Source organism: Balaenoptera physalus (assembly GCF_965194825.1).
Source record: "Balaenoptera physalus genome assembly, chromosome: X".
NCBI classification, from domain to species: domain Eukaryota; kingdom Metazoa; phylum Chordata; class Mammalia; order Artiodactyla; family Balaenopteridae; genus Balaenoptera; species Balaenoptera physalus.
Window position 1 is genome coordinate 132,557,698 of NC_138903.1, and position 72,089 is coordinate 132,629,786.

Below are 72,089 nucleotides of genomic sequence, written 5' to 3' on the forward strand. Positions count from 1 at the left end.
GAATATATGAATCATTGAATAAATGAGTTCATGAATCAATAAGCAAACAAAAGATGAAGGCTTGTTAGTGCAAGGTTCTTATGCACACTAAACAGAGCTTCCTAAATATCCAAAGGACTACCATGCTAGTTACTGCCTCTTCAGACTTGAAAAGACCAATTTCCTGGACCACCCACTGTATTGGCTTATTACATCCTGTTATCAGTAGGAAGTGTGCCTGAACTGTTTTTCCAGTAGCAGAGATGGCTTGTAAGCAGCAACTAGTAAGTTCAACTGCTTAGATTATAGTTTAAGAGGAGGCCAAGTTCATGGCTTGGTTTTCATGTAGGCTAGTTCGCTTAATTCTGTAGTCTGCCTACAGAATGCATCCCTAACTCTAGGCAGGTAACTTGTAAGCGTGAGCCAGTTTTCTTTTTTTAATTGTTATTGGAGTATAGTTGCTTTACAATGTTGTGTTAGTTTCTACTGTACAGCAAAGTGAATCAGCTCTACGTATACATATATCCCTTCAGTGGGAGCCAGTTTTTACGAGAGCCATCATGTATGAGCCTGGAGAACTTCGTGAAGCCTGCAGGTAAAATCGTCTGTCCTGCTGATAGTCTTGTCAGGAGTTTTCATCTTGGGACAGGACACCAGGTCCCCCTCATTAGGTCTCTTGGCTCCTTGCGGATACCAAGCACAAAGAAAGCCGCTCGGGATGACTGTGGGGCGAGCGTCCTTCGGGACCATTCTCAGCACAGGGGAGTGCTATGCCGTCTTGCTTGCACTGCTCTGAAATGAAGCCGTCCAGCCGCCGTGGACACGGTGCAGCTCCTGGCCCCTGAGCAGTTTCTTTTGAACAAATCCTCAGCGTCTTCTCTCATCCACCTGACCTGCCTTGCAAATGGTAAAGTCCTTCCTTCTGGCTATTTCAAGATGGTAGAGACGTTGCTGCGGCACTAGAATCTGTCACAGATATGAAGTGTAATATCCCAATGTTGAATTTGGCTGAAACAGGTGGATAAAAGTCAAAAGGCTTTGAATAGCCTTAAAGGATCACATCCAGGGGACTAGTCTATCCTCAGCAGGAGACTATATACTTCCCCCTCACCGGGAGGAAAATGAACCCAGTTACCGACTCCAACTCGCAAGGGATACAAAGCAAATAGATACCAAAAATGAAAAATCTCTCCTTTTAAGTAAAAAGTACCGTGATGCCAATAGCGGAATATTCCTGACAACCCTCAGACTAACCAGCTGCAACATGAATAAATGAATTGCTGGGGTATCTTGGCAGTGTGTAACAGGGCCGTCGGGTCAGTGCTTCAGGTCAGCGCTTCAGCTTTGTCAGACCACAACAGCTAGGAAATTAGAAAGGCGTGAACGCTTGGAGGAAAACAACATAGATTCTAGTTCCCTGTGGGACAAACGTAGAGGCTCCAAGCAGAGGAACCCAGCAGAAGGTGGGTGTCTCAAAGCTGAAAGTCAAGCTCACTTAGAATCACGGTCCCAAACCGCTCAGGTTTATTTCAAATCATATCTTCTATACTAAGCTGAGTGAATAATAGCTGGAACCTGAAACATCTGGAGCCTAAGCCAGGAGGGAATAGACCCTGAAACAATATATACTGATTAAATTCAACTTGGTGAGGTTTCGTTCCAATGTGACTTAATTTATATTGTGTCTGGTTATTGATTTGTGGCCAGAGTGTAGCAGAGCTGTCTTTACAGCTAGTACATTTCGAAGTGCCGCCCACAAATAGGAAAACACGCACAGTTGATGTCTTCTAAAGTGCTGCGGTTCCACGGTGGAATTCTCTATGGCCATTAAAGATGACAAGGATGCAGACTTTGTTGAGCTATGGAAATGTGTGTACATAATAATGTTAAGTGAAACAGTGTGTACGCATTGATTACAGCCCTGCAGGAACCCGGTCTGTACATCAGCCAAGATCGTAAGCGAACTTGGAGTGACACAAATGAATTAAATGTGCATGAGATCCTGAGTCTTTTTTTTCCCAGTAGAGTTGTTTAAGCTCACAATAAAAATAAATGAAAGGGGTAAAAAAAAAAATACCACTGCAGTTCCAAACCTGTGTAGTCATGAAGCACGTATTGAAATCCAAATCCATCAACTCCAGAAAGGGAGCAAACAGTAGAAGGATGACATGGTGACACAGCAAACAAAGGGACTTGCCTAGAAACACAACACTGAGACAGTGACGGGCTCAAGCGGAATTTTAATGACGCCGTAGATGAGCTGGACAGGCAGTGTGCATTCTGTTTGAACAGGATTCCCTTCCCCAGAATTAAGGGGGATTATTTACTTCTCATATGCCTGCATTTCAAATCAAGTGTGTAGATGTCCGTGTTTTCAAATGAACCTAAGGAGGAATTGTGATTGTTAAGAGAAACGTCAGGCCAAAAGCCCAGGGCCTGGGCTTTGTCTCTGGAGATGGGAGTGGAGGCCCTGTTGGAGGGCTGGGACACCAGAGAGACCTGGAGCCACCACACAAAAACCGCCTACCTAGATTCCCTCACAGACAGGCAGGGTCCGTGACAAGGAAGCCGTGGTTTGCACTACCTACACTGCTGGGACGCGTCTGTCCTTTCTCCAAATAACCTGGCCAGACATTCGGCTGTGCCTGGGCAGACGCCGAGCAGCACTGGCTTCTCCATTTTTTTATTCCTTCTCCCACCTTTGGGTCTTTGTCCTCTTCTGCACCTTTGTCAGCAGGGAAGAGGAAGGGGAGGCTGTGCAGTTCCCAGGCCTGGACCGCAGCCAACCCTCGCCCAGTTTCACGTCAGAGGCAGCACCGTGCGGACCGCTGGACTGTTTGCGTAAGTGGATACAACGATAAGTAAGGTTTGCGTGGCTTCCCCAGGGCAGGGCTTGCCAGATCGTCTATGCATTTTTTAAGGCTTTATTAAGCATACTGTTTTCCTGATTCCATTAACTGAAAATTGGTGGTAATTAGAAATTTACTACATGCAAATAAGTCACGTGATTAAAAAATACAGAGTGACGCTTCTGAAAAATTGTGCTTATAAAGTTCACTGCTGTATTTACATTTATGAAGAGACAGATTACTACGAGAAGGCTGCTATCCATAACGCCAGTGATTACTGATCTTGTCACACCATTTTCTTCATCTGTAAAATAAGGAGATTGGCACTAAATGACCTGTAAAGATTTACTGGATTTCACTAGCTAAATAGTTTAGTGTGGTGTAGGTGAGTTCAAGTTCACGCCCCCTTTCACTTGTTTGTGGTTTAGATTACCTGTGCCATTGTTTATTTCCCACTTTTCTGGTACTCCAGGGTTGCTGTGCTCTGCTTTAATGAGAAGCGACTAAAACAGACACACGGATAATAAACAAGGGGTCTCTCGGAATCGACGTGCAGCAGGTGTTAAGTCCACACCTCATGGCTAACTGTAAAATCGCCCGGAAGAATGGATGTGTGTCACCTCAGAACAGTGTTCGTAGCTTTTGTAAACTTTGTAAACAGGATAAATCAGAGGCCCCGTTCTTGGAACAGCATCTTCAGTGATGACACCAACAGTGAACTGAGAGGGGACAGAATTGGGATTTCTGACAGCTTTATGGAGAAGAAGGAAGCCAGTGTAATATCTCTGCCAAGGCCATGAATTATAGCTTTATGCAATAACTCCTCTCCACTGACTGATCAACACGACATAAACATCCGTCCATGGAGGTCCTTCATAAAATGCCTAGTGGTACTGCTGCAGAGACCCCCCTGGATGTGCTACACTCCCACATCCAGCCTCCCATATGTGAGTGTGAGGGGCAAGATGGAGCCTCAGCCAAGGTCTTTATTTTATAGACTGTGAGTTCAGTGAGGGGTTGACCTGCACTAATCCAAAGACAGAAACAAAAACCGAAACGGAAACACAGCCGCTTGTAATGAATATTGATACGCTGCTCACTGAAGCCTCTGAACCAGGTGACAAAGTGATGGACCCAGTCCAAGGGGACAATGGCAGGAGAAATTGCCTGGAATAATTATCTGGCTGGCATCACAGAGCCAGCCTGTTGGGGAAGCCAGTTCTGGCGTTTACCCTGGCACAGCTGCTGACTTCGAATTGAGAATCCTTTGTTGTATTTAGCTGACAAGTAGGCTCACACAGGGTCCCAGGCAGATCTCTGCAAAGAATGGAGACTTCCAGCAGGAGACATTACCATCGAGGAGTTCATCTAGGCATATGTGCGGTATAAGGGCGAATGTTTACTGAGCACTTACTATGTGCCAATAACTGGCAGAAAACAGATGGCACATTCAAAACAGGTAAATAAGGAGAATTTAATGAAGAGATTGTTTGCAAAAGTACAGGCAGCATTACAGTATCAACAAAGGATGCCAAAGCACCCGGAGCTTACATCGGCTGGGGGCACTTGCCACGCCCAGGCTGGGGGGTGGGTGTGGAACAAAAGGTCATCTGTGCCTAAAAGAAGCTGTGGGCAGCTATGGGGAGAGGGATGCAGCCGACCCACAGCATTGAAGCAAGGAGGAAGCCTGGTGAATAAATACACTGCCTTCACTCTCCTCTTGATCTCTCTTCTCCTGTTACTGCCTCCCACTGGTGCAATCCAAACAGAAGCCCGAGGGGATGGGAGCCCATTGATGCTGTCCATTAAGACCTTTCTCCCGGGGAATTCCCTGGAGGTCCAGCGGTCAAGACTCAGCACTTTCACTGCCCAGGTTCGATCCCCGGTCAGGGAACTAAGATCCCACAAGCCACGTGGCATGTCTAAAAAGAAAAAAAAAAAAAAAGAGTTGATAAGACCCTTCTCCTGGTAACAAAGCAGGTTGGAGAAGGACCTGGAGGGGCAGGCAGAGAACATCCAGCACACCCTCATGTTACTAGTAAGCAAAATGAGGCAAAATAACTTGCTCAGTGAGGGAAGGGAGGAGCTGAGACTTGAACCCAGAGCAGTCTGACTGCAGAGCCCATCCTCAACTGCTCTATCAGATTCTCCATTTCTGGGCTCCCCTACCTTTCCCATCTCAACCCCTTCCAGTTCCCTCTACACACACTGCACGCTGTGGCCAGTGGGTTTCCCTCTGTCAGACTATAGGCTTTCACACATTCTGTTTCCAACTAAACCACCACTGTTCCAAGAAGTCTCCTTGAGCTGAAGGAGCCGCTGTGACACCTCCCTCTTCTGAAGCCCTGCAGTACATCGTCTGAACTCTCTGCCTGTAGACTGTGAGCTCCTTCAAGGGAACCCCTTTATCCTACCATGTTTGTCTCATGCCCGGGATCCAGTCCAGTGCCAGATAGATAGTAATTAAGTCACGTTTGCTGGTTTGCTGGTTGAATTTCTCAAGCCAGACAAGGGAAACAGGAGCGCTATCTCACAAAACTAAGAGAGTTGAAAAAATGACACGGAAAAATTTTAAAGTAGTTCAAAACTCACATTATTTTAGGCTTCAATATTTTATTTATACCCCAAACAGAATTTATTATAATTTTCCTTTGCTGGATTTAATTGAAACAAACACATCAACGATATTTTCAAAATCTATTTCTTGGGGAAAAAAGGTCTTTAAAGATATATGAAAACACATATATAGGGACACACACTTTTTCTTTTGCCTCAGGCTCCAATATGGCTTGGAACTACACTGTTGGATTCTGTACTTAAATTTTTGATGTTTTGTTCATCACAGATTGTTCTGTTTTAATTTGGATATTAAAAATACTGCATTAGGACTTCCCTGGCGGTCCAGTGGCTAAGACTCCGTGCTTCCAATGCAGGGGGCATGGGTTCGATCCCTGGTCAGGGAACTAAGATCCCATATGCCGTGCAGCTCGGCCAAAAAAAAAAAAAAAATAATGCATTAAAATGTGAGGTTTTGGCAAATCCTTAAATTTTGCGACAGAGGGGAGGGCCTCACTGGCCTCACCCTAGCCCAGCCCTGAGGCCAGGCAGTAGCTATAGGGCTGGAGGAGAGAGAACTCAAAGGGCTATTGAGGAGCGGCATCCAGGGAAGTGATATTCTACCTTTGGTACTTTCATTTCAGAACCATTCAGTAAAAGGGGTCTTGTAAGTCAGCAGTCCCCAACCATTTTAGCACCAGGGACCGGTTTCTTGGAAGACGATTTTTCCATGGACCGGTGAGGGGGAGATTGTTTAGGCATGATTCAAGTGCATTACGTTTATTGTGCACATTATTTCTATTATTATTACATTGTAATATATGATGAAATAATTATACAACTCACCATAAAGCTGACAGGAGGTGGAGCTCAGGCGGTAATGCAAGTGATGGGGAGCGGCTATAAATACAGATGAAGCTTCACTCGCTTGCCCGCCACTCACCTCCTGCTGTGCGGCCTGGTTCCTAACAGGCCTCACAGCAGTACCGGTCCGTGGCCCAGGGGCTGGGGACCCCTGTTGTAAGTCAATCATCAGCCTATCCCACTAGGCCAGGGAAATTAAAGTACCTCCCAAACAGAGGGACCAGTAATGAGAGTAAGACCTTTTCATTCAGAATCTCTTAACTTCATGTCAGGTAAATGATTTTCATGTGGGGAAGCTTAAAACAAAGCACTAAACTAGGGGGGGAAGGGGGGAAAACTCTTTCCCCCTTCCTTATCTGATGTGTACCTTCTGGAGTTGAGAACATGATTTACAAACCACCTGCTACAGGTTCCAAAACAAAGAGCACAGAGGAAGTTTTCAGCCCTTGCCCCACCCGGAAACCCCTCAGGGCTTCATTTTTATTCTGGTTATTTTATTTATTTATTTATTTTTGGCTGTGTTGGGTCTTCGTTTCTGTGCGAGGGCTCTCTCCAGTTGTGGCAAGTGGGGGCCACTCTTCATCGCAGTGCGCGGGCCTCTCACTATCGCGTCCTCTCTTGTTGCGGAGCACAGGCTCCAGACGCGCAGGCTCAGTAATTGTGGCTCACAGGCCCAGCTGCTCCGCGGCATGTGGGATCCTCCAGGACCAGGGCTCAAACCCGTGTCCCCTGCATTGGCAGGCGGATTCTCAACCACTGCGCCACCAGGGAAGCCCCTATTCTGGTTATTTTAAAATGTTCTTAAGATGTTTAATTAGATTAAAGAAACACCACCAAAATTGAGCTGAAAAGAAAATCACAGTGTAAAGAATCTATTTGTACCTTATCAAAATATGGTAAATTTCACACACACACACACACACACACACACACACACACACACACGCACCTGACCTCCAGAGAAGAAAGAAGGGCTGGAGTTCGAATCTACTGCCAATGGCCAATGATTTAATCAATCATGCCTACGTAATGAAGCCTCCATAAAGAACGAAAAGGATGGGGTTCAGAGAGCTTCTGGGTTGGTGAACGTGTGGAGATTTCGGGTGAGTGGTGGGCTTTGAGAGGGCATAGAAGATCCATACCCCCTCCCCATACCCTGCTGTACGCATCTCTTCCATCTGGCTGTTCCTGAGGTATATCCTTTTATAATAATCCAGTCATCTTGTAAGTAAAATGTTTCTCTGAGTTCTGTGAGCAACTCTAGGAAATTAATCAAACCCAAGGAGGGAGTCGTGGGAACCTCCTATGTATACTGATTGGTCAGAAGCACAGGTGACAACCTGGGCTTATGATTGGCATCTGAAGGCAGGGGTGGGGTGGAGGGCAGTCTTGTAGGACTGAACCCTTCACCTGTGGGACCACAACTACTGAGCCTGCGCTCTAGAGCTCACGTGCCACACCTACTGAACCCATGTGCCAAAACTACTGAAGCCCGCGCGCCTAGAGCCCGTGCTCTGCAACAAGAGAAGCTACTGCAATGAGAAGCCCGTGCACTGCAACGAAGAGCAGCCCCCGCTCGCCGCAACTAGAGAAAGCCCATGCGCAGCAATGAAGACCAATGCAGCCAAAAATAAAAATAATAAATTAATTAATTAATTTAAAAAAAAAGAACTAACCAATGGGAAGATTCTCAGAAGCCGCAGCAACTACCATGTTTAAAGATGCACATGGGGGGCTTCCCTGGTGGTCCAGTGGTTAAGAATCCGCCTGCTAATGCAGGGGACACAGGTTCGAGCCCTGGTCCGGGAAGATCCCACATGCTGCGGAGCAACTAAGCCCGTGCCCCACAACTACCGAGCCTGTGCTCTAGAGCCCGCGAGCCACAACTATTGAGCTCACGTGCCACAACTACTGAAGCCTGCGCGCCTAGAGCCCATGCTCAGCAACAAGAGAAGCCATTGCAGTGAGAAGCCCGTGCACCGCAGCAAAGAGTAGCCCCCGCTCACCACAACTAGAGAAAGCCTGTGTGCAGCAACGAAGACCCAGTGCGACCAAAAAAATAAAAAATTAAAAAAAAAAAAAAAGATGCACATGGGCTTCCCTGGTGGTCCAGTGGTTAAGACTCCGTGCTTCCACCGCAGGGGGAGGGGGTTACATTCCCTAGTTGTGGAACTAAGATCTGGCATGCCAAGTGGTGTGGCCAAAAAAAAAAAAAAAAAAGAAAAAAAAAGATGCACATAACTTTCCAATAAGACATGCACACTGTCTCAGCACAGATATCAGATATTTGAGCAATCCTGTGCCTGTAAATGTGCGCAGAGCTTCCCACAACCTCCAGGGTCCCCAACTTATGAACATGAACTAGTATGGGGGGAACTAAAGCCCATTAAAGGGAAATGACTTGCACAAGGTCACACACTTTGCCGTGTGGCGGATGGGGGGGGACACTTGGATTAAGCTCCCAAACAGATAAAAAAAGGTCAAAGACTACAATTCTTAGCTTCACCAGGGGCTGATGAAGGTGGAGAAGAGGGTGCACCAGAGGGGCAAGGAATTCTCCCCAGGGACCAGAATTTCCACAAAGGATTGGGAGTAGGTAGGGGTGGAGTCAGGTAGAGGCTAGGGTGGGCAATCAAAAAACTGAAAGGTACAGGTCATCGTTTTGGAAGTCTATTAAAAGCTCCCACTCTGAGCCATGAATAGTATTAAGGGTGCTTTATACACCCTGTCTTCTTTAAGTGCACACAGTTACTCTACCCACAATTCCCATTTTACAGCTGAGGAAACTGAGTGGTCAGGAGACCTACTAAAACAGCTGTTAATCCTGGTGGGAAGAGAACCCTTAGCTACCTCAGCAAGACCTGCCTCAGCAGCAACAGGAAGGGCAAGGTCCATTCAAGGTGGGACAGCAAATGTGACCCACGCAGGAACTGGAAACCTCAGCTTCCTGATGCCTGAGAGCGAGCTCCTAGGGCTTGCTCAGGGATGCAACTTGGGGAAGGTTTGGACTGAAGGGCTATTTTCATTCTCATTGGGACCATTACTGACACCCTCCTGTACTCCACCAGTCTACCTTGCCCCCCACCCCTTCCTGCTGTTATGACCTAGAGAAGCAAAGGTTCAACTCATAGCATATGACAGCCTCGGAAAGGACAGACACTCAAACTCTATTCAATCATCGGTAAGTGTATTGTTCACTGTTTGGATTATCTGTGGAGACACAAGAGTCTCCCATCTCTTTGCTTCCCGGAGGCAGTATCCTGTACTGCCTAAGAGCACTGATCCTGGAACCCAGGTCCCGGAGCCAAACTCTCTGGGCTTGAATCCCACTTCCACCCCGAGCTGGTCCTGTGACCTTGAACAGCTCACGTAATCTCTCTGTATTTCATGCTTTCATCTTTAAAACAGGGATACTAATAGTAGCTACCTCTCGGGATTGTGAGGATGAATTGAGTTGTTATGCGTAAAGCACATCATGCGGGCTGTATGAGGGAACTGCTATTGTTCTGAACGTTAAGGTCACATCCTGAGTTAGACTGAACTAGGAAAGCAGCCAAGACAGGTACAAAGGATGCTTGTGTGAGAGTGGGTGTATGAGGAGTAGGGAGGTGGAGGAGAGAACAGGAGGGGAGGGAGGAAAACCGAAAGGTCAGGGAGGAGGGAGGAAGAGGAAGATAAGGTGGGAGAGGAGTGGACAGGGCCGGGGGAGGGGCAGGAGAGAGGCAGAGAATCCAGCAGCAAACACTCACCAGTGTGAAAGTAGGTGCTTCTAAGCACATACCACCGCAAACGCAGAAGTGGTGATTTGATATTAGCCAGGCAAAGTAACAAGAACAACAGTGGCTACATTGCTTGAATACTATGTCCCAGGCACTTTACAGGTGTTTTATCTGTGTCAACTTGTTTACTTCTCACTCTTTTCCTAATTGAGGAAGGTTATGCTTAGGGAGATCTGGTAATATATCTTAAGGTAACTGAGTCATAGCAGTAAGTAACACAATATTGTAATTCAACTATACTTTAATAAAAAAAAAATTCTTTGTGTTTTCATGAAGCACTCACTGCCAAGGAGACCCTATCAGATGATGGGAATAAATGCGAGACTAGAGTATGGGCCCTAAACCGCTGGGAGCATGACCTTTGAAAAGGGGGAAATGAACTTGAATAGAACACATAGGGCCTGAGATGATAGCTTTTCTCCTCAGAGCTGACAGATCCCTAGGAGAATGCAGTTTGAAAGATGATTTATCTCATTATTTTATTTTTTTAAATTATTTTTTACATTTTATTGAAGTACAGTTGATTTACAGTGTATTAATTTCTGCTGTACAGCAAAGTGATTCAGTTATACATATGTATATATTTTTTTCCTATTCTTTTCCATTATGGTTTATCACAGGATACTGAATATAGTTCCCTGTGCTATACAGTAGGACCTTGTTTTTTATCCATCCTATATATAATAGTTTGCATCTGCTAATCCAAAACTTCCAATCCTTTCCTCTCCCACCCACCAAGAGTGGCAACCACAAGAATGTTCTCTCTGTGAATCTCTTCATTTTAAAGATAAGAAAACTAAGGCCCCAAGAAGGGAAGTGGCTGACCCAACGTCATAAACCCGAAAGAGAGCAAAGGCTGTGACCAGAAGCAAAGTTTTCTGACGGCCAGACAAGCACTCTTTCTTTTTCTGCCCCAGCGATCTCCTTTCCTCCACGAAGTCAGTTGAGTTGAGAGGAATTCCTTTCCTGATTTGCCCAAACAAAAGACAAACGTCAAGATGGGAGGCGATGTGCTCTCCCCATCCTGACACAGGTGTGCTTTCTGGCTGATGAGCCTGAGGTCTCGGTCCACCGCAAAGGGGGTTTGCCCTGAGTTTTCAACTGAGAAATTATGGAAAGAAAAAACAAATGTCCATACACTTAAATTTCAAGTAGGGAAATTTCATATCGGGAAAAGCAGGAATTCTCTGGAGTCTTCCCTTACACCTTTTGGAATGTTTATTCTCTTGTTTTTCCCATGCCTTTTCCCGTCTCCCCACTTCCTTCTCATGAGGGGCCCCTGGGTTTTTTCTTGGCGACTCCATTCCTGGAGGTGCTGAATGTTTGGAGGGTCCAGAAGGGCCCGCTCTAAAATTAGGCTCCTCCCAGGTGCACGTCAGGCCAGTAATTCACAGGGCCCAGCTGCCCTTCACCCCAGCCAGCTCTGGGGACACCAACCTGAAGCTCCAACAAACTTTTACAATGAGGTCCTTCAAGCTTCGTCCTTTGTTTGACGGAAATTCCTGTGCGAGCTTTTCCAACTTAAATGCCCATTGGAACAAAGTACTTTCTCACTTTTCTGCTCAGCTCTAGCTGCAGGGCAACTCTTATACACAATTTAATCACATTGCTGGGAACTACGATTATTTTGCATCTCCCAGAGGCTCCTGAGAGACAAGTGTAAATAATGGCTTACTCTCTTCACCAAACAAGAAGGCAATTGATTGACGCAATTGCCTGAAGACTGGGCCTGGGAACTCCTGTTTGGTTCCACAGGGATGCGCTTAAGGGCCTGGCATAGAGAATGGAAAACTCCCCCACAGAGGTTGGAATGGTCATTTCCAAGCCATATGTTTCTTCAGGCTGACTCCGAATTTTAATTTGTCTTTGAATACGTTCAGCTCTTGCTCTAAAATTCTCTTCTCACGATTCCTCTTTTTTTCTTATCAATAGGAGGATGGCTCCAGCTGCCTGGGATCTCTGAGGGACAGTTTTCATCTATGAGACCCAACAACTTCAAAATGATCCTGGGGGGCCTGCTAGTTGGCAGTTTACACAATAGATTTCAAAAGAATGATCTTGGGTGACTTTTCTAAACACATTAATGCTAAACCTGACATTTGTTTAGGAGTCTCCCGGACTCCATTAAAAGCTGTCTTCTCTGTTCGGCTCTCTTTGGTTCTGGAACTGGGAAAGGGGGATTAGGAGGTTCTCCCCTCCGTTTGGAGACTCTAATTCTCCGTAACTGCATTTAGAGGGTAGGGCTCTGATTGGCGGAGATTAAGCACAAACAGGTGAGGCTTTGAGAGTTTTCCTGCTTGCCTGAATTCTGATCTGAGGCAGGGCAGACTGTTTGGATTTCATTCAAACACAGCCTCGGCCTAAAGTATCACTGTGTATACTGACAGGAGTCGACAGAAAGCAAGCGTGGCTGCTACTCCCAAAATGCTAGCGAGGTGCAGGCTGGGGGGCGGGCGAGAGCCAGGACCCACAGCTGTGGGCTGGAAGATGGCTCAGAATTCCCTCTGCTGGGGACGGCGATTCTTGGGCTGCTCTTCCAGGCTCCCAGTGCCGGGCTCCACCATTCCAGGGACACTGAGATTTGTCTCCTCCCCTCCCGCTTCGTCCCGGAATTCCTCCACTAGAGCTTCAGGCCTGGTGGGGAGCCCTCCCCTGCCTCCCCACCATTCTCTTAAAACACACACTTCCCCTGGGTAGGATGCCACTTGAAAATGTCACCCCCTAAATTTTGAATGAGGCCTTAGGTTCATTCTCGGGAGGCACTAGAGAGAACTCAGAAGTACTGGACTCAGAATGCTGAGAGGAGAAGGGCCAAGAAAGGGGGGAAGGGGTCCGGGATGGGGCCTGAAGACAGAGGTGGGGAGAGGGACTCCGCCTGCTTCGGGATTCGGCCAGGCCCACCCTGGCGGTCTAACAGCCCAAGAAGGCCTGGGCCTTGGCCACCAGGAGGGAAGGCACACAGGCCGGTTCCTCAGGAGCTAGGACACATAAGTGTCCCTCCCCACCAGCACTCTCGCTACTTCCCCTCTCCCCTCCGCCAGCTGTTAGTCAGGTAACATTTTTTTCCTATACACACACGAGATCATACCCATAAATCAGTGATTTCCTTCTGGACTCCACCTTTCCCCTTTGCAGTTTGCACATTTGTCTTCCACTTCCCGGCCCATTCCCCTCCTCAGCAGCCAGCTCCTTCAAGGAAGCCCAGAAGAGCCTCTTCTTCCCAAGAGCAAGGGGCACCCTCTGGGGCTGAGCAGCAGAGGCAGAGGAAAGGCGATCCTGGCCTGGAGAGGAGCAGCTCCAGCTCCGGGTCCCCAGCCAGAAGGCCACCTCCCACCCGCCTCTTCCAGTACCGTGGCCGTCATTCCTAGACACAGGGCCCACTAAGGGTCTTGACCCAAGCCTGCCAAAAGGAACGACTCCTGCAAAGGCCTCAGGGGCTCCTGCTGAGGATCTTGAAGCCTTTGTGGGGCAGATGATGGGCAGAGGAGCGTTCCAATAACGCCAAGGGAACGGGGTCCACGATGGCTGGAGCAAATGTGAATTGGGCAGGTAACAGCCCTCTCCCAACTCACACTTCCTCCCAAAGCAATCCAAGCCTGCCTCTGTGGTCAGAAAGGAAAGGAAAGGAGCTGAGAAACTCATTCGCATAGAGGAGCTAGCAGCTGGATGGGTACTGGTACCAGGGCACCTTGTGTTTTTTTAAGATGGCAATGCTTAACCTGAGTATGCGCAGGTGAAGTTGCTGGCATCAGTGGCGGGGGGAGGCAGTGGGTAGTGAGGAGAGGCTTTTCTGATGCCCCTCAAAGTACACCATGCAAATGACTGCCTTCCCGGAAACCCAGGCATGGCTCTAGCCTTTCCATATATCTACTTTTCTGCTCCCGTGGTCATACTTGAGCCACAGAGGAGGGCTGAAATTTCCCTCTGAGATGCCCTTCTTGAACCTCTTCCCTTGGGAACACACAATTACGGATCTCACTGCAAAACCACAACACTGGATACTCATTCTCTGTCCCCAGAAAACGTTCTCCCTAAACCCACAATTGGATTGCTCGTGGAAAGCTGTATTTTCTCTGGGAAGTGAAAGTTGTTATGCCAGAGTTGCTCTCGCAAAATTTCTCGGAACAACAAAGCATTGCTTGGTACCACCAGCATTCAGGCATAAGACAATTATATAACAAGTCAGCAGCATTACAAGGTTGTCTCTCATATGACTTAGCCTGCATCACTGTTTCCAAATCTCTTAATCATCCAGAAAACTATTATATCTAGGGATTACCAAGTTAATTGAAGGGGGGTGGAAATCCCAGAATTCAATAAAACCTCAGTGGCCCTAAACCACCGACCACACCTTTCATGATTATTTGAATTATGTAAAGCGTCATTGATATTGTGGCTTTGTTTTAATGGTAGTAAGAGATGAGGAGGGAAGTTATTACCTCATCTTCTACTAGCAATTCTCTGGATTTAAGAGTCAGGAAATCTGGGTTCACATCTTGCTACGTACATATCAAATATTTCCACTTTAAGATGAAGGACATTATTGACCTGCCCAAGGAAAATAAAATATTTAAAGTATGCCTCCAAATCTTGCCCGTCATGCTCTGGAGAAGAAAAAAAATCATGAGGGAAAATCTACACAAAACTAAGTGAATTGGAGCTATTATCACAAGGATCCAACCAAACTGAAGTTTCTTTTGGAAAGCAATATATTTTATTTTATTTTATTTTAACATCTTTATTGGAGTATAATTGCTTTACAATGGTGTGTTAGTTTCTGCTTTATAACAAAGGGAGTCAGCTCTACATATACATATATCCCCATATCTCCTCGCTCTTGCGTCTCCCTCCCACCCTCCCTATCCCACCCTTCTAGGTGGTCACAAAGCACCGAGCTGATCTCCCTGTGCTATGCGGCTGCTTCCCACTAGCTATCTATTTTACGTTTGGTAGTGTATATATGTCCATGCCACTCTCTCACTTCGTCCCAGCTTACCCTTCCCCCTCCCCGTGTCCTCAAGTCCATTCTCTACGTCTGAGTCTTTATTCCTGTCCTGCCCCTAGGTTCATCAGAACCATTTTTTTTTAGATTCCATATATACGTGTTAGCATAGGGTATTTGTTTTTCTCTTTCTGACTAGCATGAATAGTACAGGATTACTATTCTATTTCTTTTGATGAGCTAATTTTGGTAAATGAACCAATCATTGTTTCTTTGAAACTTTAGCAAATTTGGGGGCAAATGATTTACAAAAAAGAAAAAAAAAACATCATCAATCAGAGATGAAAAATGTGATTTAGCAACGAATAGCAGAGAAATTCAAAACACTTGGCATTATGTGCCCCTTTTCTATGTTTCCGTAGCACCCTGCGTATATCTCTATTAAAACGTTTATTGTGTGATACTTTAATTATATATTTATTTGTCTGTCTCCTTGTACTAGCCAGGCTCCTGGCAGGAAACAGATGGCACACTCCAAAAGGTTTTACTGAAGAGACTAATAAGGGAACTATTTGCAATGATAGGCTCGGGGTTAGGGAAGTCAGTAAGGGATACTGCAGCACCGTGGGGCTACCAGCAGCAATGGGTCAGTACCTCCCCAGCCCTAGGAGATAAGAAGCAGGAAGGGTGTTGGGGAACACGGCAAGAACTGGAGCTGGGACAGAGGGGGCCGCCCAGCAGGAGTTGTGGCAATAGGTAGAAGAACGAAGCGACCACCAAAACATAGCCTGGAAGCTGGACGCCAGGGGAAGAAATATACCAACCTCTCCTACCTTATGACTGCTCACTTCCTGCCATTCCTCCAAAAGGCGGACTCCTACCTGAAGCCAGAAGGCCAGAGAGCATTGGTGATGATTGCTTCCATAGAGGTCAGCCTCCCAGGGTGCAGAGCAAGGCAGAGAAGGGCAGAGAATGGATTGGGACGGGGGTAAGGGAGCCACGAACAGACTAACCAGCACACGCCACAGTCGGACCATGGAGTCCATGAGAACAGCGACTGTGTCTTATTCATTTTTTGTGCCACCAGCACCTAGGGGCAATGATTCAAAAAGTGTTTGTTGAATGAGTGAATGATTGGATTGAGTGAGTTATCATTCCGAGCTACATGCTGTTGAAAGTGATAACTGAGTAGCTATGAATGAGGACTTACGTAAACATATGCAATGCCAAGTATGACACAGAGAATCAGCATGAGTAGACGATTCATAAATGAAACAATAGAAAAGAGAATATTAAGAAAATATTGTCAATTATGCATCAATAAAGCTGAAATTAAAATAAGTAAAAATAAAATAATATAGAATCAGGCACCTGACTTTGATTGATTCACTGGAGAATTTTTCCAAGAAACAATCCTTCTATTAAACAATCTGTCCAAAAAAAACAGAAAAGGGTATGCTAGCAAACTTGTTTTGTGAAGCAAATGTGGTTTTTATTTATTTTTAGTTGAGGTGACATTGGTCTGTGACATTATAAAAGTTTCATGTACACAACATTATACTTCAACTTCTGTGTACCCTACAGCGTACTCACCACCAAAAGTTTAGTTTCCATCTGTCGCCATACTGCTGAACCCCTTTACTCATTTCACCCTCCCCCACTCCCTCTCCCTTCTGGTAACTGCTCCTCTATTCTCTGTATCTAAGTGTTTGTTTTTGTTTAATTTGTTGATTTGTTTTGTTTATTTTGCTTTTTTATATTCCATATATGAGTGAAGTTACACAGTATTTGTCTTTTCCTGTCTGACTTATTTCACCAAGCATAATACCGTCAAGGTCCATCCATTTTGTCACAAATGGCAAAATTTCATTCTTTTTTGTGCCTGAGTAGTATTCCATTGTGTATATATACCACATCTTTTTCATTCATCTGTTGATGGGCACTTAGGTTGTTTCCATATCTTAACTATTGTAAATAATGCTGCAATGAACATAGGGGTGCATATATCTTTTCTAATTAGTGTTTTTGTTTTCTTCGAATAAATACCCAGAAGTAGAATAGCTGGATCATATGGTAGTTCTATTCTTAATTTTTTGAGAGACCTCCATACTGTTTTCCACAGTGGCTGCACCAATTTACATTCTTGATATGGTTTTTATTTAAATGCTCAAAAACAACAATATCAAGAAAGAAAATGATAGGTTGGTTTTATGAATATAGACACAAACATTCTAAGCAATATCTTCACAAAAAGAATACACAAAACTGCTGTGAGCTAGGTACAAAGGTGTTATAAACTTAGAAACTGTTTAATATAAGATACCACATTAATGGATAAAGTCTAGGGAATTCCCTGGTGGTCCAGTGGTTAGGACTCTGAGCTTTCACTGCCGAGGGTCCAGGTTCAATCCCTGGTCGGGGAACTAAGTTCCCCCAGGTCGTGTGGCGTGGCCAAAATAAATGGATTAAGTCTAAAAATTATATTCATTTGTGCCTTCAAAAATATGTATTGAGTGCCTAGCATGTATCAGGCACTGTTCTAGGCACTGGGGATGCAGCAGTGAACAGTCAAAAAACCCTGCTCTCTTGGAGCGTCCATTCTCATGGGAGTGAGAGACAAGTAAGGCAATAACTAACTAGAACAGTTTCACATGGTGACAAGCATTCTGCCGAAAAGGAGAGAGAGTGATATGATAGAGTGTGACCACAGGTGAGTGGTCACATTAGATTAAGTTATCAAGGAAGGCCTCTCTGGAGTTGTTTGAGCTGAGGCTTGATATTTCAAAAGATGGTGAGAAGACATTTCTTAAAATTCATAACTTCCACTGGCTAAACAAAATTAAAAGGTATGGAAGATTTTCTTTCTTAACAGGATCATTAAATACACATCTAAAATCAAGAGCCTAAGACCTCTCTAAAACCATAAAATAGTTGACTGTGAATTCTTACCATCATTAGAAAGTTCTCTATGCAGACAACTAGAAATGTTTGTTTGTCGATGTACTGATATTACAATATAAAAATGATTTGTTCAGTAAAAAAATAATAATGATAAAAATAAAATCAAGAGCCAGAGGCACTGGAGACACTCCATAAAAACATGAATATGACAAGGATGTCTCTCTCATCAGTCTTAATTAACTTTGTAATAAAATGTGATTGAAGAAGAAAAAGAAATGAGTTATAAACATGTGGAATGAAGAAATAAAAATATCACTCCTCTCAAATGACAGGATTACATAAAGAAGTCCAAGGCATCAACATAAAATTCATTAAAAATAATGAATATGTTCAGCAACATATATAAGACAACTGACAAAAGTCAGTTGCATTCCTAGTAAGAGTGACACAAAGCTAGACAATATAATGAAAAGGGAGATTCACAATAATGACAAAATATTAAATACTGGGTTATTCACTTAATTTGAGAGAATAAAGATGTATTGAAAGAAAATTATAAAATACCAATGGGAAAAATAAAGGAAGACATGAATAATGATGCTATTTACTGCGAAGAAGTAATACTTGAGAAGTCAAATATAAAGATAGCTAGTCTACATATAAATTTAATGCAAATGAAAGCCACTGAGAGAGGTTTTAGACTTTGACAAACTTGTTAGAATAATTGGTCTGAAGAATACAATTACTGTAGGCTCGTTCTTTAAGGTTTTTAAACAAATTATCAAAGCTATATGATATATAATTTTTAAATGCTGAAAAAAAATTAATATTCCAGAATAGAGTTGATTAATAACTCAACATACAACAAGCCAGAAACAACAGAGTAGTAGAAAAAGAAATCACTACTTAATTAACGGATTTCAGTGTGGGGAAAAGCAACTTAGATCTATAGCTTAAATCACAGAATAAAATAAATTCTAGATGATTCAAAGTCTTAAATAAAATAAAACCTCAAGAAGAAAATTCACTAACATTTTTACCCCGGCTACAGAAGAGGGGAATCATTTGCTATCAAATAAATGGAGGCTATCAGTTATCACGTTTTAGTAGATATTTTTGAAACGACATAAAATCAAACAAATCTTTTTAAAGCTTGCAAGATGTAAACACAAAGGTGGAAACATAATCGATGAGATTGTACTATTGAAATGTATTTAGAATTGAAAAAAAGATATGAAATCAGCATTCAGATACCACTAGAAAAGTGATCAAAGGAGCTAGGCAGCTTATAGGTGAGGACTACAGACAACAAACTACCTTACAGAAAAATGAACAGTCACCCTAGCCATGACAGAGGAGAAATTAAAACCGATGTAAAGTGTTATTATACACCTTATAAACTAGGGGAGTAAAGGTTAAAATGATAAAACCTAATGTTTGTGAAGCTGTGGTGAATTCGTTACAGTTACACATTGCTGGTGGAACTAGAAATTAATTTGTGTTTTCAGAAAAAGTAGTCTACTGGTATTTGACATACTTTTTGATGCACTAATCTTGCTTTGGAAAAGATACTCTATAGAAATAACATGGGGACTTCCCTGGTGGTCCAGTGGTTAGGAATCTGCCTTCCAATGCAGGGGATGAGGGTTCGATCCCTGGTCGGGGAACTAAGATCCCACATGCCATGGGGCAACTAAGCCCATGTGCTCTAGAGCCTCGTGTCACAACTAGAGAGCCCACGCACTGCAAATACTGAGCCCACTCGCCACAACTAGAGAGAAGCCCGTGAGGTGCAATGAAGGACAAAAGGTCTCACGTGCAGCAGCTAAGACCTGATGCAGCCAAATTAAAAAAAAAAAAAGAAAGAAAGAAATAACATGGCACAGTGGTAATATATACAAAGATGATTATAGCATTGTTATTTATAATTTTGAAAATTCAAAAACAACTCAAAAGCTTCCCCACCCCAAATAAGGAAATAGTCAAGCAAACTATGGTATGGCATCATGATGCACTTTATTTTTGCTGTGCAACGTTACAAACAGTTGAGTGTACTCACTTTGGGAAAATCCACCAAGTTGTACTCATATAATTTGTGCACTTGTCTATATATTATATATGTTGTACTTCGATAAAATTTTATTTTAAAAATTGCAAACATATAAACTAGGTTAATAGAGCACATTGAAATGTATGTGAAATGATGTTACAGTAGTCCCTCTTTATCCCTGGTTTTGCTTTCTGAGGTTACTGCAGTCAACTGTGGTCAGAAAATATTAAATGGAAAAATCCAGAAATCAACAATTTATAAGTTTTAAAGTGAAGCTGGTCTGAGTAGGGTGATGAAATTTCGTGCCATCCTGCTTCATGCCGCCCAGGATCACCAGCCATGACATCATCTGCTCCTGACATCCAACCATCGACATTGCCGTGGCTCAATGATCCAAGACCACCGGAAGCAAATGATCCTCCTTTTGAGGTATTGTCAGAAGGTCAATAGTAGCCTAAGGCTACATCACAATGCCTCCATCATCCACCTCACTTCATCTCATCACGTAGGCATCTTGTCATGTCACATCAGCACAAGAAGGGTGAGTACAATACAATAAGATATTTTGAGAGAGAGAAAGAGAGACCACATTCACATAACTTTTATTACAGTATATTGTTATAATTGTTCTATTTTATTATCATTGTTGTTAATCTATTACTTTGTCTAATTTATAAATTAAACTTTATCATAGGTATGTATGTATAGGAAAAATGGTATATGTAGGGTTTGGTTTCAGGTATCCACTGGGGGTCTTGGGACATATCCCCTGCAGATAAGAGCAGACTACTGTAAATGAGAAAGTATCACACAAAATATTGGACACTCACTGATTACAAATATAAAAATGAATATATATGTAAGCACTGACAGGTACTGGAAGTGAATTGGGGTGATAAGACACTTATGTTCATATCTTTTTTTAAATAACAGCTTTATTGAGATACAATTCACACATCATAAAGTTCATCCTTCTAAAGTATACAATTCAGTGGCTTTCAGTACATTCACAGGGTAGTATAACCATTGTCCCCATCTCATTTAATGTAATTAGTTAATTTATTTATTGGCCACACCATGCAACTTGAGGGATCTTAGTTCCCCGACCAAGGATCGAACTCGGGGCCACGGCAATGAAAGTGACGAGTCCTAACCACTGGACTGCCAGGGAATTCCTATCACCATCTCATTTTAGAAGAGTTTCATCACTCCGGAAAGAAACACTTACTCATTAAGCACTCACTCCTCATTCCTGTTTCTGCCCAGACCCTGACAACTACAAATCTACTTTCTGCATCTGTGGATATGCCTGTTCTGGACATTTTGTATAAATGGAATAATACATTACAAGGTCTTTTTTGACAGCCTTCTTTCACTTAACATGTTTTCAAGGTTCATCCATGTTGTAACATGGATGAGTACTTCATTTTTTATGGCTGAATAATATTCCATTGTGAAGATATACCACATTTTGTTTTGTTTTATATCATAGAAACTTTAATCCAATTCATTAAACAACTTAGATGAATAGAAAGATTTCTTGACAGACACAATCAAACCTTAGTAAAGAAGTAGTTAACCTCAACAGCCCTCTATCTATAAAAGAAATTGAATTTGTAATTAAAAACCTTCCTACAAAAAAACCGCCAAGCCCAGATGGCTTCACCAGTAAATTGTGTTAAACATTTCTATTTAATTTTAATTTCTCTTAAACATTTAAAATTGTCTTCAGCATTTAAGGAAGGAATGACATCTTGTTTCGAGTCGCTTGTTGATGGACGTTTGGATTGCTCCCACTATTTTTGTAGTATAATTTATATATATATCTTTAAACGTTTTCCAACTTTATTGTGATAGTTGACAATTAGAATTGTGTGAACTTAAGATGTACAACATGATTTGACATAGTATAAATTGTTAAATATTCATCATAATCAAGCTAAGTAACGTATTCATCACCTCACATGGTTATCATTTTGTTGTGAGTGGTGAGAACACTTCAGATCTACCTTCTTAACAAATTCCAAGTATACAATACAATATTGCTAAATATAGTCAGGTGGCTGTACATTACCTCCAGAACTTATTCATCTTGCACAACTGAAACTTTGTACCCCTTGACCAACATCTCCCCGTGTCCCTTTCCCCCCATCCCCTAATAACCCTCCATCCTACTCTGTTTCTATGAACATGATATGTTAGATTTAGACATCATCCAGTATTTGTCTTTCTGCATCTGACTTTTTTCGTGTAGCATAATGTCCCCCAGGTTCATCCTGTTGTCACAAATGGCAGGATTTCCTTCTAAGACTGAATAATGCTGTAATGAAAGTGAGAGTGCAGACATCTCTTCAAGATACTGATTTCATTTCCTTTGGTTATATACCCAGAAGTAGAATTGCTGGATCATAAGGTGGATCTATTTTAATTTTCTTTTTTTTGGCCATGCCGCGAGGCTTGCGGGACCTTAGTTCCCCAACCAGGAATCTAACCAGGGCCCCGGCAATGAAAGCGCCGAGTCCTAACCACTGGACCACCAGGGAAGTCCCTATTTTCAATTTCCTGAGGAACTTCCTTACTGCTTTCCACAGTGGCTGCATCAATTTACATTCCTACCAACAGTGCACAAAGGTTCCTTTTTTTCTGATAATAGCAATTCTAACAGGTGTGAGATGAAATCTCATTGTGGTTTTGATTTGCATTTCCCTGATGATTAGGAAAGTTGAGCATCTTTTCATGTACCTGTTGGCAATTTGTGTATCTTCTTCTGAGAAATGTCTGTTCAGGTCCTTGCCCAATTTTTAATTGAGTTTTTTTGTTGTTGCTGTTACTGAGTTGCATGAGTTCCTTATATATTGTTGATTATTTCCACTTTTTAGATACTGTAAATAATGTTTCTATGAACATTCACATATGAGTTTTTGTGTTGAATATTTGTTTTCATTCCTCTTAGGTACATATCTAGGAATGGAATTGCTGGGTCATATGATAGCTCTATGTTCAATTGTTTAAGCAACACTGTTTTCCAAAATGACTGCATTTTACACTCCCACCAGCAGCGTAGGAGGCTTCCAATTGCTCTACATCCTCACCAACTTTGATTATCTTTATTGTAATTATTACTATTATTATTACTATTTTTATTTTTTTATTTTTAAAAAAATTTTGTTTATTTATTTATGGCTGTCTTGGGTCTTCGTTTCTGTGCGAGGGCTTTCTCTAGTTGCGGCGAGCGGGGGTCACTCTTCATCGCGGTGCGCGGGCCCCTCACTATCGCGGCCTCTCTTGTTGTGGAGCACAGGCTCCAGACGCGCAGGCTCAGTAATTGTGGCTCACGGGCCCAGCCGCTCTGCGGCATGTGGGATCTTCCCAGACCAGGGCTCGAACCCGTGTCCCCTGCATTGGCAGGCAGATTCTCAACCACTGCGCCACCAGGGAAGCCCTACTATTTTTATTGTTATAGTCACCTTAGTAGGTGTGAAGTGGTATCTCACTGTGGTTTTGACTTGCATTTCCCTAATGGCTAATGATGTTGAGCATCTTTCCAGGTGCCTGTTGGCCATATGTATATCTTATTTGGGGAAATGTCTATTCAGAGCCTTTGCTCATGTATTAATTGGGTGGGTTGTCCTTTTATTGTTGCATTGTAAGAGTTCTTTATATACTCTGGATGTTCAATCCTTATCAGATAAGTGACTTACAAATATTTTCTCCCATTCTGTGTGTTGCCATCTCACTTTCTTGATTGTATCCTTTGCAGCACACAAGTTCTTAATTTTAATGAAGTCCAGTTTATCTACATTAATTTCTTTTGGTGCAGTTAAGTTCCAATTAAATAAATATGGGCTATGCAAACCATTTAGAAAGGAATGATGACTGGTGGACTGGAGAACAGCAAACTAGAGACTGCATTCTGTATATTGCACTAGAGGATGTTTACTCCTGGCTTATGCCTTAGCCACAAATAAGATTTTTTGCTCTCAAGATGAATCCTTTAGCCTAGTGCATCCATTCATTCAACAAATATGCCTTAGATACCACTACATATGAAGCATTTTGCTAGGAACTTGGGTTACAAAAATGAAAGAAGACAGTCCCTGTCCTCAAGGAGCTGACAAAGTAGGATGGGTGGTAAGACATGTAACCTCATAATTGCAACACTAGGCATCATGAGAGAACCATGTAAGGTTCTTATGGAAGAGTTCAGGTTACGGAGAGGACACGTCTGGTTGGGGGATTTGGGAAATGCTACTTTGGGCTGAAGACATTTTAAACCATGGGGGAAAAACCCACCACTAAATGACAAAGGAAACCATAGCCACTGAGTAAATAACAGTGAAAGGAATGCTGAAATGGGTGCGGGGGCGCTTTTCCTAGATGCTCTGTCTAAATTCAAACAATACAGGGTTTTTTCCCTGAAATATACACTTTTCATTCTGACCTGTATATTTGAATTAGTGTAGCTAGATGTATATCATTATACTCACTGCTGGTGAAAGATAGTCAATCCTTTTTAAAAACGTCTTCCTTATTATAAAGTTAAATTTACCACTGGCACCATCTGAAGTGGTGTGTAAAAAAATCTATCCTTGAATGAGAACTAATGAGCCTCTGAAGTTCAAGTATTCACTCAAAAAACAACTACTGGACTCCTCCTGTGTATCAGGCACTGTGGGAAGAGATGGGAGAGGGAAATCACCACGAAAAAGATAGGCATGCTACATTCCCTCTGCGAGCTTACAGTCTTATAGAGGAGACAGAAACATCAATGGACAATTGCAATACAGTGTAGCAGGGAAAGGACAAGTGTGTGTGTGTGAACATCTAGGCAAAGTGTCCAGCCTGAACTTGGGGTTGATTTAGGATACCGAAGAATGTGACGTCCAAACTAGGACCTGAAAAATGAATAGGAGTTATCCAGTTAAAGGCATGAGCTGGCAGGAAGAAAATCTAGGCAGAAAGAAAAGGATGGACAAAAGAGAGACTATAAGGTCTTTGAGGAATGGTAAAATTAGGCAACCCAGGATAGAGAAGGGGCTGTTAACAGGGATGGAGAGAGAAAAGCTGGAGCAGAAAGAGATTATGAAGGCATGGCAATGGGGCATGTCGTGGTCAATTTTCTCTTTTAGATAACCTGGCAGCTGTGACGAGAAGATGTAGGAAGGGAGCAAGACAGGAGGCTGAGAAACTTTTTCTATTGGATTTCTATTGAATTCTAAGCAAGGTGATAATACCTTGGGGTGGGGCAGCAAGGGAAATAGAAACTTATTTAAGAGGTAGAATCAACAAGACAGGGTGATTAACTGGATATGGTGGGTGAGAAAATATATTAACATTCTCCAGAGAAACAGAACCAATAGATTACCTAGAGATATATAAGAGGGGATTTATTATAAGACTTGGCTCACATGATTATGGAGGCCGAGATATGCCACAATATGCTGTCATCTGCAAGCTGCAGAACCAGGGAAACGGGTGGTATAATTTAGTACGAGATTGCCGGCCCGAAAACTATAAGCACCAGTGTCTGCAGGCAGGAGAAGATGGCTGTCCCAGCTCAAGAAGACAGAAGAAGCGTTTGCCCTTCATCTGCCTTTTTGTGCTATTGGGACCCTCAGTGGATTAGGTGATGCCCGGTCCACATTGATGAAGGTAGACCTTCTTGATTCTTCTACTGATTCAAATGCTAATCTCTTCTGGAAACACTCTCACAGATACACCCAGAAATAAGGTTTTACCAGCTGTCTGGGCATCCCTTAGCTCAGTCAAGATGACACAAAAAATTAACCATCAGAGGGAGAGAGAGACGAGTCACGGTGTTTGATGCCTACAAGGAGGCCTCCAGCGAGCACTGGTGAAAGTGCTGGGGAGGCGCAAAGATGCTCATGATCTAGTCTCTTCCTCAAGGAGCTGTTAATCTAACAGCTGATAGCACACACTGTGTATCTGTGTTAATTAGAAAAAGTGCTCCCATCAAGTGCTCCCAATCCGGCTTGGTAGGTGGATCTCAGTCCCTATTTGCCCCCCTCGGCCAGGCACCTTTATTCACAACCCGAACAACTGTGTTTGGCAGCCCTACTATCAGGGAAGAAACATGAAACACTAACATGCAAGGTTAGAAGAGATTGACACTGCATATGCAGTACATAAAGAACTCAGAAGAGAGGGAAGGAACGTGAAGTGGAAGTGGAAATTGAACCTGACCTTGATGGCAGGGTAGGATTTTCACAGGTGAACATGGGGATGGGTGCAGGGGAGAAAGTAGAACATCCTAGACAGAGCAGATATTGTGAGCCAAAGGGTGGAGACAAGACCAATTGAAGCAAGTTGAAGGAATAATGGTAGTTCAGTCAGTGGCTGCATAGACTAGAGAAGTAACTCTTTCCAGTTGTCTTTTCACAGGAGAAGTAGTCCTCTTAGAGCATGAGAAAAGTTGGCTGGCTTATACACATACACACACACACAAGCGTGTGTACATGTACATACCCATGCACACGTGTTGAAATCCCTGTAGTAATTCTCCACTTTTTCTTTCCTATCTTCTCTCCTTCTCTTCCAAAGCACTTTCCAAGAAAGCACATGTTGTATACAGGAAATATTAAACATTAATAAACAGAAACCTCAATTAAATAGGGTTGGGAGACCAGAAGAGGGAGCTCTCACGCCCTGTGATGATAGCAGAGCCCAACAGGAAGAAGAAAGACTCCTCTTCTGTCAAGGCAAGGATTCCGCCAATGAAAAGCCATGGCCTCTTTGTTTACTACAGCCCTCCCAACTAACATATAATAATACACATTCTCCGGTGAGTGTTAGAAAGCCTTATTAGAATTTGAGAAATGTTTCCAAGTTCTCAGATTAAAGGTGACACATCATGGCAAATCATGAGTATCACAATTATGATCCTCTCAAGCTGCCCCTGGAATAACCAGCATAAAACTGTCCATTGTGAAACTCTGCTATTGTATACAGTATGACTATTTTCCAAAATGATACTAGATGAATGATGATGGTATTACTGTGTTCAGGAAAACTCTTAAATTGGCAGGAAATGAAAATAGTATACTAGGTCACCTTCTGTGGTGTGCTGTGCCCCAACACACGCACACACACAGAACATCCGAAAAGACTGGGATTTTAATTTTGGTTACAAACATTAAAAATAGTTTATAGAACTCACTCTACAAACAGAAAAACCTATAAAACAAAAGTTGGTTCTTTGAAAAGATCAAAAATATTGACAAACCTTTAGCAAGACTGACCAAGGAAAAAAAGAGAGAAGACTGAATTACTGAAATCAAAACTGAAAGTGGGGGGACTTCCCTGGTGGTCCAGTGGCTAAGACTCTGCGCTCCCAATGCAGGGAGCCCGGGTTTGATCCCTGGTCAGGGAACGAGATCCCGCATGCGACAACAAAGAGCCCACATGCCACAACTAAAAGATCCCGCATGCCACAAAGAAGATCCCACACATGACAACGAAGATCCCACGTGCTGCAACTAAGACCCGGCGCAACCAAATTTTAAAAAAAAACAAAAAACAAAAAACTGAAAGTGGGGATAGTATTACAGATCTTATAGAAATAAAAAGGATTAGTAGAGAATGCTCTGAACAATTGTACTCCAAGAAATTATATAACCTAATGAAATGGGTACATTTCTAGAAACACAAACAACCAAAACTGACTCAAGAGAAAATAGAAAATTCAAACAGAGCTAACATGTAAAGAGACCAAATCAGTGATCAAAAATCTCACAAGAAAGAACATCCCAAGACTAGATGACTTTACTGGTGAATTCTACCAAGACTTTAAAGAACTTACACAAATCCTTCTCAGTTTCCTCCCCAAATTTGGAACAGGAAGAGATATTTTCCATCTCATTCTATGAGGTCAGCATTACTAAGATGGTGAAGCCAGACAAAGACATCAAAAGAAAAGTAAACTATCCAATATTCTTTCATGATGAAAATTTTCAACAAGCTAGAAATAGAAGAAAACTTTCTTAACATGATAAAGGGCATTCATAAAACCCCAAACCTAACATTACACTCAATGGTGAAAGGCAGAAATTGTCCCATTAAGATCAGAAATAAGCCAGCTTTTGCCATTTTTATTCAACATTGTACTGGAAGCGTTAGCCAGAGCAATTAGTCAAGAAAAAGAAATAAAAGACATCCACACTGGGAAAGAAGTAAAAAAATAAGTACAAGAACAAAATACTTAGAAATAAGTATCCAAGGAGGTGCAAGACTTGTACACCAAAAGTACAAAACATTGCTCAAATAAATTAAAGAGGACTTCAACAAGTGGAAATATATCCTATGTCCGTGGATTGGAAGACTTAATATTGTTAAGATGGCAATCCAACCAAAACAATTTACAGGTTCAAAAAATCCTTATTAAACAATCTCAACAAACTTTTTTTGCAGAAATGGAAAAGCTGATTCTGAAATGCATATGGAATCTCAAGGGACCCTTAGTAGCGAAAACAATCTTGAAAAAGAACACGTTGGGGGACTCACACTTCCTGATTTCAAAACTTACTACAAAGATAATCAAACAATGTGGTACTGGCAAGAAGACAGACATTCAGACAAATGGAACAGAAGAAAGAGCCCAGAAATAAACCCTTGCATGTACGGTTAAATGATTTTTGACAAGTGCACCATGACGTGCAATGGGTAAGGGCAGTCTTTCCAACGAATGATACTGGAGAAACTGGACATTCACATGCAAAAGAATAAAGCTGGGACCCTTACCTTACTCCACATACAAAAATTAACTCAAAATGGATCAAAGACCTTAGCTTAACAGCTAAGAGTATAAAACTATCAGAAGAAAGCATAAGGGAAAAGCTTCATGACATTGGATTTGGCAATGATTTCATGGCTAGGACACCAAAAAACACAGGTTAAAAAAAAAAAGAAAAAAAATAGATAAATTGGACTTCATCAAAATTAAAAACTTCTGTGCATCAAAGAACACGAAGGCTTCCATATGATCCAGCAATTCCACTTCTGGGTGTACATCCAAAAGGAAATGGAAACATGATATTGAAAAGATATCTGCGCTCCTATGTTTATTGCAGCATTATTCACAATAGCCAAGATAAGGAAACAACCTAAGTGTCCGTCAATGGATGAATGGATAAAGAAGATGTGGTATGTATAGCCACGTGAGAGAAAGAAATCCTGCCATCTGCAACAACTTGGATGGAGTTTGAGGGCATTCTGCTAAATGAAATAAGTCAGACAGCAAAAGAGAAATACTGTTTGATACCACTTATATGTGAAATATAAAAAGGACAAACTCAAGAGAAACAGAGAGGAGAGTGGTGTTTCCCAGGGGCTGGGGGATGGGGGAAATGGGGAGATATTGCTCACAGGGTACAAACTTCCAGTTATAAGATTAACGAGTTTGGGGATCTAATGTAGAGTATGGTGCTTATGGCAAATAATAGTGTATCATATACTTGACTGTTGCTAAGAGGGTAGAACTCACATGTTCTCACCACAAAAAAGAAATGTGACAGGATGGAGGTGGTAGCTAGTACTATGTCAGTAATCATCTTGCAATTTATAAATGTATCATATCAACACGTCAAGATTTTTGCTTCAACTCCATCCCTCCTTGCTAGCGAGGCTTTTCCTTTAGCGGAGTAAACCTAACTGCAATTCTGCTTTCATTCACCCATGTGATACTTCCAGATTTAAGCAAGAAACAGTTCACAGTCGTGAGCAAAATTTTTAACATCCCTCAGGAGCTGCTGTCCCAACTCCAGTACAGCATCCCAGATGACACTCTGGAAATTAGCCTACGGATCATAATCCTTTTCAGGTTGTTTTAAGTTTCTTTAATTGGAATCTTTAAGTTGTCAAACTTTTCCAATTTCAAATTCCCTTGCCATCCCTGACTGAACAGCAGGAACACCTAATGGGACTAGAGGACACCTACTGGTAAGAATTGCTTTTCTGGTTCAAACATTTATTACTCAGAAAGTGTCACCTCCCCTCCACACATGCACACAGAGAAAAGTGTGAGTCTGTTTCCCAGCTTCCACAATTATCACCACATAGTCAAGTTTAAGAAGCACCATGTGACAGAGCAAGACGCAACACAGCAGAAGACACAGGTGAAAGCTGTCTAACAGTATCTCTAGAGCACTCTGCTCTCCTAAGGTCCTACTATAAGTTTTGCACCTGGTCTAGGGCCCTCAGGTGTAACGGGTCTTGTATATTTTCATCAATTGAACTGTCTTTGGAGTGAACTTGAAAGACATTTGATTAATCCTTTACAAAGTGAAGAATTACTCTTGGTTCCAGTTACATGAATGAAGAGGCTCAGAGATCTACCTGGCCTGGATTAGAGCCAAGGCCTCCCCCAGCCCCACCCCCAGAGTCTCAGGAGTCAGAATGTCTCCCAAAGAGATGGGCATCCATGTTCCAACATCTGTAGAGAGAATAAACACAGACCTTCATTTTTCTTTTTCAACTTTAAGAAATTTTTTGGCCGTGCCACATGGCAGACGGGATCTTAGTTCCCAGACCAGGGATTGAACCCGTGCCCCCTGCGTTGGAAGCGTGGAGCCTTAACCACTGGACCGCCAGGGAAGTCCTAGGGACCTTCATTCTCGATGTGGAGGAGCCCTCTGCCCCGACCCTGGGCTTCCCAGGCCATTTCTCCAGCTACAGGGTTGAACCCAAAGTCCAAGTTTACAGAGACCAGGACAAGGACCACTCTACCCCCACTCTGACTGTATTTGGGTCCTTCCCACTCTCCCTCCACAAAACCCTTTTCGCCAACCACTGCCAGCCATGGGAGGCCACACACAGCGCTAGCTCTCCAGGGTGAGATCTTGAGGAAGTCGCCTTACCCCTCTCTGGGAACTTGAGAGATTCTCTACAATGGTAACTCCATGTCTCCCACAGACTGTTTGCAGTTGCTCTTGTGATGAGTAAACACCAATGTCTGCAGAAGCTGTGCTGACTTGAGAGTGGCTGTAATCTATTTCCTGGAACTCCCACTGCTTTCTTGTAGGAGTCCATGGAGTTGTCTTTTAAGGTGAGAAAAGGATCATGGTACCCAAACAGGTGTGCACCCCACCTCAACCCAGGGGTTAGCAAGAGTGTCTTGCAGTGTGTGGAGCTCAAGAGTAAAGTGGTGGACTTCCCTGGTGGCGCAGTGGTTAAGAATCCACCTGCCAATGCAGGGGACACGGGTTCGAGCCCTGGTCCGGGAAGATCCCACATGCCTCGGAACAACTAAGCCCGTGTGCCACAACTGCTGAGACTGTACTCTAGAGCCCGCAAGCCACACCTACTGAGCCCACGAGCCACAACTACTGAGACTGCGTGCCACAACTACTGAAGCCCGCACACCTAGAGCCCGTGCTCCGCAACAAGAGAAGCCACCGCAGTGAGAAGCCCGTGCACCACAACGAAGAGTAGCCCCTGCTCGCCGCAACTAGAGAAAGCCCGCGTGCAGCAACGAAGACCCAGCACAGCCATAAACAAATAAATAAAATTTTAAAAAAATGAGTAAAGTGGTGAGGGATAAAGAGGGACTTGTGGTTGCCACAACCTAGTTTGCTTTTGAAACTCTATTTCATTGTACTGTAAATGGAGGCAGGGCTTGAACATCTGATTGGATTCTGGAAGCAATGGCTGCATTCTCTATTGCAGAAAACAAGCGATAACTATTCTTCCTTGTGTCTCCTTTTCAGCTTTGGGTTGTCAGCTACCCCTGCAGACTGCCAGACACATCCCACACACAGACAGCCACAGACATGTGGATACTGTTCCTGCCGTCTCCTGCTGGGTTCAGGGAGAACTTCGTGGAGTGGATACTCTCTTCACTCACCCAGGGAGGTCCACTCTTTGGAATGCCCCATTCTCCCCTTTCTGCATCTCTTTTCCACAGGACAGTCTCACAAGTGTTACTGAACATGAAATGCTTCAAGTATGTGTAAGTATGATAAACTATTATGAGTAATAGTTACTGAAAAACATAGGAGTAAATCTTAATGACCTTGTGTTAGGCAATGATTTCTTAGATATGACACGGTCTGCTTGGGTTGCCATAACAAAATACTACAGACTAGAGGACTTAATGGAAATTTATGTCTCACAGTTCTGGAGACCGGAAATCCTAGAGCAAGGTCTGGCAGGGTTCAGTTTCTGGTGAGAACCCTCCGATGAGCACTTTCTTTCTATGTCCTCACATGGCCTTTCCTGTGTACTTGGAAAAATGGAGAGAGAGAGAGACAGCGAGAGATCTTTCTCTTCTAAGGCCACTAATCCCATCATGAGGGCTCCACCTTCATGACCTAATCTAACCCTAATTATCTCCCCAAAGCGTATCTCCAAATACCATCCCATGGTGGGGTAGGGTTTCAACATATGAATTTGAAGGGGACGCATTTTAGTCCACAGCAGACACCAATACACAAGTGACCAGAAAAAGATATATTGGACTCCAGTAAAATTAAAATTGCTTGTGCTTCAAAGAACATCATCAAGAAAATGAAAAGACTATCCACAGATTGGGAGTAAAGATTTGACAGTCATATATGTGATAAAAGTCTAGTATCCAGAATATATAAAGAGCTATTACAACTCCACTAAGAAAACACAAATAAACCAATTTAAAAATGGGCAAAAGATTTGAATAGACATTTATCCAAATAAGATATATAAGTGGCCAATAAGCAAAAGAAGAGATGCTCAACAGGATCTTTAGGGAAGTGCACATCAAAACCACAGTGACATAGGACTTCAGACTCACTGGCTGAAAGAAAAAGATAGAAAATAACAAGTGTTGGTGATGATAGAGAGAAATTGGAATCCTCATACATTGCTAGTGGGAACATAAAAGGGTGTAGCCACTGTGGAAAGGAGTCAGCAGTTCCTCAAAAAGTTTAAACATAGAGTGTAACTATACGATCCATCGATTCTACTCCCAAGTATATAGCCAAGAAAACAAAAACGTATGTCCATGCAAAAACCTATACACAATGTTCATAGCAGCATTCCTTATTCATAATAACCAAAATCAGGAAACAACCCAAATGTCCATGAACAGATGAATGCATAAAAATATGATCTATTCATACAATGTAATATTATTTGTCAGTAAAAATAAACGAAGTACAACATGGATGAACCTTGAATACCATATGTTTAGGGAGAGAAACTAGACACAAAAGACCACATACTTTATTATTGCGTTCATATGAAATATACAGAATAGGCAAATCAGTAGAGAGACATAGTATCAATACAAAGAGAAAAAAAGGAGTGAAAAACCGAATAGAGCATCCAAGAGTGGTAGGACAATATCAGATGATGTAGTTTGTATGTTAGTGGAGTTCCAGAATAAGAAAGAGAGAGAGAAAGGTCAGGGTAGATGATATATTTGAAAAGATGATGGACAAGAATTTTCTAAAATTACTGAAAGAGAAAATACACACATACACACACACACACACACACACACACAGATCCAATTAGCTCATGGAACACTAAGCATGATAAAAAGAAGGACACCTAATACTCAAACTGCTGAAAAACAAAGATAAGGAGAAATATACAAGAAGAAAATAAGGGCAACAAGAAGAAAAATAAAAATTATATACGAAGAAGCAAAGACAAGAATTACAGCAGATTCTCATCACAAAGTATGTAATCCAGAAGACAAAAGAGTGATCTTTTTTTTTTTTTTGATGTGCGCCATTTTTAAAGTCTTTATTGAATTTGTTACAATACTGCTTCTGTTTTATGTTTTTTGGTTTTTTGGCACTGAGGCATACGGGATCTTAGCTCTCCGACCAGGGATCGAACCCGCACCCCCTGCACTGGAAGGCAAAGCCTTAACCACTGGACCACCAGGGAAGTCCCCAAAAGAGTGATCTTTAAAGTGTTAAAAGAAGGGAAAAACAAAAACAAAAACCCTCTGAACCCAGAACCCTATACCTAGTAAAAATATTATTCAAAAATGAATGGGAAATAAAGAGTTTTACAGACAAACAAAATCTGAGATAATTCATTGCCAGCAATACAGTGTAAGAAATTTTAAGGAAAGTTCTTCAGGCAGGTGGAGTATACTAATATGTGTAAATGTGGATATATACCCAAAACATGAAGAGCACCCGAAATGGTAAAAATTAGGGTAAATATAAAAGATAATTTTTTCTTACATTTAGACACCTTAAAAGATAATTGTCTAAAGCAAAGGTTGGCAAATTACTGCCTGTAGGCCAAATCTGGATTGTTCTGTTTGTTTTCAGCCTTTGAACGAAGAGTAGTTTTTTTTGTTTTTTGGTTTTTTTTTAAAGCCAGGTTGCATTGTTTTTATTTATTTATTTATTTATGGCTGTGTTGGGTCCTCGTTTCTGTGCGAGGGCTTTCTCTAGTTGCGGCGAGCGGGGGCCACTCTTCATCGCGGTGTGCGCGCCTCTCACTGTCATGGCCTCTCTTGTTGCGGAGCACAGGCTCCAGACACGCAGGCTCAGTAGCTGTGGCTCACGGGCCTAGTTGCTCCGCGGCATGTGGGATCCTCCCAGACCAGGGCTCGAACCCGTGTCCCCTGCATTGGCAGGCAGATTCTCAACCACTGCGCCACCAGGGAAGCCCAAGAGTAGTTTTAAACACATATATTTTACGGACTGGATGGTCTGCAAAACCTAAAATATTTACTATCTGGCCTTTTATGGGAAAAGTGTGCTGGCTCCTGGTGTAAAGCAAAAGCAGCAACAATACATTGAAGAATTTATAAAATACGTACAAGTAAAACTTGTGACAACAATAATCCAAAGAATGAGAGGGAAAAAATGGAAGTTTACTATTTTAGGGATATAACATTATGCCCGAATTGTTATAATATTATTTGAAAATAGTCTGTGGTAAGTAAAACTTGATACTGAAAACATTTGAGCAACCACAAAGAAAACACAAAAGATATATAGCTGTCAACAAATAGTATGCATAAAATGGAATCATATAAATTCTCAATTTATCAGAAAAGGTCTGGAAAAGAGAAAAAAGGAAGAACAGATTGACAAATAGAAAACAGCAGGCAAATAGTATATTTAAACCAACCATCTCAATAATTACATTAAATGTAAATGGTCTAGGGTCAAGATGGATTAAGCATACTCTTCCTTGTCCCTCCCACTTAAAGCAAGTACAAACCTTAGGAAAAATTATGAAGCAGCTACCTGAGAACTATGAAACATAAGTGGAATATACACACATATATTTCCTTGCTCTGTCAGCTGACAGGGCCTAGAAGCAAGGACACACCAGTAGCAATGGACACACCTAGCATTGGTTTCTAATCTGATTTCCCAATAAAGGAAGCCAGGGATCCTTAGAGAAATGGATAATTCTAGAGCTGAGGCAGGAAGTATACAAGATAAGCCTGGGACATCTTGTTGTGCCATAAAGCAAGGAAATGCTCGAAAACAAACAAACAATGATGGGGGTATGTCAAAGGACCACAGGAGTCAATGGAAAGAGCTCCCAATGGTCAAATCTGGAACAATTTGAGCAATTAAATAAAAGTATACTGCATTATAACCCAAAGCATAGAATAAATATCCATGAGTTCATAGTAAGATTTCAAAAGTACTGAATAAATACATAAATGGGGGAGAAGAGACAAATTTTTCGTGCTGAAGAATTTCAAATCATTTATGTAGACACTCCCCCACTTAAGGAGGTGGAACATATAACCCTCACTCCTTAACTGTGGGTTGCACATAGTGACTTCCTTCCAAATACTAGAGTATGGAAACAGGGGAGGAAAAGAGTAACTATTTGGTGGAGAAGCCTCAACAACACTATCTCAGCCAGGTGATCAAGGTCAATATCAGCAGTGGGAAGTCATGTTGATAGTATGTACCCTTGATATGATGCAATGAGAAGGGCACTTCACCTTTCTGGTCTTCCTCCCCCAAACTCATAACAACACTCTAATTATGAGAGAAACACAAGACAAATTCGAGTAGAGGGACATTCTACAGTATTCTTAACCAGTACTCCTCAAAATTGTCAATGTCATCAAAAAAAAAAAAAAGTAAAGTTTGAGAAACTGGCACTGCAAAGAGAAGTTTAAGAAAATATGACAGCTACATGGACCGTGGTATGCTGGATGTGATCCTATAACAAAAGAAAGAACATTAGGTAAAGACTAAATATAAAAATATAATATAAATTAATTACTATTATAAGTATTAAATTGAATATTAATATTACGTAATTAAGTTGAGCAATTAAGTAATTAAATTAATGATAAATGTTAAATATGAATACATAAACATATAGTTATCATGAATATAATACAAAAAGAAAATACAAAATCTACCTCAGAGAAAATACGGCCTACAAGGCCAAAAATATTTACAATTTCGCCATTTGCGGGAAAAGTTTGTTGACCACTGATGTAAAGCAAAATAACACGAATATATTGACGGGTTTATAACGTAGGTAGAAGCAAAAGCCCCAGGCCCGAAGCTGTAACCCTGTGGCGGGAGCCTCAGTAACAGCATGACAGACACCTAAAACTCTGAGGGAGGGTAATGTTTCTCTCCGTAAGGGAAAACCTTTGTCCAAAACGTGAGAGGTAACTGTTTTGCTATTTTTCTATTATCTCATCACTCGGTCATCTAGGCAAGTCCATTCAAGGGACGTACACAACAGAGTGAGGAGACTAAAGACCCCGCACACAGAGTTAGAGGACCAGGAGGGGAGTCTCCTGGTGGCCAGAGAGTGAGGGAAGATAGCGGAAAGGAGCAAATATAAGCAAGGGGTTCCATCAAGTTGTAGGAATTCCTGGGTTTGACCTGAGCTGTGCATGCAGAAGTCTCACCATAAACAGAATACGAAAAGCATGGCGAATTGAACAATTGCCCAAGGGTCAGACTGGGCCCTGGGTGATTCACAAACACTATGGATCTAAATATCACTGCACCAACCACAGCAAAATGCACATTTATTTCAAGCACATGTGGAACATCCACCAAAATAGATTACATCCTGTGCCATAAAAACACATTTAAAAAATTTAAATGATGCAGAGTATGTTCTCTGACAATAAAGGAATCAAACTAGAAATCAAACAATAATGGAAGGATAAGAAGAATCTCAAAACACTTGGAAATTAAACAGTTATCCATAGGTCAAAGAGAAATTCTCAAGGAAATAGAAACGGTACTGAACTGAATTAAAATGAAAGTGCAACATATTAAAATTTCTGAGATGCAGCTAAATCAGTGTTAAGAGGGAAAATTATAGCATTTAATGCTTAGATTAAGAAAGAAGAAAGACCACAAATCAATAATCTTTGCTTCCACCTTAACTGAGAAAGAAAAAGAAGAAAAAACTTCACCCAAAGCAATCAGAAAACAAACACACACCAATAAACAGACAAAAAACAGAAGAAAACAATAGAAATCAGAAAGAAAAGAAAATCATGGAAAGCAAAACTGGTTCATTGAAAAGATCAATAAAGTTGATAAAACTCTAGCCAGATAAACAAAGTAAAAAAAGAGAAGACATGAATTGCTAATATCAGAAAGGAAACACTGAATATCACTACAAGTCTACAAGCCCTACACTAAAGATGTTGGGATCGGAAGGAAACACTAAGAACAAATCTACGTACCTAAATTCAAGAACCTAAATGGAACTGCACAATTCCTCAAAATTCAGAAACTACCCAACTCACCCTAGATGAAATGCATAACCTGAATAGTACTACAACTGTTCAAGAACTGATATCATACGTTTAAAGTTTCTAAAGAGGAAATCTTTAGAACCAGAGAAACATCAAAAAATCAAGCGGAAACTGTCAGAACCAACTTTGTCAGAACTCTGAAAAACAGTCAAAGGTTTGCAGCAACCAAGCTATCAAGATTGTGAGCACCTCCGGGTAAGGGTCATGTGTCATGCTCTGTGGTCCTGGTGCCCACTATGGTTCTTGGCACTCAGTGGGAGATCAGAAAGTGTTTGTTAAATAACATCTTACTCACAGCTCACGCGATCTGGTTGCATCAACTTTATTTGGCCTCCAATACATGTAACATGTCAGCATGACCATAAACACAAACAGGAGCAGTAACACAAGCACACGTCTCCAAACATCTGTAGGAGAGGTGCCTGATCGTTACACAGGCACATCAATGCTGTGAAAGAACAAAATGAGGGCAAGAGAGGGGCTTCCCTGGTGGCGCAGTGGGCAAGAATCCGCCTGCCAACGCAGGGGACATGGGTTCGAGCCCTGGTCCGGGAAGATCCCACATGCCTCGGAACAACTAAGCCCGTGCGCCACAACTACTGAGCCTGCGCTCTAGAGCCCGCAAGCCACAACTACTGAAGCCTGCGTGCCTAGAGCCCATGCTCCACAACAAGAGAAGCCACTGCTCACCACAACTAGACAAAGCCCGCGTGCAGCAATGAAGACCCAACACAGCCAATAAATGAATGAATGAATGAATGAATAAATAAATAAATAAATAAACAAACAAATAAATGGGAAAAAAAGCTCTGTAAAAAAAAATGATGGCAAGAGAGAGCTGTTCACAGAACGAGCAAGCTGAGCCAGCGTCCTCCACGTGCTGGAGGGACAGTGGTGGCACTTAGGAGGAAATGGCCAACCAGGTGCAGTAGGAGGGCAGGTTAGGTCTGGGGAGGGGCACAATGTTCTGATGAGTTCCAGAAGCACAAAACCAAGTCCTTTCCTAAATTATCCTCTGGCACATTCAAGAGACAGAGACCTTTGACTCTCCTCCTAACAGGATAAACATTCTGGCCCCTGCCAGCTAGTGTACACGTTAAATGTCAGTACACAAGAAACAAGTGCCTGCACAGTCCAAATTCCAGGCCTCACATTCCTATCATTATTACAGAAAAGTGAGCGTACGAAACAACAATTTAGTAATTTAGTGTCATTTTTGCTTAAGTCAAAAGGACCTAAGACTTTTGTGTTTGGTTAGCAGCTCCACCATTCTAGTGACAGAGAGGTCAAGACAGTAAGTTGATAGATATCTAAGCAAAAAAATAAGCCTATGACCAAAATTCAGATGGAAATGCAATTGTGCACATGACCGACCATAGGTTAGAGAATTCATAATACACAATGAGGATGCTCAGCTGGTGTTTTTGGCCCCTCATCGAGACTTCATGCTTGCCTGGGTCTGGGGCCACGATGTCGAGCAGCCACTGGACGGAGCCTGACCTGAAAGAATAAAGAGAACACAGGTGAACTCAATGTGTTTCTTTTTTTTTTTTTTTGAAATTTATTTACTTTTTATACAGCAGGTTCTTATTAGTTATCTGTTTTATACATATTAGTGTATATATGTCAATCCCAATCTCCCAATGCATCCCAGCACCACCACCACCACCCACACCCCTGCTTTCCCCCCCTTGGTGTCCATACGTTTGTTCTCTATATCTGTGTCTCTACTTCTGCCCTGCAAACCGGTCCATCTGTACCATTTTTCTAGGTTCCACATATATGCGTTAATACACGATATTTGTTTTTCTCTTTCTGACTTACTTCACTCTGTATGACAGTCTCTAGATCCATCCACGTCTCTACAAATGACCCAATTTCGTTCCTTTCTATGGCTGAGTAATATTCCATTGTAGATACGTACCACATCTTCTTTATCCATTCATCTGTCGATGGGCATTTAGGTTGCTTCCATGACCTGGCTATTATAAATAGTGCTGCAGTCAACATTGGGGTGCATGTGTCTTTTTGAATTATGGTTTTCTCCGGGTATATGCCCAGTAGTGGGATTGCTGGGTCATATGGTCATTCTATTTTTAGTTTTTTAAGGAACCTCCATACTGTTCTCCATAGTGGCTATATCAATTTACATTCCCACCAACAGTGCAAGAGGATTCCCTTTTCTTCACACCCTCTCCAGCATTTGTTGTTTCCAGATTTTCTGATGAGGCCCATTCTAACTGGTGTGAGGTGATACCTTATTGTAGTTTTGATTTGCATTTCTCTAATAATTAGTGATGTCGAGCAGCTATTCATGTGCCTCTTGGCCACCTGTATGTCTTCTTTGGAGAAATGTCTATTTACGTCTTCTGCCCATTTGTGGATTGGGTTGTTTGTTTTTTTTTAATATTGAGCTGCATGAGCTGTTTATATATTTTGGAGATTAATCCTTCGTCCGATGATTCGTTTGCAAATATTTTCTCCTATTCTGAGGGTTGTCTTTTCGTCTTGATTGTAGTTTCCTTTGCTTTGCAAAAGCTTTTAAGTTTCATTAGGTCATTTGTTTGTTTTTGTTTTTATTTCCATTACTCTAGGAGGTGGATCAAAAAAGATCTTGCTGTGATTTATGTCAAAGAGTGTTCTTCCTGTGTTTTCCTCTAAGAGTTTTATAGTGTCTGGTCTTACATTTAGGTCTCGAATCCATTTTGAGTTTATTTTTGTGTATGGTGTTACGGAGTGTTCTAATTTCATTCTTTTAAATGTAGCTGTCCAGTTTTCCCAGCACCACTTATTGAAGAGACTGTCTTTTCTCCATTGTACATCCTTGCCTCCTTTGTCATAGATTAGTTGACCGTAGGTGCATGGGTTTATCTCTGGGCTTTCTATCCTGTTCCATTGATCTATATTTCTGTTTTTGTGCCAGTACCATATTGTCTTGATTACTGTAGCTTTGTAGTATAGTCTGAAGTCAGGGGGTCTGATTCCTCCAGCTCCGTTTTCTTCCCTCAATATTGCTTTGGCTATTCGGGGTATTAAATTTACTGAGGCTTGATTTATGACCCAAGATGTGATCTATCCTGGAGAATGTTCCGTGTGCACTGGAGGAGAAAGTGTAATCTTCTGTTTTGGCATGGAATGTCCTATAAATACCAATTCAATCTATCTGGTCTATTGTGTCATTTAAAGCTTGTGTTTCCTTATTAATTTTCTATCTGGATGATCTGTCCATTGGTGTGAGTCAGGTGTTAAAGTCCCCCACTATTATTGTGTTACTGTCGAATTCCTCTTTTATAGCTGTTAGCAGTTGCCTTATGTACTGAGGTGCTCCTATGTTGGGTGCATATATATTTATATTTATAATTGTTAGATCTTCTTCTTGGACTGATCCCTTGATCATTATGTAATGTCCTTCCTTGTCTCTTGTAACAGTCTTTATTTTAAAGTCTATCTTATCTGATATGAGGATTGCTACTCCAGCTTTCTTTTGATTTCCATTTGCATAGAATATCTTTTTCCATCCCCTCACTTTCAGTCTGTATGTGGTCCTAGGTCTGAAGTGTGTCTCTGGTAGACAGCATATATATGGGTCTTGTTTTTGTATCCATTCAGCGAGCCTGTGTCTTTTGGCTGGAGCATTGAATCCATTCACGTTTAAGGTAATTATTGATATGTATGTTCCTATGACCATTTTCTTAATTGTTAAGGGTTTGTTTTTGTAGGTCCTTTTCTTCTCTTGTGTTTCCCACTTAGAAAAGTTCCTTTAGCATTTGTTGTCGAGCTGCTTTGGTGGTGCTGAATTCTCGTAGCTTTTGCTTGCCTGTAAAGCTTTCGATTTCTCCGCTGAATCTGAATGAGATCCTTGCTGGCTAGAGTAATCTTCCCTTTCATCACTTTAAATATATTGTGCCACTCCCTTCTGGCTTGTAGAGTTTCTGCTGAAAGATCAGCTGTTAACCTTATGGGAGTGCCCTTGTATGTTATTTGTCGTTTTTCCCTTGTTGCTTTCAATAATTTTTCTTTGTCTTTAATTTTTGTCAATTTGATTACTATGTGCCTTGGCGTGTTTCTCCTTGGGTTTATCCTGCCTGGGACTCTCTGCGCTTCCTGGACTTGGGTGGCTATTTCCTTTCCCACGTTAGGGAAGTTTTCACCTACAATCTCTTCAAATATTTTCCCGGGTCCTTTCTCTCTCTCTTCTCCTTCTGGGACCCCTATAATGCGAATGTTGTTGCATTTAATGTTGGCCCAGAGGTCTCGTAGGCTGTCTTCATTTCTTTTCATTCTTTTTTCTGTATTTTCTTCTGCGGCAGTGAATTCCACCATTCTGTCTTCCAGGCCACTTATCCATTCTTCTGCCTCAGTTATTCTGCTATTGATTCCTTCTAGTGTATTTTTCATTTCAGTTACTGTAATGTTCATCTCTGTTTGTTTGTTCTTTAACTCTTCTAGGTGTTTGTTCTTTAATTCTTCTAGGTCTTTGTTAATCATTTCTTGCATCTTCTCGATCTTTGCCTCCATTCTTTTTCCGAGGTCCTGGATCATCTTCACTATCATTATTCTGAATTCTTTTTCTGGAAGGTTGCCTATCTCCACTTCATTTAGTTGTTTTTCTGGGGTTTCATCTTGTTCCTTCATCTGGTACAAAGTCCTCTGCCTTTCATTTTGTCTGTCTTTCTGTGAATGTGGTTTTCCTTCCACAGGCTGCAGAACTGTAGTCCTGAATGTGTTTCTTATTGAAACACCTTGATCTCAAAATGAGCAAAGGATTGTTCTCAGATGGGAGTTTAAATGGCACCCTTCTTTGGAGGTATTCATAGGTACACTTCAAACTGAAAACGTTTAAGCCTTCCTCATACCCCGTGAGGAAAGTTGGCAGACAGGCAGTATATGAGAAAACAGATCCAAACCCCACACCCAAAAGGAACTAAGAAGGATGAGAAGAGCCCACATGTGATCATGTCACTCTGCTGCTTAATTCTCCACCACCCATAAAATAAGGTCCACACCCCTTACTCTGATATTCAGGGCCCCTCTAAGTTGGACACAAACCCCCATATCTTCTCTATACACACTGTGATCCTACTGATTGTTTTCCACGGTGGACGACTTCTCTTACACTGCAGGAAGTAGGGCTGATTTTTTTGTGTTGGGTTGTAATCCATGTGACAAGTTAGCCACAGTTAGCACTGATTCCTGGGCTGGTTATTTAGGAAATGATCCAAGTGCTAGATTCCTCTCTTCCTTCTCTTCCTTACTTCTACATCTGAGCTCAAGAGAGGAGAAAACCTGACAAACACTACCTCAGCTCGGTGATCAAGGTAAATATCAACAGTGATAAATCATGTTGATAGTATGTACCCTTGATATAATGTCATCAGAATGGCACTTTATCTCTCTGGTCTTCCTCCCCAAAACTCATAATCCCAGTTGAACACTTTGGACTAACACTTCTTTTTACGATGAATGGATGTCGATTTCTATTAGATACTTGCCTGTGTCGATTTAGATCTGATTTTTCTCATTCAATCTGTTATTGTAATAAGGCAATCCTGGGCTTACTCATTCCCAGATGCACCCCTCATTCCTCATTGCTCTGCTCTAGATTATACAGGGGCTGACCCCTGCAGGCTGCAACTCAAACTAGCCAACATGTGGCTGCCATTTTGGTTCAGCTAACTGGAAATACCATCAAGAGATTAGAACCCTGGAAGATAGAGCAGTCAGAGATTTTCTCCTTCCTCTGCATCAGGTGGCTTCTCCTTCAATGGTTATGTATTCTCCATGGCTTCAGCCACCATCAGATTGACCCATCATGGCTCCAGATCCTGTTGAATCCAACACCCAGGTTCCAGTAACACTATCTCCTCTCTTGGTCCTTCCGTGCTAGACGTGAGAGTGATTTTCTCGTGTTGCTAATAAATGGGTTTCCCAAGTCTCCACTGCTTGGCTTCTCTATCACTTGTGTAACCAATCCCCTGCATTAAATTCCCTCTGTGTTAAATATTTACAGTGCTTTCTATTTCCCTGGACAATCCCTGACTGTTACATGTGGCCAATTATATTGATTGATCTTCTAGTGTTAAACTTCTTTGCATTACTGGGATAAACCCAGCTCTGTCACCAGCAGTTAAATACGATTGTCTCTTCTGTAATTAATAATAATAATAATCAAATAAAACACCCCCGGGCTCTGAAACTTCCCCCAAATAACACATCTCTCATCATCATCTTCACAGCCTTCTCAAAAATAATTTTTACACTCCCTAGTTTTCTGATATATATTGAAAAAATTCTAATAACCTAAGTAATAGAGTGATTTAGTCAACTTGTAAAACAATTCAATCAATACACATGAAGTTATATAGTACGACCTGTGCAGTAGAGCCAAAATGGTACTCAAAGGGAAATATATAGCCTTAACTAGATGCATTAGAAAAGAAGAAATCTTTAAATCACCCAAGAAATTCAAGAAGCTAGGTAATGAACATTATATTAAACCTTAAGTAGTAGAAGGTAGGAAATAATGAAGATAAGTGTAGAAATAATGAATTAGAAAAGAGTAAGGCCAACAAACAAATGCCAATTATTTGAAAATATTTATGAAACAGACTTTTTTTGAAAATATGACCAGATATTAAAGAAAAAATAACAAGTAAACAAGATAAGTTAAAACTGTATAAAATATAGATGCAAAAGATATTTAAGTGATGTAAAGACACAGCAAGTATGTTATATGATTCCCTCAAGATAAGCAAATGGTGGACAAGGAAAAGTTTCTACATATGAAAGTATTTCAGGTAATAAACTACAAATGAATGAGAGAATTTGAAAATTACCCCTCTGCAACCCCCAATGGATAAATGAAGGTGATGATCATCAGTGACTGCCAACTTCAGCACAAAGGACAGCAAACATTACGTTCTTCCTAATGGAAGTGCATACATCACCTATGTAGCAGTCTTGTAAATAAACAAACAAGTTAATCAAGCTCCTACCCGTAACTACCAACTTAAAGAACTATTGAGGGGCCACAGTACATGTTAAATGACACCAAAGTGTTTCATTCCACATGATCCATATAACGGGAAACTTGACAAAGTACAAGACCTGATTTATTTTCAACAACAACAAAAAAACTACAAGGAAAAAAAAGGCGGTACAGGGGAAACCTACTGATTAAAAAAGACTTAAGGGACCTAAGCAAAAAAAATCACAATATATAGACCATATTTGTGATCCAAACAAACTAAAAAACATTTTTTAATGTATAAGGTGAATGTGAAAAATGACTAGATATTTGGTGAAGTTAAAACTTATTTAAATTTTTAGGAATGATCATTGTTTTGGGTTTATGTTGCATAAAAGATTCCTGGTCTTTTAGAAATGCATACTGACATACTTAGAGATGAAATAGCGTGATGTCTTGGACTACCTTCACAGTATTCTATTGGCAGAGATGTGGGGAAGGTGAGGGTACACTGGAACCAGACTGGCCATGTACTGAAGATTATTGACGCTGGGTGTCAAGTATATTGGATTCGTTATACTATTCTCTACTGTTGTGTGTGTTTCACAGTTTCTGTAATAAAAGTTTTATTATAAATATCATGCAATTAAATTTGAAATCCTGGGTGAAATGGACAATATTAAAAAAAAAAAAAAGACCAAATCGGTCCATAAAGAAATAGAAAACTTTAAACAATACAAACTTGAACTGCATTCAACACCCAAGCTACCCGCAAATGCTCCAGGACAGGCATTTTGGGTGGCCAATTCTACCAATGGTCAGGAAAAACTAATCACCATCTTAAGTAAAGTCTTCTAAAGCGTAAAAAAACTGGGAAGTGATTTAACTTATTTTCCCAGACTAGCTCTGCTTGACTATAAAGCCAGATGAGTACCCCACTCCTCCCATGAACAGAACACTTGAGCCAAGTTCACCCACACAGTAGCAAATATCCTACGCAAACTAATAGCATATTCAATGTAGCAGTGAGTTAAATGAACAGACAGGTGTGGCTAAAGAATGAAAATATGATTTAAACTAGAAAATAGTTCAATTGTAATTCTCCACAATAACAAGTTAGGAGAAAACATTGAAGCGTGTCAGTGGGTATGGAAAAAGCCTCTGAAAGCAATTCAACATGAGTACAACTTTTAGCAGATTAAGATTAGAAGGGAACTGCCCCTTCCTAATATCTACAGCAAACATACTTAAATGTGAAATGTTTGAGGCACTCCCATTAAAGACAGGGACAAGACATAGATGTATGCTCTCCCCTCTACAATGCAAAAGTTCACTGGAACACACAGTCAGAACTATGCATATCAAAGTAAATGAGAAGTATGAATATTGAAAAAGAGATAATATTTTGGGACAATATGGTCATCTACCTAGAGAATTCAAAGAAATCGGTACATGGAATACTCGAGTTAATAAGAGACCAGAGAAATATTGTATGGAAGATCACAACCAAGAGCCTTGCCACACACACACAAAAAGCACCAACTATTTAGAAGATATAATAGAAACTACCCCATTCGCAACAGCGACAAAATCCAAAAATTACCTAAGAAGAAGCCTAACAAAAGTATATAAGATCTTAATGGACGCTACTATACAGTACAGGCTACTCATCAGTATAAATTTACTGATAGATTCAGGTAAAAAAAAAAAAAAGTCGCAAATAAATCAAGCAGTATATCACATTCATTTCTGGGGAACAGACTGTTGTAAAGGTGTCAAGTCTGCTTAAATTATTTACAGGTTTAGGGCCTTACCTGTAGCTGCCACGATGGCGATGAAGTGTAGACTGCTGTCTTCTGCTCCCACAACCAACCCTCGCAAACTAGAGAAGGGACAAATGAAACTAATGAAAAACACAGTATCAACAACCAAAGCTAAACAACAGAACGTGAGAAACCTCTGGAGAAGACTCAAGACTGTGTTGAACAGGACAATAAAAGTAAAATCCCAGAGGAGAGAGGGGAAGGGTCTGTGATCCAAACAATATGAGAAATAACTGCCCATCGTCAACGTTCCCACAGACGCCAGGTCCTGTGAGCTGCTTCACGAAGCTCACGCGCATCCCTGCAGCCCCTACAAGACACGGCTCGTCACACCCACTCGCTTCACAGGTGAAGAACCTGAGGCCACGGGGCTTGGGAATCTTCCCAGGGTCACGTGCTGCTAAGTGACGGGGTGGGGACCAGAGCCCTGGTCTGACTTCCTCTCGAGCCCACGCTGCGCCCCCCCACCCCCGGCCCGTGGCCGACCTCCTGACTGGCGACTCCTTGCTCTTCTCGGTGCTACACGGTGTCTTTCAGTTGACAAAAAGCAGGCCCAAGAAAGGCGACAACAAGAATCAAAGACGACCTCAGTGCTGCCTGTGAGCTTTATTAACCTGAGGTCCTCCCGCCCGAGTCCCAGGGTCTTTGCGGGCTGAGGTTCCGGCATGTCTGTCCAGCCCCAGCACCTTCCCCTGTGACAGCACCCTGCCCCTGCTCTTCCCCCACGTGCCCTCCTGTCAGGCTCTGGAACCTGAACCTGCTGACCACCTGCTGCCCCTTCTGAGGGCTGCACAGGATCTCCTGCCCTCCCCCGACACAGAGCATTCCTAGTCCCTGCAGAAGAATCCTCCGACTCTCCCATCCCTCACTCCGGAACCCCTCTGACCCCGACAGTCCCTTTGACTTCGGATAATAACCTTTAGACACCTGGTAATCCTTCTGGGCAACTCCAACGCTTTCTCAAAATGTTTTGCAATTGGGTTTGTGAGTAGTCTGATTTGCCACGTAATCGACTGGTTCTTTGGAGACAGCCCTGAATTGAGAGAGAGGGTTTTTGAAACCTCCCTGACATTTGCAGCAGGATTTTAATGGGGTGCCTTCTTTGAAACTGGCCACTGAACCCATGCACAGATGCATGAGCTTACCTAGGTCACCCAAAGCCTCCCTCCTAAATGGTACATGAGGAAGGACCACGGAAGCCACTGCGGAGCCAACATCTACTAAGGTTGAACTCTTGAAAACCGTGGGATCCTCCGAGGAGGTGAAACATAGTTCCTTGGTAGCTCAGCTTTTAAAAGAAAAAAGAATTAACCATCCTTCCATGGCCTCTTGTCTGGTCCCTGCCCCACAGGAAGGTCGTGGCTGTCAGGGTGCCCGAGGGCAGCTGTGCAGGTGCTCAGGTACGTTCCGCCCTGTGGAGGCCGCTGAGACTCCCAGGTTAAGATTTTACCTTTGCATCAAAAGGAAGGAGACCATTCCCAGCCAACTGACATTACAGTCAGCATGATAGACAGTATTGCAAAGGGAAGTAAGTGCAGAAAGCTACTATGTGGTGAAGCGCAAATCCACCCGGCTGATATTTATGTGATCCTCTTAAAATGAGATGTGATACTGTGTGTGAAAACATCTGTCATACAGGAGGCACTTAAATATTTGGAGGATAGCAAGGCAGATCTGGCCTTCTCAGAAACCCCTCCAAGAAATGAAGAAGCTTGTTGTCCTAACAAATTATAACGGTCACGCTTAAGTAAGCACCTACTAAGTCACACGGTATGGGAGAGACTACCAGTGCTCGTCCATATCTTGTCTTCCTTTCCCCCATCCTGGACACAGGGGATGCTACATGGCCAGTCCACTTGTAGTCAGGAAGGGTCATGTGACCAGCCGTTGCCATCGGGATATGAGTGGAAGCATTACTTGTCACATCCAGAGCCAACGTGCCATTTCTGTGCTTTCGTTCGCTCAGCAGCAAACATGGCAATCCTGTGGTGGAACTCCAAAAAGGAAACAGCCTGGAAACTTGGGCCCCCTGAGAGCAGAGAGCCCCTACCAAAAAAAGTCAGAGCTTATGTGCACCAAAAATAAACTTGTATTGTGTTAAGCCATTCAAATTTCAGGTTTTCCCTGTTGTGTCAACTCACAGTTACTTTAGCTGACTAACACACAGCTACTCTTTCTGTTAGAGTTACTCAAGTATTGTAAGTAGAATGGTAATAGTGCACGCACTCTTGCTGAAAAAAATCCTAAAACTTCAGACAAATCATAGTTCTCCCTTTACAGAGTTTCTTCACAATTCAGCCCCATCTTCAGAAACGACCACAACTAACAATCTGGTGTATGTTACTTTTAAAGCTGATTCTAGACCCTTTCATACCGAAGTGTTTGTGAGTTTGAGGATCTGGGGGCTGGTTATGACCATAACATGGCAGCAGCATAAGACAAGCTTTATATGGGCAGTACTTCGACAGGATGGCATGTGAAGGGAAGTCCCTCACAGCCAGCGAGAGGCCTTGCAGAGATAACGGCAAAGGCTCACCACCCAATAGGGCAAGACGCAAGGGAAGTCCCAGAGGAGAGGAGGGATCAGAGAGTGAGGCCACCTCTCGGCACAGTGGGAGTCTTTGGGTCAGAGAGCTCCAAAAGGCAGCAGTGGCTTGGAGTCTTATAGCCTCAGGGTTATCCTATCTACGCCCAGCAGGCTTGGGGTACAGTTTTGCAGGGTAGGCAAAGAAGGCAGGCTCTAAAGGGTAAAACTCAGCTCATTCGGACTACATTTAAAGCAACTGGATGTGTAAACACTTGGGTTTGCTGGGGGATATTTTAGGAAGGGGCTCCATCTCACACTTCTGTAAGCATTGGGATATTGTAGCGCATTCCACCCCACCGCCAACCCCAAGCTTAACTTGCCTTCCTCTTGCGCCTGGTTGGTCATTTCTTCCTAAGTGCCACCTCCGTCCCTCCACCGCTTGGAGGACAGTGTCTCAACTTGCTCAGTCTGTGAGGAGCTCTCTCCTGCCATCATTTGCTTCTTTCACAGCACGGATCTGGTTTTCACGAAAGATGTGATGTTTTCAAGTTACACGTGGGCTAAAACGGTTCTGTCTACGTTGGCTGCGTGAGGATCAGGCACCTCTTCTAAAGACGTTTAGAGAGGTGTACTCGTGTTACTGCTCCTGCTTTGTGTTTATGGTCGTGTTGACGTGTTACACGTGTGGGAGGCCAAATAAAGTTGATGCAACCAGATCGTGTGGGCTGTGAGGCACTTTCCGATCTTCTGCTGGGTGCCAAGGCCCATGATGGGCACCAGGACCACGGAGCATGACGTGTGAACTCTGCAGCTCACCATCTCATAGGAGGTGCGGGCACACAACAGAGTTCCTTCTGCAGGCTTCCAGAAGTGTCAAGGCACACAGACAACAAACACTGATAATTACAAATGTGCTTGTTCCTGCCCATGGCTCAGTGAGGGCAGCTCGGCTAGAGAGGGAAGGCGGAGCGGCGCAGACCCCGGCGGTCCTGCGGGCCCCTCACCGGGGCCCGGCCGCCGCGCTCAGGTGGGTGGGCCGGAACCCTGAGCTCCTACCTGCGCTACGTGTCGCGCGGCAGCGGCAGGGGCGGCGGCGACGTGCTGAGCTTCGCGCCCAAGTTCTGCCGCGCCGACGCCCGGCCAGTGGTCCCGCAGCCGGCCTTGCCCCTGGGCAGCGGCGACGGCGCCTTCGTGAGCCGCCTGCCCCCGGCCGCTCCGGCGCGGCCTCCCGCGCCGCCCCCGGCCGCGTACGCGCTGTGCCCCCGCGGAGGGGACCGACGAGGAGCCGGGCGCCGCACCTGCCGCGGCTGGGCGCGCGGACTGCGGTCCCCCGGGGCCCGGGCCCGCGTACGACTTCCGGCGCGCGCGCGGGCGGCCGGCCGGCGACGGCGGGGCGCACGTCCGCTACGCCGCCTCGACCGTCTTCCCGGGGCGGTGGCTCCTTCCTCCTCAGCAGCCGGGCGGACCGCGCGGGGCCTTCGGCGGGGCTGCCCCCTTCCCGGCGTGTCTCAAAGAGCCGGCCGAGGGCCACTCCGGGGCCTTCCAGACCGCGTCCCGCGCCCGCGGCACCTGCCCCAAGTCCGCGCCCCCGCCCCGCGGCCTCCCCGCCGCCTTCAGCACGTTCGAGTGGACGACAGTGAAGAGGAACGCCTCCCCCGAAGAAAAGCAGATTCGCCAGCTCCTCCAGCGCGATCCGCACGGACTTCAGCACCCAGCAACCAACAGAACTCGAGAAGGGGTCTCATTTCCGTAAGTACTTAACTCGGGCCCGACGCATCCAGGTAGCCAACTCGTTGCAGCTGCGCGACACCCAAGTCACAATCCGGTTCCAGAACCGCAGGATGAAACAGAAGAAAAGGGAACGAGACGAGAAGGGCTTCTGCCCTCGGCCACCACCGTGACTTCCCTGCAACTTCCCCTCTCCGGAACGAGCCCCACTAAGTCTGGCCAGAACCCGGGGAGCCTTTTCAGGCCCAAGCACCTTCATGAGCTTCAGTCACGAGGCTGAGGAACCGTGGCCTGCAGAACTCACAGGCCACCCCACCCCTATCTGGACTTGTTAGCTCAATTTGGGATGGAGGCGGGCCTGGCAGAAATAATGGAGGGTTCACTTGGGAGAGGAAGTATCTTGGTGGCTTCTGAGTTCGGAGCTGAGGGTGTACAGTTGGGTGTTAATTTGCAGTCTCTAAAGCCACTGATGTGTGTATTAACTGTGTCTTATCAGGGAAAAGGTGCCCAGCCGCCAGCCTAGCCCTGCTGCCATGTTGCCTAACTTAGTCGTGTGCAGTTCTCGGTGCTGAGCTCTCCCAACCGCCTGATGTGCTCAGAAGAGCGTCTACCCAAAGTTTCATCTGGTTTTAATTTAAAAGACAAGACTCCATGTAGTCTTGAGATGACCAAAGGTAGCTACAGTCAGGGCCTCCTTGATGTATAAGCTGCTTCAACAATGATCTTCATGTTTGCGCTACAGGTTTTTTGTTTGTTTGTTTGTTCGTTTTCTTTAAAAAGCAGGTTCTACCTCTCCATGTGCCCGAGTGAAGATACAGTCGCTGTTTAGTTAGTAGCTGAACAAATCCACAGGGTGGGTAGAGATCCTGAACAATACCTTGACACCAGCTACTCAAACTTGAATGTAAATATATATAGTATGTACGTTTTTTGAGAGGTTTGCTTGCAATGAACTCATAGGTGACATTTAATGTCATACCATATAAAGGGTTTGAACTTCCTTTTGTAATAAAAATTACAGAATGTGCTACAGAAAAAAAAAAAGTGTTTGTTTCTGAGTGAGAATATTTAGCCAGACTTAGGTTTAAAGGAGGCAGCAAAGTACATGGCTGTGAGCAGGGGCTCTGAATCCAGCCAGCCCGGATTCGAATCCTGACTCTGCCACTTCCTGGCTGTGTGATCTTGTGTAAGCTTCTGACCTCTCTGTGCCTCAGTTCCCTCACCTGTAAACTGTGGGCAGCAATAGCACCTACCTCACGGGGCAGTTACGAGGACAAAACCAGGTAATATCTGTAAAGCACATACAACAGTGCCTGGCACATAGTAAATGCCAAGTGACTGCTTATTAAATCAGCAGATCCTCACCTCACCAGACACTGGATTAAGTCAGTCAGCTCATTAAACTGACTGAACTGGGAAAGTTTGTAAAACAGGGCTAGAACCTGTACTCCATAGAGCTGTGATGCCTTTGAAACACTCAGCCCCCTGCAGTACATGGCGTGTGGTCATCCTCATCCTTGATGGAGGCCCGGAAGCCCTCAGGTCCTCCGACGCTCCGGAGGGCACTGTTGCTTCTGTCGAGTGTTCTTACTTTCTCTGCAGCCACCCAGTGGCCAATTCTGGTGAAGCCGTTTAACACCCTGAATGTAGTAAATGGCTCCAGTGGCTTACTGTGGCGTGCATCAATATTGTTATCATAGTAACAATGGTAACTGCTTACCAGCACGTTGCAGTTTACACAGTGGATCACGGAGATGATCTCATTTGCTAAAACAAACAACAGGGCACAGTAGGCTTGAGATTCTGGCTTTTGATTGAGCCCGAGGCAAATAGTGGTAGTTGGGGAGCGCTGTTTCTGGAGTTTGTGACAGAACACATGGATGGTCTCCCTTCCCATGACTTAAGCCTCCAACAGCCAAACTGCAGGGCATTAACTTGCATTTCATTCTTCCACTCACTTGTGCTGCCATTTCAGATCACAGGGGTCACAGTGACAATTTGAAACCAGTCTTTTGCTATTCCTTAGCCTCTTCTCATTTAGATAAGTAAGTAGATCAACATCCTGACGTCTGCTGCTCAGCCCCAAATACTCATTTACATCTTTCCACCACCCTTCCGTGATGTATGAATCAGGCAGGACAGGGCATGTGTTTTTGCTGCGCATCCAACTCATCGTGCTGTTATTTGAGAGGTAACTGGGAGCCTTGGCCGGAGTGGAAAAGTCATATCAACAGGAGTACTCCTATTTGCGACCAGCTTCTACATAGTTCCATCATTTCTCTGCTCTTCTGAGCCCAGCTCTGGGTTTTCCCATACATCTGCTTCCCTGGCGCTTGAGGATGCATGTTGCTTTCTGGCACTGGCTGTCAGTAGCCCAGGGTAGACAACATAACCCAGCACCTGCAAAGGCAGTCCCCTGCAGGGAAGGAGTACCAGTGAGAAGAGTCAGATGGGCAGCTTCCTGTGACGCTCTCAGAGAAACAGCTGTTGTAAGTAATGCCACTTCTGTTCTAGGGAGCCCAAACCAGTTACTTTCAAATTAGTTGTGAATAAATTAAAGCTGTCATCTTAAGAAACCTTTCAGGCCTCACCATGGTGTTTAATTCCTGAATCACGTCAAGGACTGCCACACTGCCTGGCACACTGGAGGTAGCCAATACATGGTGACCCAGTTTCCTGGGAGATGTCAGGCTGGCGGAGGAACTGAAGGAAACAAAAGGCATGCCGGTGGATTTGTCCACACTTACGTTTTGTTTCATTTATAACGTAATCTGAACTGCTCCTTCCATCTTCCCTTCCACCTTTGCTTTTGGATGCATGTGATGTTGGAGCTGGAAGGGCCCTTAGGGACTACATCGGGAAGGAAAGGCTAGGTGATTCTGGTCCTCCATGACTTTTCTGATCTAATCTTCAGGTATTCTGTCGCTCACGCCTGATATATATATATATATCAACGTACCAATCTATACCAATATAAACCCAAATGTACAACAGTGGATGAATAGTAAAAATGCTGGATATCTATACAATGACCTATTATTCAACCATTTAAAAGGAATGAACTAAAAAGTTAGGGGGGAAAAGAGAAGGAAGTACTGATACTTGTTCCAACATGGATCCACCTTTAAATATTTGAGCTTGGGGGGCGTGCCTCCAGAGAACAGCTTTTGTCTTTCTGGAGACAGATGTGATGGGTAATTTCTATTCAGTGGTTTTCTTAGAGGGGGATTCAGACGTTAGGTAGGGCTTGGGAGTAGATGTATATACACATTCACGCACACGTACACGCTACAGGTTCTCTCTGCTTGAACTCTTACCAGTAACACCTATAGAAGTGATATAACTTTTAAAAAGACAACTTTTGGAAGGATATGAAGAAATTACAACTCACTGCTTTAGTCGTTTGCTTGTCTCTGATACAGCTGCAACTCACTTACGACTTCCAATTCGTGAGAGGGCAGCAGAATTCTCAGTGATGTGGCTTTCCATAATGCTTGCTGTTCAGGCTGAAGGGAAGTAGCAAAAGGGCAGGTATTCCAAAGGCCAGTGCGAGGCATCTGCCGACTGTCAGCTGCGGCGTCAAGAGTGATATCAGCGCCCTAAGCATGTGGGTTCCCCATCACCCACCATGTTTGTTACCTTCCCTGAACAGGCACCAGCAGACAGGTGGGGGAGGCCAGCCTCGGATCAACACTGTCTGGCAAATAACACCTGTGCAGGTAGGTTGAGGTTCTGACCTCACTGACCTGCTTTAGGGATTCAAATCCCCTGTTCAGTGCTGCAGGACATGAGTTCATTCTTGAGGAGGCATTAGAAGAAAGAAAAACTCCATAATCCGTCTCAAACCCCAAGGCTTGAACATGCGGTTGTAATTTGTTCAGAGGCTGTTCTGTAAGCTGAGTTAGGAGCGGGGGAGGGCAGAGGCAGCTCTGGTCTGCATAGTCAGGCAGGGATCTGTTTGTCTATACAAGGTGACTTTCACACATATTCTGGCCAATAGGCCGTGGGCTTTGTGTAGACCCCATCCGTGGGGACAAATAGCTTTAACAAGGGAGAACCAAGCCAAGTGGCCCCTGCAGAAACCAAGCCTACAAGTGAAGCCTCATGAAATGTGAGTAGGCTACCGTTTTATGAGCTCTTTCTCTGAGCCAGGCCCTTGGTTAGACATCTGCCCATGTTGGGGGATAGGATGAGAGGAAGAAAACATCAAGGCAGCAATGTTTTCAGGAGCCATGCCAGGCCGGGCCCGGAATGCAGGCCACGGGAACCCGTCTACGTCCCATGGGAGCCACTGATATTTTATTTATTATTTATTTATTTATTTTTGGCTGCGTTGGGTCTTCGTTGCTGCGCACGGGCTTTCTCTAGTGGTGGCGAGCGGGGGCTGCTCTTGGTTTCAGTGTGTGGGCTTTTCACTGCGGTGGCTTTTCTTGTTGCAGAGCACGGGCTCTAGGCACACAGACTTCAGTAGTTGTGGCACGTGGGCTCAGTAGCTGTGGCTCGCGGGCTGTGGAGCGCAGGCTCAGTAGTTGTGGCGCACGGGCTTAGTTGCTCTGCGGCATGTGGGATCTTCCGGGACCAGGGCTCGAACCTGTGTCCTCTGCATTGGCAGGCGGATTCTTAACCACGGCACCACCAGGGAAGTCCTCAGCACTTCTTATAAGTGGTTGATTAGGAGTATCCAGAGGAGATATTATGCATATTTCTATTGCCATGGACTATCAATGCTGTCTTTACTACAAACAGAGTCATTAGCAGCTTTAGTTCGGATCAGATTAGAGAGCTAATTCTAGAACCCCAAAACCAATTCAGAAAACTCATTTTTTTAATTGAAGTATTGTTGCTATACAATATTATGTGTTACAGGCATACAATATAGTGATTTACAATTTTTAAAGGTTATACTCCATTCACAGTTATTATAAAATATTGGCTATATTCCCCTTGTTTTACAATATATCCTTGTAGCTTATTTTATACATAGCAGTTTGTACCTCTTAATACCCTATGCCTATCGTGCCCCTTCCCCCTTCCCTCTCCCCACTGGTAACCACTAGTTTGTTCTCTATATATGTGACTCTGCTTCTTTTATGTTATATTCACTAGTTTGTTGTATTTTTTAGATTCCACATATAAGTGAGATAACACAGTATTTGTCTTTCTCTGACTCATTTCACTTAGCATAATGCCCTCCAAGTCCATCCATGTTGCTGCAAATGGCAAAATGTCATTCTTTTTTATGGCTGTGTAGTATTCCATTGTGTGTGTGAGTGTGGTGTTTAAACCACATCTTCTTTATCCATTCATCCATTGATGGACACTTAGTTTGCTTCCATATCTTGGCAGTTGTAAATAATGCTGCTGTGAACATTGGGGTGCATGTATCAGTGTTTTTGTTTTTTTCGGACATATACCCAGGATTGGAATTGCTGGGTCGTATGGCAGTTCAATTTTTAGGTTTTTTAAAAAATATTTATTTATTTATTTGGCTGCGTCAGGTCCCACGGCATGCGGGATCTTTCGTTGCAGTGCGTGGGCTTCTCTAGTTGCAGTGCGTGGGCCCAGGCAGCACCAGGAGTCAAGGTGAGGTGCGTGCCCTGAGTGTGCACCCAGGGGCTCCCCCTCCCAGAACACAGGGAACCCCACAAGGCCCAAGTCACCGCACCTCCCCACAGCCCTCTCAGCCCCGGTCGGTACCTGGGGCTGCGCTGGCTGCACCCTGAGGAGCCACCTCGCTTCCTTCTTCAGGTTGGCAGGGGACAGGCCGCCCAGGAGGAGCGCCCCTGTGAGGCCTGAGGGCACCCCTCCAGGCGAGCCCTGTAAGTGGCCTTTGTCAGAGCTGCCCAGGGTGCGTTTCTCCGCCGAGGCCGCTCACACCCCCTCTCTCCCACAGGCCCGTGGTCCCCACCTGTCGCCCCTGCCCAGACTCCTGTCGGCGGCCCGACCCCAGTCATCAGGCCCCTGGTCGAGATGAGCGAGCTGCGCCAGCCTGAGGCAGACCTTCAGGACCCAGTCCAGGCCCAGGGCCCGGTGGAGGCGCAGCTGTTCGGGGCTGCGGGGGAGGAGGCTGCCTCCCCCTCGTCCTCCTCCTCCCCCGTTGCCCCCTCCTTCTCCGCCTATGCCGAGTCCTTGCCCCAGGAGGCACTTACTGTGCTGAAGTCTGACCTGGTGGCGTTCCTGCTCCTCAAGTATCGCACCAAGGAGCCGATCTGCAAGGCGGAGATGCTGAATATGGTCCTCTGTGACCATCGGGACCACTTCCCCGTGGTCTTCAGCCGAGCTTGCGAGTGCATGCAGCTGGTGTTTGGCGTGGACATGAAGGAGGTGGACCCCCGCGAGTGCACCTACGTCCTGGTCCCCACCCTGGGCCTCACCTGTGATGCAGTGCTGAGCGATGGGCAGATCATGCCCAAGGCCGGCCTCCTGGTTCTGATTCTGTGCCAGATCACCGTGGACGGTGACCGCGCCCCTGAGGAGGAGGTCTGGGAATTGCTCAGCCTCAAGGGGGTGTATGCAGGGAAGCAGCACTGCATCTATGGAGAGCCCAGGGAGCTCCTCACCAAAGTGTGGGTGCAGGAGGGCTACCTGGAGTACCGGCAGGTGCCCCACAGCGACCCCGCCCGCTACGAGTTCCTGTGGGGTCCCCGGGCCCACGCGGAGACCAGCAAGTGGCAGGTCCTGGAGTATCTGCTCAGGGCCAGTGGATGGGATCCCAGGTCCTTCCCATCCCTGTGTGCAGAGGCTGTGAGCGATGAGGCATAGGGGGCCTGAGCCAGAGCAGCAGCCAGGCTCCTTCCAGGCCCACGTCCAGCAGCTTCTCCCGTGGGGCAGGAAGGGAGGCTGATCCTTCCCTCTGAGTTTGAAGAGGGAGCGGTCAGCCTTCTAAGTAGTGAGGGCCCGGGCGAGTTGGGGGAACCCGGTGTGTAGAACTTTGTTTTCCTGTTCTCTATGATGACATGGAAATTCATCTGTTTCCTTTAGTGATTTTTCAAATGTTGTTCTTTTTCATAGAAGATTTTTTAAATGCCAATACTTTTTATTTTTTATACAATTTTTAAAGGTTACATTCAATTTACAGTTATTACCAAATATTGGCTCTATTCCCCATGTGGTACAATACATCCTTGTAGCCTGTCTTATACCCACTCCTCCATCCCTGTAGTGCCCCTCCCTCATCCCTACTGATAACCACTAGTTTGTTCTCTGTATCTTTGAGTCTGCTTCTTTTTTGTTATAGTCACTAGTTTGTTGTATTTTTTAGATTCCACATATGAGTGATATCGTGCAGTATTTGTCGTTCTCTGTCTGACTTATTTCACTTAGCATATTGCCCTCCAAGTCCATCCATGTTGCTGCAAAAGGCAAAAGTTTGTTCCTTTTTTATGGCTGAGTAGTAGCCCATTGTACATATATAGTACCTGTTCTTTATCTATTCATCTGTCGATGGACACTTAGGTAGCTTCCATATCTTTGCAATTGTAAATAATGCTTCTATGAGCATTGGGGTGCATGGATCTTTTTGAATTAGTGGGGTTTTGGGGGGATATATACCCAGGAGTGGAATTGCAGGGTCATATGGTAGTTCTGTTATTAGTTTTTTGAGAAACCTCCATGCTGTTTTCCCCAGTGGCTGCACCAATCTACATTCTCCCAACAGCGTACAAGGGTTCCCTTTTCTCCACATCCTTGCCTACATTTGTTATTTGTGTTCTTTTTGATGATAGCCATTCTGACTAGGTGTGAGGTGATATCTCTTTGTGGATTTGATTTGCAGTTGCCTGATGATTAGCGATGTGGAGGATCATTTCATGTGCCTGTTGGCCATCTGCATTTTCTCCTTGAAAAAATGTCTATTCAGTTCTTCTGCCCATGTTTTTAATCGGGTTGTTTGTTTTCTTGATGTTGAGTTGTATGAGCTGTTTATATATGTTGGATATTAATCCTTTGTCAGTCACTTCAGCTGCAAATATTTTCTCCCATTCAATAGGTTGTCTTTTAGTTTTGTCAGTGGTTTCCTTTGTTGTGCAAAAAAGCTTCTAAGTTTAGTTAGGTCCCATTTGTTTATTTTTGCTTTTACTTCTTTTCCTTAGGAGATAGATCCAAAAAAATATTGCTGCGATTTATGTCAAAGAGTGTTCTGCCTATGTTTCCCTCTAGGAGTTTTATAGTATCCAGTCTCACATTTTGGCCTTTACCCTATTTTGCGTTTATTTTTGTATATGCTGTTAGACAGTGGTCTAATTTCATTCTTTTACATGTAGCTGTTCAGTTCTCTCGGCACCACTTATCGAAGAGACTGTCTTTTCTCCAGTGTATCCTGTATTCCTGCCTCCTTTGTTGTAGATTAATTGACCATAGGTGCGTGCGTTTATTTCTTTGCTTTCTATCCTGTTCCATTGATCTATTTGTCTGTTTCTGTGCCAGTACCATACTGTTTTGATTACTGTAGCTTTATACTGTAGTGTGAAGTCAGGGAGCATGATTCCTCCAGCTCTGTTGTTCTTTCTCAAGATTGTTTTGGCTCTTCAGAGTCTTTTGTGTTTCTATAGAAGATTTTAAATTATTTGTTCAGGTTCTCTGAAAAATGCCAAGGGTATTTTCATAGGAATTGCATTGATTGCAGTTCTGTAGGTTGACTTGAGTAGTATGGTCATTTTAACAATACTGATGCTTCTAATTCAAGAATGCAATGTTATCTTTCCATCTGTTTGTGTTGTCTTCAGTTTCTTTCATTACTGCCATAGTTTTCAGTGTACAGGTCTTTTGCCTCCTTAGGTAGGTTTATTCCTAGGTATTCTATCCTTTTGATGCAATGGTAAATGAGATAGTTTCCTTAATTTCTCTTTCTGATACTTTGTTGTTAGTGTATACAAATGCAACTGATTTCTGTATATTAATCATAATATTTAATAAGCTTCAGTTTCTAAGTTTGTGAATGGTATTGATCACATATATTTGTACTTATCTGATACAAGGCTGAATTTTGGTATTTGTAAAATCAATTTGGAAACATTCCCTCACAGTTTGTGATCCCAACCTAGATAACACAGCACTGCAATAGGAATTTACTTGGAAATGTGAAAGTAATTAGCAGTACAATTAATGCCCACCCGGTTGTTCCTAGGGACACCACGTCGTCGGCTCAGTGGTGCGTGCCCTGCTGTGGGACTGTCCTGTGCCCACCATAGGGCAGGGCCAGGCCCCAGGCATGTGGGCCATAGGGGGAGGGGCTTCCCTGCAGGGAGCAGGCATTGCCAGCACCCATCGTCCTGGCTAGAGGCCACCCGTGGGGCCCTCAGGAAGGGAGACTGTGGGGGGATGGAGGGCCGCCGGGTGGGGTGTAGCAGAGGCACATTGTTGGGGACCCTGGGGGGGGGGGCTGGGACCCGTGGGGTCCAGTGGCCGTTAGAAGTTCCTCTCTGTGTCATCATGCCCTCTGTTCAATGGTTTCAGTCAATGTTTTTGTTTAATAAATTTCCCTGAAAGTTTCAGCTGAGTCTGGCCTCTGCTGTGGGCAATGGAGGGAAAGGGCTGCTGGGGGTGAAGGTGGGGGTCCAGAGTCAGATTCCTGCTCAGCACCCATGGGACACCTCTCCAGTGAGAGGGTAGGGTAGGCACTTTGCAGACGCAGACATGGTGAGGGTTTCTCTTCCATTTCATAGGTGAGTTGTAAAGTTTTAGCGAAAAGTGATAATTGCCTAAAAAGGCAGTAGATAAGTTAAAATGTAACTGAAAAAGTTGATTATTTCAGACAGGAAAAAGGGAACATAGGAGCAAAAATAGATGGACAGACAGTGCTATGGACTGAATATTTGTAAACCTCTCCCCCTCATTCACCTGTTAAATTCTAACCCCCAAAGGGATGGGATTTGGAGGTGGGGCCCTGGGAAGTGATTAGCTCATGAGGGGGGAGCCGTCATGAATGAGATTATTGCCCTTATAAAAGAGACCCCAGACAGCTGCCTCATCCTCTTCTGCCATGTGAGAAGATGGCTAGTTGATACAACTAGACAAGAAATCAGTCCATATAAAGAAGAGCTTTATTACTATTACTTTATTACTGAGCGGTACAAAGGAATGAAATTGGGTCATTTGTACAGACGTGGATGGATCTAGAGACTGTCATACAGAGTGAAGGAAGTCAGAAAGAGAGAAACAAATATCGTATATTAATGCACATATGTGGAACCTAGAAAAATGGTACAGATGAACCGGTTTGCAGGACAGAAATAGAGACACAGATGTACAGCACAAACGTATGGACACCCAGGTGGGAAAGTGGTGGGGGCGGGGGGGGGGGTGGTGCTGTGATGAACTGAGAGGTTGGGATTGACATATGTACACTAATATGTATAAAATGGATAACTAATAAGAACCTGCTGTATAAAAAAATAAATAAAATAAAATTAAAAAATTAAAAAAAAAGAAAAAGGAAAAACAATAGGTTTCTGACATTATCAATCACAGTACAAACCCACCTGTAAAGACAGATTGACCTATGTGCCACCATGGGCTCTGCACCTCCAAGTTTGCTCCTCCAACTCCGCAGCCTTGCAGGGAGGCCTTCCTATTGGTGGAAGGCCAATGGGCGTGTCTTTTGCTTCCAGAGGCGCCAAGCCTTGGGACCTCACGCCCTCAGTGCGCATGGCTACTGCTGCTTCCGTAGCAAAGCGCCTCCTCACGTGCGCTTCTGATCCAACCACTTTCTGTGTAAGGAGACGTCTAGATCTTTCTCCCTCATCTTCCTCGGGCTTCCGGGAGCACCCGGAAACCCACGTGGCGTTCGCACAGAGTGCCTGGGACAGTGGGCTGCACAGTTCCTGGCTGCAGTGCTGAGACGAGCTCTTCAGCCCCTTCTGAGCGGGACTCCGGCGTCATCCACAGAGTCAGAGAAAGTCAGGAGACAGGCGGGGGCTTCGCCGGGGGCTGGACTCCGCAGGTACCGGGGGCGCTGGGAAGGAGTGGGGGTGGGGGGAGGGGTACGCGCTGCTCGATGGGGAGTGGGGGAGGGGCGGCGGAGGGCAGCGGGCTGAAGGGGGGCTGGGGGAAGGGTCCCTCAGTGTGCGGGTCTGAGGGGAGGACCGTTAGCTGCCGGGGTGGCTGGTGGGGGGCGTTCTGGAGTCGGGGTGCAGAGGGTGGGGTAATGGCTAAGCGTGGGGGGGCCCTGAGCGGAGGGCTTCCTGCTGGGCGGGTGGGGCCGGCTTTGGGGGCCAGAGGAGAGGACGACTGGCTGCGGGGGTGGGGAGTACGCGACGGGCGGGCCACTCCCCCTCCTCGTGCCGAGACACGAGGGGAGGGCTAACGGCTGCTGCGTGTGGCGGGAGGAAGGCGGAGCTACTCCTGGCGCAGGCGCGGGTCGATGGGGAGGACTCTCGGGCCCCCTCCCCGGGCCGAGACACGAGGCGAGGGCTAACGGCTGCCGCGTGTGGCGGGAGGAAGGCGGAGGTACTCCTGGCGGAGGCACGGGTCGATGGGGAGGATTCCCGGGCTCGGGCTCGGTAGGCGTTATGGGCGCTCCCGCTGGGGCGCGGGGTGGGGTGGGGCGGAGGACGCTCGTGGCAGGAAGGGGGCTCCGGCTCCCGGGTGGTCGAGGGCAAGAGGGGTGGGCTCTGCGTCTGGGGTGCGAGAGGCGAGAGCCCCTGGCTCTGGGGGTGCTCGGGGGAGGACTCCCCGGTGTGGGGAGGTGAGAGAGGCAGTCTGACCTCTACGCATGGGGGGCGCCCGGCTTGCAGGGCCCAGAGCGGATCGCCAGCAGGTGGTGGGTGGGGGAGGGTGTATGGGGGGATGTAGTGGGGGGGGCGGGGAGGAGCCTCCTGGCCACGAGGGGCGTAAGTGATGCTGAGAGGGGAGGCGCTGGGGCTGCTGTGATCCGGTGGAGGCTGTTGGCCATGGCAGATGGATTTGTGGGGGTCCAGGGAGGGGCTCTGGCCCCCTGCATGAGGCATCGAGAAGCTCCAGGTCGCACTGGAGGCCATAGGGCGCGATGAGCGCTTGCAGTACTTCCTCACATCCGGATCTCAGAGAGGCTGGGGAGCCGTATACAAAAAGTTTCACTCACTTCTGTAAAGAAATGAGTCACAAATCTTAAAGTCCACACTTCAGCGACAGCTTAAACTTAAATCAGTATCTCTTAAAGAAAATGAAAATAGCTTTCATAACCAATATTCCATAAAGGGAGTCTTAAGTGTCCTTCCCCTAATAAGGAACATGCACTGATTACATCCAAAACCTCAGCCCCAAGGACATGAGGAGGAAAGGAGATGCTAAGGGACAACTGGAAGCATAGGAGGAATTTCCCTGGGTGACTGAATGGTGGTTCAAGAATTCCTCAGGGTGTGGGTGGCCTTTGCCAAAAACAGTATTTCCTCAGCCAAGTCTGAAAATGCCAGACCTAGTTAGCCTCCAAAAGATTTCACTTTGAGCATGTTTGTTCACTTTGCAAATTAAGTGTTGAGGTTCTATGGCCACAGGTATTTGGGCCCTTGAAGCTAGTAGGTAGCCAGCCCAGACAGCTTCTAGGCCCTGGACAGGCTAGTCAAAGAACTAAAATCTTAAATGCACCAACACCATTAGCTGTCCATTCTCTGCAGTGACAGCTTCAGTGCCCTATCCCTGCATGGGTTGCAATGTCAAATCAGGGAGTCTCCTCTAGGTTGCTGCCAAGGTCAATGCTCACTCCAGAAGCCTTCTGGGAGCAGTGTCTTTGTTGCCACTAACAACAGACTAGGGACATATGTAACTAACTAACCTGGAGAATACTAGAGGCTAATTTGAAAAGAAGTCATGGGAATTCTTGAAATTTAAAAATTCTGTTGCCTGAATTAAGAAAATATTCTGGTTCCCTGGTGGCTCAGTGGTTAAGAATACGCCTCCCAATGCAGGGGACACGGGTTCAATCCCTGGTCCAGGAAGATCCCACATGCTGCGGAGCAACTAAGCCCGTGTGCCATAACTACTGAGCCTGTGCGCCACAACTACTTAAGCCTGCGTACTCTAGGGTCTGCACACCGCAACTACTGAGGCCTGCATGCTCTAGGGCCCGCGTGCCATAACTACTGAGCCTGCGTGTTGCAACTACTGAAGCCTGAGCGCCTAGAGCCCGCGCTCCACAACAAGAGAAGCCACTGCAACGAGAAGCCCGCGCACCGCAAGGAAGAGTAGCCCCCTCTAGTGGCAACTAGAGAAAGTCCAGCGCAGCAATGAAGACCCAATGCAGCCAAAAATGAAATAAAATAAAATAAAATATTCCGATAGAAGGAATGACACCGTTGATGACTAAATTAGATAGCTGAAAGTTAACACTGAGTAACTCTCCCAGGAAGACAAAGAAGTGGAAACCGTGAGGAAAAGAGCACTAACAGGATTTCCCAAAAGAGAAACAAAGGAAAAAAGGAATGCAACTTCTTCCTTTGGGATGTGGCGGGCTCCCCGTACTGGGTGTCTCCGCTCCTCCCGCCTCCACGCCTCTCCAGCCGCAGTGCTCCATCGGATCTTGTCTTCCTCCCTGAGTGTTCTCAATGGGAAAAAGCCGTGCCAGAGCGTTATAACCTGGCTGAACCCATCGCCGCCCGGAGCAACTCCCCAGAGCTGCCTCGGCAAGCCCACTTTAACTCTGGTTGGGACATCCGGACGGGCTGTGAGCCGCCCCCGTTTGGACGGTATGTGTACCGCGCACACGTATTCCCTGCAGGAATCGAGGAGAAACACCTTCTGTTCCCCAGCATCCTGTGGGGAAAGCACTTCCTGAGCCGTTCAGGCTTGTGAGGGGCTGCAACGGGCTTAGCGGCATCCCCATCACTTCTCAGAGCCTTCCTCCCTCGGCCAGTCAAGAGGCCGCGCTGTCTGGACCACTGCCCTCTGCTGGTGGGAGGTCCTAGTGCGGTCACAGACTTGGAATCTAGCCCCCTGTCTCTGTGAGCCTGACGGTTAAAGCTTCTCTCCTCCAGGCTTTTAAGGGTATTTGAAACAGTAAAGACAGTCCGATATACAGGTAATTTTCCTTAAATGCTTAGGAGCGTTTGATTAGTTTTGTGGCCAATGTTTAAAGGTTTGGGGAAAGTTACTTTGTCAAATCCAAAACTAACAAGGGAATATTCATTCAGAGGAATCTTGGCCATTTGTCTTTCTAAAGTTATTATTATTCACTGGTTCCTTTAAAGTTCATAAGATTGGTTTAAAGGGCATTAAACAGAGTACAAATAGCAGTGACTATTTCTATGTCTTCCCCCTTTCCCCTGAGCCTGACATACAACCATAGGTGGCCTCTGAGGTGGTCTCGGGCATCTTGATCTCCAGTCAGTCTCTGTCTCCATTTTCCCAGCATCCTGCCATGCACAGTCATCCCGTGTCCCCTAGATTTCTTGTGCACCATGGTGATGGCAGATTCATTACAGCTTTAAGATTCTGCCAAAGTGCCACTAATTAATTAAGAATTTATTAATATGGTCCCTCGAATCATTGGCCTCTGACCAAGCCTCTCCCCTGGAGTGCTCGCTTAAAGAATGAGGGCCCTGTAACTCTATTTACTGTTGCCTTCCTTTGTCTACCTCACAAACCACTCACAGGGGAGTAAACATTGATCCAAGTCCTCAGATTCCCCTTTAATTTCTCTTCCCATTCCTCAGTCTCAGGGAGATCCCCAAGGTCAAAATCTTCATGCATTGTTCCTACCCCTGGAGCCTGTGGATCCAAGCATGTTGGCAATTGCCTTTCCAAAGCTCCTACCTCCTCTGTGACCATCTGACATTTAGCACTGACACACTAGGTGTGTATGGAAGTTGTGGCTGACACTTGAACAGTTAGACTTGGTCCTGTATGAGTTTTCTATGGCTGCTCTAATGAATTACCACAAACTGGGTGGTATAAAACAACAGAAATTTATTCTATCACAGTTCTGGAGGCCAGAAATTCAAAATTATTATCACTGAGCTGAATCCAAGGTTGACAGGGCTGAGCTACCTCTGGAGGCTCTAGAGTAGAATTCTTCTTTGCCTCTTCCAGCTTCTGTTGGCTGCCAGCATTCCTTGCCTTGTGTCTGCATCACTTCAAGGTCCGCCTTCAAGGTCAGCATCTTCCAATCTCTTTGTGCTCCTTCACAACACCTTCTCCTCCTCTGTATGTATATGTGTGTGTGTGTGTGTGTGTGTGTGTGTGTGTGTGTGTGTGAGAGAGAGAGAGAGAAAGAGATCTCCTCTGCTTCTGTCTTATAAGGACAGTTGTGATTGGATTTAAGGCCCATCCTGATAACCCAGGATAAGCTCCCCATCTCAAAATCCTCCCTTCCCCTGATATCTTCTGTTGGAAAGTTCCTGCAGATAATTGTGTAATAAATCCACACAGTAAAACAAAGTCTTGGCTTTCTGGTTGAAAAATTATTCTTGACCTTTATATACCCGTCCCCCAACCTGGGAGCTAATAGCTCCTGGCCCCAGGTTTGAAAGGAAAGGGTGATTCTTACAGCCATCAGTCACTGAGAGTCCTCCATAGGAATAGTCTTAAGCTTCTCATATGCTTCATAGTGTCACACTTGCAAGACAAACAAGCTTCTCTCTTATTAATATAGACTTTGTCTCATGACATAATATCAATGTCATAACATGCCATTCTTGACGTAAATTATGCAGGGGTAAGGATGGAGAAGAATAGAGCACATGAAGGGGATGCAGAGTCACACTCTGTCATCTTCAGCTCCGTGTGTAATATTGTGTCCAAAGTTTGCATGTGTACACACCAAACGATAACAATGTTTACCTTTGAGGAAGAGGGCGAGGTTCAGGAAGGGGGTCAAAGATGGACTTTTGCTCTTTACTCAATTGTATCACCTAATATTGTAAGCACTGAATAAATGTTTTGTCCAAGTAAAAAAATAAAAGATAAATATATGTGACTTACCAATCAAGAGGGAAAACAAGACACAAACAATACTTATAGAATGATCCCATTTAAATAAAATAAACCAAATTTTATATATATATATATATATATATATATATATATATATATATAGTTTATATGTATGAATGTTAAAGGAATAGGCAGAGCTCTGGAAGGATGTTCACTGAGAGGTTGACAGTGTTCATCTCTGTGGAGGGTAGGGGACAGAGGTGGGAGTGTGACTCTCGGTATTTCTTCTCTACACTTCCCATTGTTTGAATTCTTTACAATGAAAATATAGTCAGGGAGTATGGTGGTTGATTTTATGTGTCAACTTGGCTGGGCTGTACTGCCCAGTTGCTTGGTTAAACATGTCTCTAGATGTTGCTGTGAAGGTATTTTTAGATGTGATTAACATTTGAATCAGTGGACTATAAATAAAGCTGATTATTTTCCATAATCTGAGTGCACTGCATCCAAAGAGTTGAAGGTCTTAAGAGAAAAGACTGAAGTCCCTCCACGAGGAAGAAATTCTGCCTCCAGACTGCGTTCGGACTCAAGCTGTAACATTAACTCTTCCCTGGGTCTCCAGCCTACCTGCCTGCCCTGAAGAAGTCAGGTATCTATATATCTATATCTATATAACTGTTTCAAACACGTACATTGGAGCTGAAAAGGCCTGGCTTGGAATTCCAGCTTCACCGCTTCTAACTGTGTCCTTAACCAATTCAATTCAACTTTATAGATTTCCACTTACTCATTGGTATAAACAAGGGAAATAATGGAAATAATCATTTGCATTACTCTGAAAATCAAACGATACTGTGCCTGGTACACTGAGCATTATCACAGCTCAGCAAATGCCATTTATTGTGATTTAAAATGTTTTTCATTTTATGGTAAGAAAGCAGTAGGAAGCAATTGAAGGGTTTTGAGCATGGAAGTAACATACTATGATTTGTTTTTTAAAAATAATTCTGGCTGCTATATGAGGAACGCATAAGAAGGAGGCAAAGTGGATACAAGATCAATTTAGGAGGCTGTTGGACTAATATAGGGGATATATGGTCTTAATTTGGACTACATGGTGGTAGAAGAGATGAGAACAGGTGGTAAAATTTGAGAAACATTGAAGGGGTCATGATTTTATTGATTTGACTTCTGCTTATGGGTATGACAGGGTAGTTTTTGGCAGACGAATGCTCCTATAGAGAACCACAGGAAAATCCCATTAAAACATGACACGTGTCCCCACCACAAAAAATAAATGATAATTATGTGATGTGGGCTTCCCTGGTGGCGCAGTGGTTGAGAATCTGCCTGCCAGTGCAGGAGACACGGGTTCGAGCCCTGGTCTGGGAGGATCCCACATGCCGCGGAGCAACTAGGCCCGTGAGCCACAACTACTGAGCCTGCGCTCTAGAGCCTGTGCTCCGCAACAAGAGAGGCCGCGACAGTGAGAGGCCCGCGCACCGCGATGAGGAGTGGCCCCCGCTTGCCGCAACTAGAGAAAGCCCTCGCACAGAAACGAAGACCCAACACAGCCAAAAATAAATAAATAAATAAATAAATAAATAAATAAATAAAATTATGTGATGTGACAGACATGTTAGCTAACCCTAAGGTGGTAACACATTGCAACATATAAATGTATGAAGTCAACACACTGTACGCCTTAAACTTACACAGTTATACGTCAGTTATATCTCATTTTTAAATGAATTTTTAAAATAGCAATAATGTAGAATAGCGGCCGGAGGGTGGACTAGGGCTGAATGTAAGTGAGGAGGGTCGGGGGGCTCTGTACCTAAAGCTCACCTTCATGGTGCGTTTGTTACCGACTCCAAGCTCATACTATTCGGCACATGACAGGCCACTAAATGGAGACACAAGGTGTTGAGGCAAGGAACAGCGACTTTATTCAGAAAGCCAGCAGACTGAGAAGATCGCAGATTCATATCCCAAAGAACCATCTTCCCCAAGGTAGAATTCAGGCTTCTTTTATACTAAAAGGGGAGAGGGTGTGGCTGGTTGCTGCAGACCTCTTGGTGCTGGCCAGACCCCAGAGAGGATGTGATAGTCCCTTGTTCTTGTAGGCGTCCAGGTAGGTCAGGTCACGGAGTTCCTGTAAACCTTCAATAAGACAAATGTGATTTTCTGTTCTATAACTTTTTATGTCTATATGAATGAAAGTGTTATGGCTTTAAAGGTTAAGCCTGGGAGGCAGAGCCTTGAGAAAAGACTATTGTATATTTCAGGCTATGGGCAGTGTTCTTTTACCGATTGAAGAGACAAAGGTTCAGAGCCAGCATGACTAAGCACAGAGGTTAGAGCTAAAGGAATAGATCGAATATGGAGTCAGGTTTGTTCTCCTCTGTTACAGACTCATGGGCGTTTGGTTTTCTACTATTCCTTGGACTGTTAATGTACACGATACATTATCTTTCTTTTGTATATATGCAATATTTAATAATAATAACATTCTAAATAGCAAAAACAATTTTAAAAAATATGATGAAAAAGATCGGTTTAAACCACTGGAGACCTACTGAAGTGATCGGAGCTTAAGGGGCCAACGTGCAGGAGAAAGGAGAACCATGGAAAGGTACACTGATATTTTGCAGCTTCTTCTCCTCTGGGGACATTTGCCAATTCTAGGGCAGTGAAGGAGGCTGAGAATCCAGGCTTCATCCAGGTAGATGGATATATCTGGGGACCAAAAAACCAGCACAGCTTTCAGTGGTCTCACAGGCCTGGAGACACAAAATTGGAGACTTAAGGAGCCAAGATTGCAATGACAAAGAAGAGGTAGAGGACTGAGTCAGAAGCTAAGGAGCTAAGCAAAAAGCCTTTCTAAGACAGAGAAGAGTTCTGTCTCATGTTAAGAAAAAGAAGTAAAAGGTATTCATTATTAGAAAAGAAGTCAAACTGCTGTTATCTGAAGGCAACATTTTCTATGTAGAAAAATCTCATAGAATCTACCAAGAAAAAGCTGCTAGAAGTAATAAGTGAGTTTAGCAAGGTTGCAGGATACAGGAGGGAGGGACTTCAAAGGGGTATGAGAAAGCTTTATCAAACTGTACACTTTAAATATGTGCATTTTAATTATACCTGAGTAAAGTCATTTAAATAAAGATTAAGTGAAGAAGGAGATGGCTGACAGATAGGGAGAGACAGAGAAAGGCAATGCCTGAAGGCCCTGAAGAGGTTGGAAAATGACCACAGCGGGGAGTCTGTAATCAGAGTGGGAAGCTTGAATCACTGAATATCAAGGTGGGGGCAGTTACATGAGATGACAAAGCCTGGAAAGTGACAGCAGAAGTGGGTGGCTGAGGTAGAGGTCACTTTTGTGCCCACTGCATGCTCTGTTCTTTTTGCCTGAGCACAACCTCCCTCACTCTTTGCCTGGCCAACTCCTACTCATCCTTCAGGTCTCAGCATTCATGTCCCTTCACCAAGGGCACCTCAACTGGCACTCCTGCCTCCATCTAACTTAAGTTCCTCTCTAACACACTCTTGTAGCAGTCTTGTAGTACTTGCCTTTCTCAAGCACTTAACATAATGATTACATATGTATTTGTGCAATTCCTCCCGCAATTCAAAGCTCCATGATGGCGGGAACCGTGAGTGGTTTCGCTATCCATTGTGTCTCTGGCACCTGGGGCAATGCATGGCAGAACATAGCTATATACATATGTATTGAATACATATTTATTAAATATGTAACAGGATGTTAAATGGAATGTTGCCTGTCTCCTCAGGGTTTTAGCCCAAACCTGAGGACAGGAGGTGCTAAGTCCCTGCACGGTCTCCGTTCTCAACAGAAATACATCAAAATGCTTGTTATATAAATCAGCCTCAGATGGCCTCTGTGTATTGGCCCCTCGCTTTTCTATTTCTTCGTTGCAGGCTGAGATTCATTAGCTCAAAATCCCACTGGTGCCAAACTCCAGTTTTTACACATTAAATTATTTTTAAAATAGTCCAAACTAGCAGATTATTAGTCAGTTAGGGCCTGCCTGCCTTGCAATTCCCAGGACACCTTACCCCACATCCGCTGGCCATGGATAAGACGCCAAGCCACTGCTGCCCTTCAGAATTCTCTGACCTAGAGACTCCCTGCCATGCTGCTGAGTGCCATCACCAAGACATTTAAGCCTCCTCTCTGATTCCCTCTCCCTTAACAGTTACCTTACCCTCCTCTCCTTCTGGGTGGTGTTTCCTTAGCCCACCCATAAGCCTCTGGATGGTCTCATGCTACGGAGCACATGCAACCCAATAAAGCTCGTTGCGTGTGATCAGCTCCCAAATCCCTCAAACAAACCCCCTACGGTGCTGAATTTACTAAAATATGGTAAAGCCACTGCAGCAAGCACCATCCCATCAATGCTATTTAAGAGAAGAGAAAATATTTCGAAGGTAATTTTTAAAGGAAATTTTTAGGAGGAAAGAGTGTTTTGGCTTTTCTCCTACCTTTGCCATGGAAGAAGAGACGGAGTACTCTCTTGCCTCAAATGAAATGTGTCAGTTCAGGTCCTCCAGGAAGCCAAGATGGAGTTAGAAAGTGCAAAAGATTTATTGAGAAAGATAAAGGGGGGTAGGCAGGAAGAGCCTTCAGACCACAGTGAATGTACGACACCTGTGGGAGGAGAGGGAGCTAGAAGAAGGGCTGGAAGGGAGCGCCTTAGACGATGGTGCAGCTTTGAGAAAGTCTTGGCCAGCCCACTGGGAGCTCTGGTGCAAAGACGGCCCATTGAGGAGTCCCACACTGAGCAGAAATGATTCTGGTAGCCCTGCTGTGCTAAGTCGTAGACTGGGTGCTGCCTGGGAATAGCATGACCTCTGTGCAAGTGCTGCAGTGGATCCTGAAAGCATTGCATCTGGACGCCGTCAGCTGACTGAACTCCTCTCTTGAAGTGACATCTAAGTGGTGAGCTTCCGTAGCTGCCCCAGTCCACCCCTTGCGCCACACAGATCCACTGTTCCATGGACACATGTTCAGGGAGCAGTTTCTCTGTGGCTCCCACGTGCCTGTCTTCTTGAGTGTCCACTTAGAAGAGAGAAATTGGTGGGAGGAAGTACAACGCCATTGATGCAGTTGGTCTTGCAGTTGTGACAGCTACTCGTTACCTCCCTCCTCCACCGCCCATTCTAGGCTTCCCTCACCCTCTGCTATCACCTCTGCAGTCTTGGTCACTCTCCTTCATCCCTGAGGCCTTAGTCCCTGGCATCCATACCCTTCTCAGGGCAGAACTGCTGCACTTGGCCATTCACAGGCACAACTGGGCAGATGAGCACCAAGTCACCTAAGCACATCATCTGTGTTGCGCACACATTGCTGCCTGCCGCAGCTGTCAGAGCAGTTCTGCCTCTTCCTTGATAAGTGTTGCTTTACCCCTGCTGAAATGGCGACTCTTCCTGCCTGCTGCTCTCTGGACACAGGGAGCAAAAAAATGCCGGGCAGCAGTCATATCTATAAGCACCACAGGACTCTGGCTGTGTCTCCTGGTGAGAGTGCAC

The 72,089-nt window shown here is 44.2% G+C and overlaps 3 pseudogenes across 3 annotated transcripts in view; all 3 read left to right on the top strand.

The window, feature by feature from the left end:
* The first annotated feature begins 28,585 nt into the window (after positions 1-28,585).
* On the top strand, positions 28,586-51,489 carry LOC309652765 (homeobox protein Hox-D1 pseudogene; annotated as a pseudogene). The gene is made up of 3 exons: positions 28,586-28,599; positions 47,793-47,841; positions 49,923-51,489. The product of its transcript is annotated as a homeobox protein Hox-D1 pseudogene (transcript).
* Positions 51,490-56,503: 5,014 nt separating this feature from the next.
* LOC309652766 (melanoma-associated antigen 10 pseudogene) lies at positions 56,504-57,458 on the top strand (annotated as a pseudogene). The gene has a single exon. The product of its transcript is annotated as a melanoma-associated antigen 10 pseudogene (transcript).
* A 12,722-nt stretch (positions 57,459-70,180) lies between these two features.
* LOC309652767 (ADP/ATP translocase 3 pseudogene) overlaps positions 70,181-72,089 on the top strand; it is a 4,329-nt pseudogene continuing 2,420 nt past the window's right edge. Inside the window, exon 1 of the transcript in view lies at positions 70,181-70,192. The product of the transcript in view is annotated as an ADP/ATP translocase 3 pseudogene (transcript). The remainder of the gene's footprint in view (positions 70,193-72,089) is intronic.